At 40.0% G+C, this 72,089-nt stretch overlaps 1 protein-coding gene across 1 annotated transcript; it reads right to left on the bottom strand.

Annotated features, from left to right (window-relative positions):
* Positions 1-19,181: 19,181 nt before the first annotated feature.
* Positions 19,182-19,765, bottom strand: LOC147434975 (uncharacterized). The gene is made up of 2 exons (XM_086490405.1): positions 19,394-19,765; positions 19,182-19,304 (listed from the first exon to the last, which is right to left on the bottom strand). Exons 1-2 carry the CDS (start codon positions 19,763-19,765, stop codon positions 19,182-19,184), a joined length of 495 nt encoding a protein of 164 aa, XP_086346531.1.
* Between the last annotated feature and the right edge of the window lie 52,324 nt (positions 19,766-72,089).

Genomic DNA, 72,089 nt, shown 5'->3' on the forward strand with positions numbered 1-72,089 from the left:
AATATAATGACATAGAGTGAAAAAGTGGTGAATCTTGAGACCAAACCACTCATGCTACTAGCGTTAATAGGTTGGACAAGTGGTGGACCTTGAATGTAAACCCCCCATGTTTCAATAGAGTTAGCTTCGACAAATGATAGAGCATCCTTCTCTCCATATTTCAATGGAGCCTAGCTTGGACAAGTGGTGGACCTTTGTTTCTCTCTATGTTTCAATAGAGTTAGCTTGGACAAGTGGTGGACCTTGGAACCAAACCCCCATGTAAAACATATCATGGACATTTCAAGTGGTGAGAAATAATACCCTTTAAGATATACCCTTATAGGTTGGACAAGTGGTCGACCTTAACACACAGATCTTCTTAACGTAATGACATAGAGTGGAAAAGTGGTGAATCTTGAGACCAAACCACTCATGCTACTAGAGATAATAGGTTGGACAAGTGGTGGACCTTGAATGTAAACTCCCCATGTACAAAATATCGTGGGTGTAAGGTATTTCAATGGATCTTAGCATCTTGGAGACATGGTGCAGCTTGCTTCTCTTCATGTTTCAATGGAGCCTATCTTGGACAAATGGTGGAGCATCCTTCTCTCCATGTTTCAATGGACCCTAGCTTGGACAAGTGGTGGACCTTTGCTTCTCTCTATGTTTCAATAGAGTTATCTTGGACAAGTGGTGGACCTTGGAACCAAACCCCCATGTAAAACCTATCATGGTCATTCCAAGTGGTCAGAAAGAATACCCTTTAAGATATAGCCTTATAGGTTGGACAAGTGGTGGACCGTAACACCCAGATCTTCTTAATATAATGACATAGAGTGGAAAAGTGGTGAATCTTGAGACCAAACCACTCATGCTACTAGTGATAATAGGTTGGACAAGTGGTGGACCTTGAATGTAAACCCCCCATGTACGAAATATCATGGGTTTAAGATATTTCAATGGAGCCTAGCATTTTGGAGACATGGTGCAGCTTGCTTCTCTTCATGTTTCAATCGAACCTGGCTTGGACAAATGGTGGAGCATCCTTCTCTCCATGTTTCAATGGAGCCTAGCTTGGACAAGTGGTGGACCTTTGATTCTCTCTATGTTTCAATAGAGTTAGCTTGGACAAGTGGTGGACCTTGGAACCAGACCCCTATGTAAAACCTATCATGTGCATTCCAAGTGGTGGTAAATAATACCATTTTAGATATAGCCTTATAGGTTGGACAAGTGGTGGACCTTAACACCCAGATCTTCTTAATATAATGACATAGAGTGGAAAAGTGGTGAATCTTGAGACCAAACCACTCATGCTACTAGGGAGAATAGGTTGGACAAGTGGTGGACCTTGAATTTAAACCCCACATATACAAAATATCGTGGGTTTAAGGTATTTCAATGGAGCCTAGCATCTCGAAGACATGGTGCATATTGCTTCTCTTCATGTTTCAATGGAGCCTATTTTGGACAAATGGTGGAGCATCCTTCTCTCCTTGTTTCAATGGACCCTAGATTGGACAAGTGGTGGACCTTTTCTTCTCTCTATGTTTCAATATAGTTAGCCTATATTAGACAATTAGTAGACCTCGAATCTCTCCATGTTGTCTAGAGCTGAGCTTGGACAAGTGGTGGACCTTACTTCTCCCTTCCCTTAGTTTACTAGCTTAAAAGATTACTATGTATACTTGCTTAGATCTAACTTGAACAAGTGGTGGACCTTGTATTCACACAAACTTAATCATTACAAAAAAGTATATGCTAAAATAACATTTGGTTTTTTTTGTTTCAGGAAAGATGGCTCCAAAAAAACAGGTTGCAAGGGTTGCTGTCTCAGTTGACTATACTTGCAATGATGTTAGGAAATGGTATTTGGACATACATGGTATAGAGGGTGCACAATTTCATAAGGTGCATCTAATCTTTTAAGATGTTGGACAAGTTGTGGAAGCATCTGTCTCTGTAGTTGATAGTCATCCGGAGGTGGAATGCATTGACATTCTAGTTCCAATGAATCTAGAATTTCAACTATCTCCAGGAGCATATGCATTGGAGCGCATGTCTAGAAACAAAGAAGAGACAATGTTTTCTCGAGGATGGAAGTTTGCAGAATCAAATCCAAACATCACAGCAGATCAACTTCAAAGCTCCATCATTGCCACACTACAACGAAAAAAGGTGAAAGCTTCACGACCTCCATCCACAAAGAAGCAAGCAAAAGTGCAAAAAGTAGAAGCTAAGCGAACTAGTTCCATTTTGGATGTAGACAAGGCATCTTTGGCATCCTCATCAACAGAGGGTTCAATGTCAAAGATGAGAATTGTGGATCCAGATGTTTTAGAAGCTGAGGCCATGAAAGGACAAGAAAAAGATACAGGTGGAATGAATAAGTACATAAATTATTTTCCTTTCCAATATAGGGAATTTGATATCCCTATTCAAAATTGTTGGCTTGATCCTGATCACTATAATGCAAGTATTATGGATAAAAAACACGCTGAAAGTGTGTTATTTGGATTTTCACGGAGTACGACCAAGCCTGCAGCATGTGCATATTTGATGCCTGTTCGAAATGCAAAATCAAAGAAGGGGACTCCTTTGGCAGTAGAAGAGGTAGAGGAGCAAAAAATTAAAGATTATCATTATTGGATTCTTGATGGGCAGCATTCAATCTATGCTGCAAAAGTTTTGCTTCACAATGAACAAAACAACAAAGAGATATTTGAAAGACTGATTAGCGTGTATAAATTTAGAAAGGCTCGCATTGTTGTGAATGCTCCTCCATTTGTTGCAACTGCTATATCTGCCATTGCAAATGAGGAGGCTCAGGCATTGTATGTCAAGCAACCTTACAGCCAAATATTGAGACATTTACGGAGTCAATGGATCTTCTCAGGACGACCACCAAAGGCAGCAAGTGGAATTGCAGAGGGACATGCATCTCGTGCCGGATGGGATGTAAGTTATTTTCTTTGTCTTTTTGATAGTGTTTAATTAACAAATCTTGCTCAATAGTTTAATTATTTCTCTATTTCTTTTTAGGCTTTTCTTCGATTGGCAAGAATGAGTGCAGCAGCAAGTTGGATTGCTAAACAGGCACACATGGTCACGTACTCTGATTTAGTTTATGATTGCTGGATAGAAATCATTGAAAATCTAGAAGAGGAGAATAAGAAACCCCCAACAACTGTATTTAGATACCTTTGTGGCCTTGAGGAATCAGAGGTAAAGACTATTCAAGAAGAGATTAGAGATGAGAAGATTTTACTGTCAAAGAGTGCAAAGGATGGTGATGCAACTGACATGTATGATCGAATCAAGCAGTTGAAGCAAGACAAATTGATTCAAGATGCACTTCTTGAAGGCTTCAACAATTTGAATGAGTCTTCACCATGTAAAGACTGGGAGGAGGTGGTCAAAATGTATAACATCAATGATGTTGTTTATAAAACAATTTTAATGCTATGCGAGGAATGGATCAAATCTAGTTTGACGCGTGGAACAAAGAAAATGGCTTTTCCAGATGGAGCAATAAAATACATGCAATGGGCAATTCACCTTCAAAAAGAGAAAACTGAGCCTAGAGATTTGCCATGGTCAATCTATGTGGTGAGCCTACAAATGGAAGGCAATCTCTACTTGATGCGCCACTTCAATAATAAAGTGCCTATTGGCTTATGTGTTTTAGATATGACAAAAAACGTTGGAGGCAATTTGAAGTGGAGTGAGGAGACATTTAACAATGCTTTGGATGGGATCTTGGCTATTGCTGGAGGGTCAACAGATCCTGGATTTGTCTTTCTTGCATTTGTGGATTTCACTAACTTCACAAAATTGCAATGTGCCTTTCACGCCATGGGAGATAATCTGAGCTACCATTGTTGTGGTGCATTGCATCACTTTCCATCAGCTCCTTGCAAAGGAGCAATTCAATTCCTAACAGTTATTGCCTTCTTGGGACAAGGCAATGCATTTGAAGACCTGAGAAGAAGATCAGAGGAACATCCCATGCCAATTGATTGTTCTCTTCTTCAAGTAGCAGATAACGATATGTCAGATTTGCAATATTTGGAGGCCAAAAAAAGAGCTTTGGTCAAGCACTACATTCGTACATATTGTTTTGAAGACCGCAAGCTTGTTGATGTTTTTGGTGATGGCTCCTTGGTTGCACAAGAAGGAATACAACAGAAAAAAGAAGTTATATGCTTAATTGATAGTGTGGAGGAGGCAAAAAACGTGGAGACCATGCTGCTAGACTTTGCTAAGTCTCATGAAGATATAGAAAAATGGGCTGGACTTCAACAATCCACTTCGCAATCAGATGACATTGTGCCTGTTACAGAGGAGTGCTCTCCACAAAGAGAAGAAGAAGAACAACAACAACATCCTCTGTCAATGGAGGACTTTTTGGAAATGGAGACACGTATTTTTGAGTTTCTTGTGCATGTTAGTGTTTCTTGTTACTGATTTGATACTCTTAATGTTAGATTTTGCTTTATATAGTATTGATTGAGTTTGTATTTTTTATCTCAAGCATTCAAGGTTTGAATGTAAATAATAAATTACTTGAGTTTTTGAATGGTGGATCTTTAGACTAAAACTATAACATTTAATACTCACAAAGACTTAATTACTTAAGAGCTTGAACTCAATAAGTTTTGGACCTTTTATCAATACCCCCTTGATATGATACATTAGATCGTAGCATGGTTAAATGGTGATGCTTCATAAATTGAACCTAGCTTAGACAGGTGTTGGAGCCTAAATTTAAACTAACCTTGCTAGAAGGGAGCTTATGTTTGGACTTTGAGAACTAGCATAAGTAATCAATTAGAGCATAGATTAGACATGTGGTGGTCCCTTAGAGACCAAAATCTTAATGAGCTTGGAAAGGTATTTAAGTACTGCAATTTACTTAGTTTTAGTACTCACTAAAGGCATAGCTTGACAAAAGGTGGACCTTACATGGATCCTAATTTCAAGAGGTGTGGTAGACCTTCAAACCAAGATCATATAGCTTGGACATGTGGTGGACCTTGCATGGAGACTAGTTTAGACAAGTGTGGTACACCTTGTAACCAACACCCATTTGTTATATTAGCTTGGACAAGTGGTGGACCTTGCTTTTATGTTTCAATGGAGCATATTTTGGACAGGTGGTAGACCTTGTTTCTCTCCATGCTTCAATGGAGAGAAACATTAGCTTGGACAAGTGGTGGACCTTGCTTTTATGTTTTAAAGGAGCATATTTCGGACAAGTGGTAGACATTGTTTCTCTCCATGGTTCAATGGAACCCACCTTAGACAAGTGAAGTACCTTGAAACCAAACCCCCATAATACAACCTACTAAATAGGTTGGAAAATTGGTGGTATATGAAACCATCCATGATAGAGCATAGTATAGGTGAAAACGTAGTGGTCCTTATATCAATTACCCATGCATAGCTTGGACAAGTGGTGGACCTTGATTCTCTCTATGTTTCAATGGATCCTATCTTGGACTATAGATATATCTTACTTATTTCCATGCTTCAATGGATTGTAGCTTGGATAAGGAGTGGACCTTCAAACAAAACTCCACAGCATAGCATATATTAACAATTCATGGGTTTTATAGAGATTTTCTTGCCTATTTTGGAGAGTTGGTACACCTTTATTCTCCATTCTTCAATGGATCTGAGGTTGGACAAGCGGAGCTGGAGAAGTGGTCAACCTTAAAATGAAACCTCCCATGCTACAACCCATCATAGATCGTATATGTAGTGGACCTTGAAACTCTTTTATGTCCCTAGCTTAGAGAAGCATTGCACTCTTTATTATCTCCATACATGAAGGCAAAGGTGGTGGACCAAATCTCTAGCACCAAGTGGTGGAGCTTGTTTTCTCCATGTTCCAATGGAGCCTAGCTTAGACAAACAATGGAGCTTGCTTCTCTCCATGTTTCAATGGATCCTAGCTTAGAAAAGTGGTGGAGCTTTGATTCTCTCCATGTTCCAATGGACCATAGCTTAGACAAGTGGTAGACCGTGAAAAAACCCCCCGTATACAACATATTATGGGTTTTTCATGTTTCAATGGCACCTAGCTTGGAAAAATGGTAGAGCTTGCTTCTCTTTATGTTTCAATGGATCCAATCTTAGCCAAGTGGTGGACCTTGAAACAAGAATCCCCCCCCCCCCCCATGTACAACGTATTATGGGTTTTGAAAGCACTGGGAGAAAATAATAGCTTTGATAAGTGGTGGACCTTGCTTCTCTCCATGCTTCAATGGAGCCGAGGTTGGACACATGTTGGAGAGAAGATGGTTGCCCATGAAATAAGACCATGCATGCTATAATCAATCATATGTTGTACACATGGTGGACCTTGCAATTGTTTTATATGCCTAACTTGGACAAGTGGAGGACCCTTGATTACCTCCAGATATCAACAACAAGCCAAGTTTGGACAAGTGTAGTACCACCAAACCAGAATCTCTATGCTACAATAGAGTATAGGTAGGACACGCAGTGAACCTTGATATCAAACCATCCATGCTACTAGAGATGATAGGTTTCACATGTGGTGGAACCTTGTATCAATGTTCTATGTGTAGTTTTTGACTAGTGATAGACCTTGAAACTAATCCCTCTAGGCTACAAGAAAAAAGAGATGGATGAGGAGGCTAGACTACTTTTGTTGCATCAATGCATCCCATGTTACCACATATACTATAGGGTTCTTGGATAAGTGTTGGATCTTGTGTCAATGCTCCATGTCTAGCTTGGACAAGTGGTGGACCTTGGTTCTCTCTATGCTTCAAATGGGCAATAGATTGGAGACACAGTGGCCTTTTTTTTTCCAATGATTTTATTTTTTGGAAACCTTGGAGGCACCATGTAAGAGGCACTCTAAGTCTTCCATACAATAGACCTATTGGACTATAAAATAATGATATCTTTCTTTGATATTGTCATTATTTTATGCATAATATTTTCTTCTTTTTGCAGACACAAAGGAGTTAAGTGATATAAAAACTAGATGTATTTCACACTATGATTGGCATGAAGATCCTTTTGGGACACCAACTTTTCCTATTCCCAAAGATGTAATTTTCCATATTAACGGTGTGGATTTTGAAGTGCGACTTTCATGTATTGAAGGAGCTGGTTATGGGCTATTTGTGCATACTACCCTGGAAAGTGGTTTGACTATTCTAAACTATGGAGGGCATAAGTATAGATTTCAAGACTGGAAAAAGATATGCAAAATTTTTCCAAGAGCTTATAAATATTCTCTTCTAGAGGATCCAAACATAGAAGAAGAGGAAGATCAATCATACATTATTGGTTGTGTAGAAGAAGGAAACGTGTCGGGCTATATAAATAGTTCTCACAGTACAAATGTCTGTCCCAACGTACGCTATACATTTGATCCAAATTTGCCACCTTGGCATAAATGCACCTCTTCACACATCAAGTCAGAAGAATATGGCCATGTATGCATTGAGACTATTTGTCAAGTTGAAGCAGGAGAAGAGTTGTTTGCTGACTATAACTTTACTTGACATTGTAAAGTATTGTACATGGATGGAAATCTCAAGTACATGCATCATTTTCATTTTTCATGGATGAAATCTCAAGTGAATATAACATTTGATTATTGTTTAGTTTATGCTCAACGAGAATCTAAAGTGCTCTTATGCTTTGTGTGTTGTCTAACTTATTTGACTACCTTGGCCATAGAATCTTGATTCTACTCTAGATTTGTGATAAATCTTACCAAAATTTAATCAATGTCTAGGTTGGACAAGTGGTGGGGCTTCAAACATTACTGTCTTAAACAAGTGGAGTTATCTTACTTGAATAAGTGGTGGCCTTTGAATCCAAATCTAAGCCAAATCTCTAATTGTTTGCTTGTAGTCTAGGTTGGACATTTGGTGGACCTTGTATCCATGTTTCCTCAACAAGGGTGGCTTTTAGTTTTCACTTTAAGTACTCATCTTTAATAAAGTGTAGGATGGAAAATGTTGAGTTAGTAGATTGTATTTTAGACAAGTGGTGTTTGGTGTACGAATGCTGAAAATGGTTGCAAGGATTCTAACAACGACTTTACCTTAAAAAATTTCTTACTAGGAGTTCTACATATAAATATGGTGAATAAAATTCTAGTGGTTTTGAGATACCATTTGTGTGTGTGTTTTCTTAGATTCACAAACTGGGATGGATAATGCTCCTATGGTTCAGTCAACAACTATAGAATCCATAGATTCTATGGTTTCTAAAGTGCCCAAGATGGATGATATTTCTATACTAGAGTCTAGTGTTGTGCAACTTGAGCAAGCTTCCAATAATGAGAACCAAGAAATCGATGCTTCAAAAATGCAACATACATCAAAAGAGACTGAAAAGTCCACTCACGAGCTATTGCCAATTGGTACTACGTCATGTAGCGTAGATGTTGAGAAATCCATGCTTACAATTATATTGGATTTAAATGGTCTATTGTTGAAACGTTCCCCTCAACCATCCTCACACCACAACTCAGTGCAAATGGATTCAAAAAGATATATTATACTCAGGCCAGGTTGCATCCAATTCTTGAAGACTATTTTACAGAGGTTTAATGTTGCAATTTGGTCGACAGCTACTAGGAATAATGTGTATCAAATCCTTGCAGCACTAAACAACTTAGCTGAGGATACATTGCCTTTCTTTGCAATTTGGTCGCAAGATGTTTGCTACACCGCTCAAACTCAAAAATTGTTTAGACCCGACAATCCAAACGTTGAGGCAATGTTCAAGCCTCTAGCCAAAATTGCCATGGGGTTTGAATGTGATCCACAAAGAACAGTGCTTATTGATGACTCTCCTTACAAGGGATGTATTTCACCAGCAAACAATTGCATTTTTCCACCACAATTTGATGCTGAGAAGATGGTTGACAATATGCTCTTGGAGGAGCTACTGCCATACTTGATTCAGCTTGATGAGAGAAGGGATGTGCGTGATTTAATTGCTTCTAATCGTTATGGACAACCTATAGTGACAAATGATAGTGAATACAAACAAATCATGGAGTATTGGAAGCAAAAAAATGATGTTTGGTCAGCTAAGGTGTTCTTTACAAGAAGAATACCACCTGCAAAAGGTGACAGGGATGAAACTATCATTGAAAATGCAAGTGACACAAGCCACCGCAATGAAATGAGAAGAGCCCAAATACAAGAGATCTTAGCAAAGGAGCGTACACCCATTGAAAGCATGAAGGCGTCACAATTGACCACTTTAGCTAGGCAATTGGGTTGTAACACAAAAGGAGTTTTGAAGGCAACCACAGCAAAGGCTTATATAAATAAGGTGAAAGCTGAGAACAATCTTCTAAGGCTGGATAGAAAGCAACCCTAAGGTACTAGTGACATGTCATATATTCTTGATACACATACTTGAACACTCATGTGCATGGTATCTAACAAATCTTTCTTTTTATTCCTTCCTGCAGGATCTTACAAAGGATACTACTAGATGGAGCTCAATCAATAGAGATTTTGATATGTTTGCTCAAAATAATGAAGCAGTCACCTACATTTTTTGTTTATCAATTTCTTGAGAGACTTTCTTTTAGTTTGTAATCATCAAATGAAATGAAAAGTATCCTTCTTATAAGATTGCTGATCTTTTTCTCGTTCAAAACTTTCAATTGTGATTTATAGTTTTGTTAGCATGAGATTGTGCTTTTTTAGTTTGAAAAAAACTGTCAAAGATCCAAGTCTTTTTGGCTTTACTTAAGTTATTAATTGTGAAAGATCCAAGTCTTTTTGCTTTACTTAAGTTATTGATTGTCTATGTAATAGTCCTTAAAACAATATCGGATGGATTTCTTGCTCCCATGTCTCACATTGGTCTTTAGGTAAGACAAGTGGTGACCTTGAAAGTATGGTCTCATATCTCGATCAAGTGAAGAGACATGAAGCTTAAATATCACTACTATGTATCTAGTGTTAAACTCCATCAAGACAAAGATACTAGAGTGCCAAATTGCAGTCTAGTTTAAGTGAAAATCCATTTGAGCTAAGGTAAAACTTATAGTGCCTCATTTTTCTAGGATTCTACCCCATCAAGGAAGTTAGAATCTAGCACAAACCAATTAAGACTCTTTTGGAGCCTAGATAGGACAATTCGTGGAACTTAAGAGACTTATTATTGAGTTAGAGTCTAGTTTAGATAAGCAAAAGATCTTCAAACCAGCACTTGACTTTCTTACTATTCAATATTCAAAGTCCCTTGGGGCTAACAAATTACATACCTACTTGTAACCTAACTAATGAGTAATTATATAGATCTAAGCAAGTATATATAATGAGTCTTCAAACTAATAAACCAAGGGAAGAGAGTAGCAAGGTCCACTACTTGTCCAAGCTCAGCTCTAGACAACATAGAAAGATGCTAGTTCTACTAATTGTCTAATTATAGGCATGGAGAAATGATAGAAGGTTGAACACTTGTCCAACCTATCATCTCTAGTAAGATGGGAGGTTTGGCCTTAAGATTCACCATGTAACCAACCTATACATCATTGTATTATGAAGAGTAGAAAAGCAAAGCTCCACCACTTGTCCAAGCTAGTTCTAAAATCCACATGGAGATAAGCAAGCTCCACCATTTGTCAAATCTCTCTTCCATTAAAACATGAAAAAACTCAGCTATGTTGTACAGGGGGACTTTTTTCCAAGGTCCACCACTTGTCCAAGCTAGGATCCATTAAAACATGGAAATAAACAAAGCTCCACCACTCGTCCAACCTTTATAGTTGCAAAGTGTATGGGTTGTCTAAACTAGGTATGGGAAAATAATTGAAGGTCCACCACTTGAAACATGGAGCGAAGCAAGCTCCACCATGTCTCCAATATGCTAGACTCCATTGAAACACCCTAAACCCATGATATTTTGTACATAGGGGATGTACATTCAAGATCCACCACTTGTCCAACCTAGTATCCCTAGTAGCTTGATAGCTTTGGTCTCAAGATTCACCACTTGTCCACTCTATGTCATTGTATTAAAAAGGATTGGGTGTTAAGGTCCACCACTTGTCCAACCTATAAGGTTATATTTTAAATGGTTTTTTTTCTCACAACTTGAACTACCCATGATATGTTTACATGGGAGTTTTGTTTCAATGTCCACCACTTGTCCAAGCTAACTCTATTGAAACATAGAGAGAACCAAAGATCCACCACTTGTCCAAGCTAAGCTATATTGAAACATGGAGAGAAGGATGCTCCACCATTTCTCCAAGATAGGCTTCATTGAAACATGGAGAGAAGAAAGCTCCACCATGTCTCCAAGCTAGGATCCATTTAAATGCCCTAAACCCATTTTATTTTGTACATGGGGGGTTTTATTTCAAGGCCCACCACTTGTCTAACCTATTATCCCTAGTAGCACGAGTGGTTTGGTCTCAAGATACACCACTTGTACACTCTATGTCATTATATGGGAAGAACTATGTATTAAGGTCCACCACTTGTCCAACCTATAAGGTTATATCTTAAATGGTATCCTTTCTCACCACTTGAAATGCCCATGATATGTTTTACATGGGGTTTCATTCCAAGGTCCACCACTTGTCCAAGCTAACTCTATTCAAACATAGAGAGAAGCAAAGGTCCACCACTTGTCCAAGCTAACTCTATTCAAACATAGAGAGAAGCAAAGGTTCACCACTTGTCAAAGCTAGGCTCCATTGAAGCATGGAGAGAAGTAACCTCCATCATTTTTCCAAGATAGGTGCCATTCAAACATGGAAAGAATCAAGATCTACCATGTCTCCAAGATTCTAAGCTCCATTGAAACACCCTAAAACCATGATATTTTGTACATGGGTGTTTACATTCAAGGTCTACCACTTCTCTAACGTATTATACCTAGTAGCATGAGTGGTTTGGTCTTAAGATTCACCACTTATCCACTCTATGTCATTATATTAAGAATAACTGGGTGTTAAGTTCCACCACTTGTCCAACCTATAAGGGTATATCTTAAATGGTATCCTTCACCACTTGTCAAGGTCCATCACCACTTTTCCAACCTGTAAGGTTATATCTTGAATGATATTTTTCCTATCACTTGTAATGTCCATGCTATGTTTTACAAAGGGGTTTTGTTCCAAGACCCACCACTTGTCCAAGCTAACTCTATTGAAACATAGAGAGAAGCAAAGGTCCACCACTTGTCCAAGGTAGGCTCCATTGAAACATGGAGAGAAGGATGATCCACCATTTCTCCAAGATAGGTTCCATTGAACAATTGAGAGAAGCAATCTCCACCATGTCTCCAAGCTAGGCTCCATTGAAATACCCTAAACCCATAATTTTGTACATGAGGGTTTACATTCAAGGTCCACCACTTGTCCAACCTATTATCCCTAGTAGCACGAGTGGTTTGGTCTCAAGATTCACCACTTGTACACTCTATGTCATTATATTAAGAAGAACTATGTGTTAAGGTCCACCACTTGTCCAACCTATAAGGTTATATTTTAAATGGTATCCTTTCTCACATCTTGAAATGCCCATGATATGTTTTACATGGGGGTTTCATTCCAAGGTCCACCACTTGTCCAAGCTAACTCTATTAAAACATATAGAGAAAGAAAGGTCCACCACTTGTCCAAGCTAGGCTCATTGAAACATGGAGAGAAGGAACCTCCACTGTTTCTCCTAGATAGGCTCCATTGAAACATGGAGAGAAATAAGCTCCACCATGTCTCCAAGTTGCTAGGCTCCATTGAAATACCCAATACCCATAATATTTTGTACATGGGGGGTTTACATTCAAGGTTCACCACTTGTCCAATCTATTATCCCTAGTAGGTTTGGTCTCATGATTCACCACTTGTCCACTCTATGTCATTATATTAAGAGGAATTGGGTGTTAAGGTCCACTACTTGTCCAACCTATAATGTTATAGCTTGAATGGTATTTTTTCTCACCACTTGTAATGCCCATGACATGATTTACATGGGGGTTTGTTCCAAGGTCCACCACTTGTCCAAGCTAAATCTATTGAAACATAGAGAGAAACAAAGGTCCACCACTTTTCCAAGCTAGGCTGCATTGAAACATGGACCTTAATACCAAATTATTTCTAGTAGCATGAGTGATATTTTGTACATGGGGGGTTTACATTCAAGGTCCACCACTTGTCGAACCTATTTCCCTAGTAGGTTTGGTCCAAGTTCACCACTTATCCACTCTATGTCATTATATTAAGAATATTGGGTGTTAAGGTCCACCACTTGTCCAACCTATAAGGTTATATATTAAATGGTATTTTTTCTCACCACTTGTAATGCCCATGATATGTTTTACATGGGGGTTTTGTTCCAAGGTCCACCACTTTTCCAAGATAACTCTATTCAAACATAGAGAGAAATAAAGGTCCACCACTTGTCCAAGCTAGGCTCCATTGAAACATGGAGAGAATGATGCTCCACCATTTATCCAAGATAGGCTGCATTGAAACATGGAGAGAAGCAAGCTTTACCATGTTTCCAAGCTAGGCTCCATTGAAACACTCTAGGGGGTTTTATTTCAAGGCCCACCACTTGTTTAACCTATTATCCCTAGTAGCATGAGTGGTTTGGTTTCAAGATTCACCACTTGTACACTCTATGTCATTATATTGTGTTAAGGTCCACCACTTGTCCAACCTATAAGGTTATATCTTAAATGGTATCCTTTCTCGCCACTTGAAATGCCCATGATATGTTTTACATGGGAGTTTCATTCCAAGATCCACCACTTGTCCAAGCTAACCATATTTAAACATAGAGAGAAACAAAGGTCCACGACTTGTCCAAGCTAGGCTCCATTGAAACATGGAGAGAAGGAACCTCCACCATTTCTCCTAGATAGGCTCCATTAAAACATGGACATAAGTAAGTTCCACCATGTCTCCTATATGCTAGGCTCCATTGAAATATGCAAAACCCATGATATTTTGTACATGGGTGATTTACATTCAAGGTCAACCATTTGTCCACCCTATTATCCCTAGTAGGTTTGGTCTCACAATTCACCACTTTTCCACTCTATGTCATTATAATAAGAGGAATTGGGTGCTAAGGTCCACCACTTGTCCAGCCTATAAGGTTATACCTTGAATGGTATTTTTTCTCACCACTTGTAATGCCCATGACATGCTTTACATGGGGGTTTTGTTCCAAGGTTCACCACTTGTCCAAGCTAATTCTATTGAAACATAGAGAGAAACAAAGGTCCACCACTTTTCCAAGCTAGGCTCCATTGAAACATGGACCTTAATACCAAATTATTCCTAGTAGCATGAGTGATATTTTGTACATGGGGGGTTTGCATTCAAGGTCCACCACTTGTCCAACCTACTTTTCCTAGTAGGTTTGGTCGCAAGATTCACCACTTGTCCACTCTATGTCATTATATTAATAATAATTGGGTGTTAAGGTCCACCACTTGTCCAACCTATAAGGTTATATATTGAATGGTATTTTTTCTCACCACTTGTAATGTCCATGATATGTTTTACATGGGATTTTGTTCCAAGGTCCACCACTTGTCCAAGCTAAATCTGTTCAAACATAGAGAGAAACAAACGTCCACCACTTGTCCAAGCTAGGCTCCATTGAAACATGGAGAGAATGATGCTCCACCATTTATCCAAGATAGACTCCATTGAAACATGGAGAGAAGTAAGCTCCACCATGTCTCGAAGATGCTAGAGTCGATTGAAATACCCAAAACCCCTGATACTTTGTACATGGGGGGTTTACATTCAAGGTCCACCACTTGTCCAACCTATTATCCCTAGTAGCATGAGTGGTTTGGTCTCAGGATTCACCACTTGTCCACTCTATATCATTATATTAAGAAAAATTGGGTTTCCATATCTAAATGGATCTTTGCTTGGATAAGTGGTAGACCTTGAGACCTAAATACCCATTCTACACTAGAGCATTGGTAAAGCCTTATGCACTTCAAGCATACCTTTAACAACAAGTAGTAGTTATTAGTTGACTTAAGTCTAGTTGACCTCCATGGTATTGAGACTAAGAGAGAGTGTAGCATAAAAAAGAGTCAGGATTTTAATTTGACTTTCTTTCTATTAATGAGTAGATCATAGATGGATTTTGGTATCTAATAAAACCTTAGGGTAGACAATGTAAAACTCATGTCTATTGTTGTGTTTGCATTAAGTGTTCTTGTTCTTTAATTTCAGAACCATTACAGAAAAATGGATTGGCTATATGCTGGCATAAATTGAAGAAAACTATTGAATTACCCATCCAACCTCCTCCAAGACCTTGTCCAAGGAATGAATCACCTCCTTATCACCTACCACTTTCTTTCAAGGACATCAAAAGAGTACTTATCTTGGATCTAGAGGGTTTACTTCTCAAGACAATTGAAATGAAACATGGAGATTCTATGCCATCTTGGGCTCAACACATGCGACTTGTGGAGGATAAAGATGAAGTTTATCATGTGGTGCGACCAGACGCACAAAGTTTTTTGGATTTTTGTGCTGAATACTTTGAGCTATGGATATGGAGTTGCTATAACTTAACAAGGGTGCAACGCATCACACAAAAATGTTTTCCTGAGCAGTATACCAAGTTCAAGGTGTTTATGAGTAACAAAAATTGCCAAAATCCAAATATTATGTTAGGATTTACAAGGGTTTATCACAAAAATTTGAGTGATATTTGGAAGATATTTGAGGATTTGGATGCAAACAATACCTTAATTTTTGATGACACTCCATATAGGGTGATGTGGAACATGCCAGGGACATATCTTATATTTCCAAAGATGTGGAGGCAAACTTCCGAGCAACTTCAAAACTTCTTGCAGAGAACCATAATTCCATGGTTGGTAGGATGGTTGTATGCAAGAGATAAGAGAGTCTATACATACAACACAATTGTAAATCAGTATAGTGATTCTGAGACAAATTATGTCCTTGGTGTGTACTTGTCAACACGAAAGAATTGAATAAATATGGCCATAAGATGCTTTTTTTATTCTAGTGTGTATCTTTCAACATTTGTATAATTTGATATAGTCTTTTTTATAAAAAAACAAAGGTGTGTCAATTTTATGAACACTTGAATGGAGTGCACCCTACTCTAAGGGGACTTCAATGTACTATTGGAGTGCATCCTATTGTAAGGGGACTCTGATGTATTGCTAGAGTGCACCCAAATTTTTGGAGACTCATTTTTTATTTGATTGGGGCCTATGTTGGGTCATATAGTAAAAGAAATTCATTTTTTGTCAATTCATATCGAGGTTGCATTTATTTGTAACTATGAGAGAATTGATGTTTGATGTCAAAATAAAACTTGTAAGTATGGATCAGAGAATTCATGGACTTTAAATATGTGAGAGGGATCTTTTTCTTGGGCACAAATGTTTGCTTCAAGAATTTTGTCATTACATACTTTACGTGAAAGAGTTTTAGAACCTAAAAGACTTTGAAAACAAAACTATGGAATCTAAGTGCATGTATTCTTGAATGGCTTGAAAGTTGATGTATACATGCATGTCGCCTTGATGAAGATTTAGATCTGACAAGATGCAAAGCTAGAATTCTTGGACGTTACCTTTGTCAATTTGGTAATAACATATTTAACTTTCTTTTATTATGGGTGGAAAATATATTATTATGTGCATTTGGAACCTAATTGCTTGACCTTCAAACCAAGATTCCTATGTTATTTTTTCATATACTTTTTTGTAATGAATTAAGATTGTGGATACAAGGTCCACCACTTGTTCAAGCTAGATCTAAGAAAGTATATATACTGAGTCTTCAAACTAGTAAACCAAGGGAAGAGAGAAGCAGGGTCCATCACTTGTCCAAGCTTATCTCTAGACAACATAGAGAGATGTTAGGTCTACTAATTGTCCAATATAGTCATGGAGAAATGATAGAAGGTTGATCCACTTGTCCAACCTATCATCTCTAGTAAAATGGGAGGTTTGGCCTTAAGATTCACCATGTAACCAACTATACTTCATTGTATTATGAAGAGTAGAAAAGCAAAGCTCCACCACTTGTCTAAGGTAGTTCCAAAATCAACATGGAGAGAAGCAAGATTCACCATTTGTCCAAGATAGGTTCCATTAAAACATGGAAAACCTCATATATGTTGTACATGGAAGCTTTTTTCCAAGGTCCACCACTTGTCCAAGCTAGGATCCATTAAAACATGGATAGAAACAAGGCTCCACAACTCGTCCAACCTTTATAGCTGCAAAGTGTACCGGTAGTCTAAACTAGGCATGGGAAAATAATAGAAGGTCCACCACTTATCCAATATATTATCTCTAATAGCATGGGAGGTTTGGTCTCAAGATTTAGGAATTGGCTAACCTGTATTTCATTGTATTATGATGAATTTGGTTTTAAAGTCAACTACTTATCCAAGCTATAAGTTTATATCTTGAATGGTATTCCTTCCCATCACTTAGAAAACCAATGATATGTTGTACATGGGGGGGTTTGTTACAAGGTCCACCACTTGTCCAAGCTAGTTTCATTGAAACATGGATGAAGACAAGCTCCACCATTTGTTAAATCTAGACTCCATTGAAATCTAGAAAATCCATTCTATGTTGTACATGGGGTTTTTGTTTTAAGGTCCAACACTTGTCCAAGCTAAGATCCATTGAAACATGGAGTAGAGAAACACTCCACCACTTGTCCAAGCTAGGAAACATTGATAGTAGTTGGCTTAGTTTGAAGATCCACCACGTGTCTAAGCTAACTCTATTGAAACATAGAGAGAAGCAAAGGTCCACCAACTGTTCAAGCTAGGCTCCATCGAAACATGGACAGAAGCAAGCTCCACCATTTATCCAAGATAGGCTCCATTGAAACATGGAGAGAATCAAAGGTCCACCATTTCTCCAAGCCAAGCTCCATTTGTCCAACCTATAAGGTTATATCTTAAATGGTAATCTTTCTAATCACTTGGAATACCCATGATATGTTTTACATGGGGTTTTGTTCCAAGATCACCACTTGTCCAAGCTAACTCTATTGAAACATAGAGAGAAGCAAAGGTCCACCACTTGTCCAAGCTAGTCTCCATTGAAACAAGGAGAGAAGCAAGCTCCATCATTTCTCCAAGATAGGCTAGCATGGATAAGTGCACCTTGAAACCAACCTTCCTATGAGGCAATAGAGCATATGCTACATATTTTATGTATGCCCCATGCCTCAAATTAAGAAGTTATAGATTAGAAGTGGACCTTGCTTGAATGTCACATGCAATAAATTAAGGAAAAATAGCCAAGTGGATTGTATTCCTCAATGGATCCTTGCTTTCACAAGTTGTGAACCTTGAGTCACTTTTACATTAACTTGGACAAGTGGTGGACCTAGAAACCAAGCTCTCCATGTTGAGATAAGTTGTAGTAGGACAGTAGACATAGACAACGATAATGGATGCAATATACTTGTCTCCTAATAATCCAATTGATTGAAACCATGGTACTTTAGTTGTTTTCATTGTGTATTGTATGTGCATAAAGTGGAATGAGACCTTAAGAAAACTCAAATTTTTGACAAAATCTCTATATTTTGTACATGATATATTGAAAGTTGTCCAACCTGGGAATTGGGATTTTCCCACTTTACCTAATATGGTTTTTAATGCAAAAAGTGAAAGATTCACAGGAGTTTCATTCTCATGCATATCTTTGTTTTTTTCAACAATCTCCTTGGCATGCCCTTCGCTCGGCGCTCTCATCTACCGAGGAAAATGGAATCATCTATTGCCTAACCATATAAATATTTGCAGTAAAAACAATGCAAGTGTACATACCAAAGCCTTGTAGCCATGCTTCATCTTGTCTTTTATCATTGAAATGTGGTGTGGCATGCCATCTTCCCATCGCTTCATCTCAGCTTCCATGTAGCCCTGGAACCATGTGTCATAAGAGATCCTCTTTGTCTTGCACTTTGTCCCAGCAAAGGGGAGCTATTTCCTCAAGTCCTTTCTATGTTTCTTGCGAGCATTTTTCACTCTAACCTCAATATTGTTGAAACGCGTCTCACATTCTCGTGAGACTTACTGAGGGGCATTGGTTGGCCTACATAAAACCTTAGGCCGCCCTAACAAACCTTTTGGAATGTCCACATGGATACCATGTACAAATTAAAGGTGTCACACCATATCCATTTGCTTTTCAAAGGTCCGCTTCTTGTTTGGACATGTCTCTGAAGCGCGAAAGTAACATATAACTTTGTTATCTTGATCGCGCTTCACCTCAATGTATGGCTCATTCACCTGCAAGAGCGATGAGAGATAGCTAAGTAGCAAGATAAGAGAGATACGATGAGAAGCCCCGTCTGTTGCCCTCTCTCCATTGGTTGTACCTGTTGCTGATGGTGTGCCTCAATCAACCAATCGGATTGCCGCTCTCCAACCTCAGCACCATCCTCTTGTCCGGCTAAGTTTTCAACTTCATACGGCTTCCCTGTCTCAGAAAGCTTCCCGTGCTTGACACCCTGATCCTGCTCCTCTTGCTCGACTAAATTACAAGCCTCATGTTGCTCCACTTGCTCGGCGGCCTCAGATTGCTCCAGTGCCTCCCTATCCCCAATCACTAGGAAACCCCAGTCAAAAGGAGATGAGAGAGATCCCCATGATCCTCCTCCTATCCAACCCCCAATCAACCACAGCCCTTGATCCCACCCTGAGGTGCCCGTGCCACTTAGTGTTGAGGGGGGGCCTGGGCCTGGGGCCATATCGCAATAAGAGAGTGAGTGAGAGTGTATGGTTTGTGTGTGTGTGTGTGTGTGTGTGTGTGAGAGAGAGAGAGAGAGAGAGAGAGAGAGAGAGAGAGGGAGAGGGAGATTTGTTTTACTGCAGCACCAAAAGAGAGAGTGAGTACAATGTATGGTTTGTGTGTGTGTGTGTGCGTGTGTGTGTGAGTGAGTGAGTTGTTTTACTACAACACCAAAAGAGCGAAGAGAGATAGAGAGAGAGAGAGAGAAGAGAGAGAGAGAAGAGAGGAGAGAGAGAGAGAGAGAGAGAGAGAGTGAGAGAGAGAGAGAGAGAGAGAGAGAGAGAGAGAATAGGAGTGTGTGTGTGTGAACTTTCATCAAACGCCGACAAAGGCTATGTGAGTTTGAGTGTGGGTGGTGGGCTACACATAAGAAGGGCATTTTTCAGAGAAAAAGAGAGGAAGAGAGAGAAGAGAGAGAGGAGAGAGGAGAGAGAGAGAGGAGAGAAAGAGAGAGGAGAGAGAGAGAGAGAGAGAGAGAGAGAGAGGGGGGGGAGAAAATAAGCGGTGAGAGAAAATGGATAGGGTAGAGAGAGTGGGGAGAGAGAGACATGATAAGCGGAGAGAGATTGAGGGGGGTTTTATTTTTTTGAATTTTGAATTTGAAAAAACCTTAGAATCAAAATAAGAGGAGGTTCTCACCATGGGTCCTCCAAAATTTGATTTTCCTGTCGAAGTTGAACACTTACAACCTTCCACCTTGCCACCTGACGCCCTCATAGACTTTGCATTTGCCTTGCTGCCGTAGTGCTACGTCGCCTTGTGTAGTTTGGCTACCTTACCTTGCCTCTCTCGTCAGTCGCCATGTGCCTGCGAGCTCGCCTTGCTGCATCCCTTCTCTTTCATTTTTGTTTTCTAGAGAGCTTTGCCTATTCTCCTTAATAAAATGTTTAAAATGATTGGGCCTCCCCTACCACCTTGTTTGTCCAAGATCATTGAATCCTTCTCGAAGTGCGCATCAAAGAAATTTTAAATTTTTAAATGATAAAAAATGCCGAGATTAGCCCAAAAATTAGTTGAATATTTAAAAATCACACGAAAATTCCAAAAATTTACCAAAAACTCCAAAAAAATCTCAAAAAATTTAAAAACCTCAAAAACTCATCAACAATATTATTTGCACACATCCAACACATAGAAGCATTGGCAATTGCATTTGCACACATCCGACACATTCAAGCAAGCCAAAAATAACAATTTTTATCGAAAATACAAATCACGACAAACTCATCAACTCGGTCCTCGAAAAAAACAAAGCGCACAAAACTCAACCAATGAGGGCACAAAATCACTTCAAATCATGCTATTATCATGCATCCAAAACAGCTCTCCAAGATCGTATAACATCAAATTTTTATGGAATTAACTAGAAAATAATGCAAAAGTTAGCAAAAAATTGCAAAGATTGTCCCAAAACACACGATTTTATTTTCTAAAAATTCCACAAACATAGGTGATGGTGCAATCAAAGCAAATTGCAATTAGCATTTCCATTTCATTGCCAATTAATTTTGTCAATAAAATCAAGACTAGGCAATTAAAATCGACAAAATTAAGTAAAAAATTAGTGTGAATAGAATGTGTAAATCCCTCTTTTGAGCTTAAAAATGCATCAATAAACATTACATACATCAAATTTGTAATCAATCATACACACACACACACTTAATGTAAGTGCACACAATTGCAATTGACCATAGCATGCATTTGGCAACTCAATAATGCAAATTACCATGTGAAACCAACAATTTATGCACATTCAATTTCTAGAAAAAATTTGCTATATACACACAAAATTAAAATTAGGCATACACACACTCAATTAGAGTGCACACACACTTAGACTTAGTGCATACAATTGCAATTGACCATTCAAGCATGTATTTGACAACTCAACAATGCAAATTACCACATGAAACCAACATTTTATGCACATTTGATTCTAGAAAAAAATTGACATTACGACGGCATGCAAATGCACAAATCAAAAGCCCAAAGTCATAAATTTGACGAAAATCTTGCATATCACAATGTTAGCGGGTCGTTGGGACGGACGTCTGTAGCATAGCTTTTTGTTCTAACATAATGTCAATATACAAGGAAGCGACTCGGGATGAGGCACAAAGACTTGATGAGAGTGTCAATCTCACCAAAGTGAGCTCAGAGGGCTATTCATACTACGACAAAAGCAAATCAACCACTTCCTAGTCAGAAAGTCAATCTATGTCCAATCTCACCGCTCTAGGTCATCACGCCTTTTCGGCATCCAAACAAATTCGGAATGCAACAAAACTTAAGGAGAGGTATTACAATAGCTAAGGGTACACTCTTACCAAGTTCTACAGTCATCTGGGAAGGTACATACATAATGATCCATCACAAAAAATGTTCAAAAAACTGAAACAGAACTACACGAAAAGGCCCCCCTTAAGCGTAGAAACACTTATCCAAGGTCAAAACATCAAAAAACAACCATTTGAGACCTCAAATCAATGAATTTAGCTCACAAACAAGATGTCGATAACCGCAATAGGATCGAGAGTGATTACACTTAGATTGTAGAGCAAGAGACAAGGAACACAATGTGCTATTCGGAATTGAATTTTGATCACCAGACAAGGAGAAAAGCGGATTACAATTCGTAGCAGCAAGAAGCTCTCACAGTGAATGTCCAATACTTTCTCAAGCTAATGATAATGTGTTTTGACTTAAGAGCTAAGGGGACTTTCCCACAGCCATTCGGCCACTTACAAGGGGTGTAGACTCAGAGAGGCTAAGAGGTCATGATAAAATATATTACAATTGGGAATCCTTATTAGCATAATTACACCGCTTCTTTTGAAAAAATGAGTAAGTACAACAATGTTTGGTGTACATCCACCTTTTACGTGTGAGTCCGCTATGTCCACCAAATATTCCCCCCTTCCTATTCATTGCATGTCCTCGTGCAATCTATCTTTGACTATCTTCTAGTAGTTGATCGGTCTTTTTTCTAGCATCGTAGTGAGGTGTTTGAACTTTTGGGACCCTTGCCTCAATCTCCACTTTTGTCGCCAACTCTCTGAAAGGATTATTGCTGAGAGTGCTCTGATAGGCTATAGGTCGGGCTGGAAAATCTTTGGTCATGGGATTAAATATGGAGGAGTCTACTATAGGAATGCTCCGCAACATCTCAGGATCGACCCAACTTATTGTCCCATCAGCAGACAGTGATAGAGCTTTTACTCTTGGCAGAGCAAAAGACCGACAGTGTTGAACTACCCCGTCATTACAAAGACAAGCAATAACAACCCCCCGTCAGAGAAGTATATGGTTCAGACGCTCAGAGGGGTCAACAATATGATGAAGGAGATCCCAGATCTCGCATGCCAAATGCTTGTGAAAATTGCCAAGATGCTAATTGCCTGCATAAGGGCATTCAATGATATAGAGGTAGGGCAGCATCCCTAGCAGGTTTTTGTGGAAGGCACAAGAGGGCTCTGTTGGAATATGGAGACAAAAATCCCAAGCAAAAATTTCATCATGGGATTCTATGCGAGAGTCATGTTCCTGCCCTCCCACTACATGCAAACTTTCGAGGAGGCATTCATGACCAGATTCTTCGCAATGACAGGAACATCTCTGTAATCCCCTCTGTTGTTTGGCTCAAGGATAGGTATAATTTTTTGTTTCCATAATTTGGCCTCTTGCCGCATCAATGGTAGGGCGATCATCTCATGCCCAAGGTTTTTCAATACTTCATTTGGAGTGATCATGAGCAGGGCAGCTGATTCCAACACTTTCAGCTCATATTGCAGGTACTCCTTGTGTGAGGGGTCTTTGACTTTTGAGATCCAACGCTGAATTTCTTCTTGGTGTATCTTGGTGGCTTCTGTACTTTGAAGTGTTGCGATATGAGGCACAACGGCAATTTTGTTTCCGAGTAGATCAAATCTTGACATGCTAGTTTGTGTCCTCTTTGCTTCAGAAAGGCTTTGTCATTATCTATTGCTTTTGTTTTTTGCAATAGGTTGTGTGCTCCCTGTTGCAGATGGAGAGCTTCATTGATTATTTCTACAGTGATTTCAACTTTGACTGTCACTCCATCTTTGTCAGTCAGGGTGGCTTCCCCATTGTATTGAATTGAGCTTATGAGTTCATGAGCCCTTGTGAAATCCGTTCCCCATAGCGGTAGTCATAGAAAGCTGTCCAACTGTAGGCACCTGGCCCCTGCTTGCACTTCAAACTTGTGGTGTAGTGTCCACAATTCCCTTGGAACGATGGTGGTCTTTACTATCTCTCCGTTCACTGCTCGAAATCTTCCAATGAATATATTGGTCGGTATTACTTTGAGCACCTGTTCGGTGATATGGGCCTTCTCATTTGAGAATATATCTGTGATCTCATATGGTGGTGCTCCCCACTCCCTTTGTGCTTTCCTTCGAGGCATCCTAAGGTTAGTTTTAGAATGGAAACAGGATTTAGCAATTGATCAAAACTATCAAAAAGTTGAAGAAAACGCAAACTTTGACCAGATGAAAAATGAGCATAACTATGTCAAAACTACCCCAAATTTGACCACATTTCACAAGTGCATCTAGGATTACCATAGGCACAAGGACATAAGATAACATATGAAATCTGGAAAAAAGGTACATGGATCACGATCCATGTTGGGAAGCATCTGGCAATTTCAACTAGTGGGGGTTGTTCCTAGCTACATGGAGATGCTATTGTGCAAAATTTTCTGGTTTTAGGGTTGGAGGAACATGGATTGCGATCCATGTTTGGTAACATATTGAAGATCTGATGATATCAACTGATGGTGCCTTGGTCAAATTTTTTTGGAATTTGGATATCTGATTTGATACTTAGGTCAATTTCTGGAAATCATCCTCAGACTTAGAGAAATTTGGCCTTTTGATGTGGATTTTGGAATTCAAATGACTTAAAACTTCGTGGCTAGGCTTTGTTGAATATATTGGGCCAGATGGTATGAATTTTTCTTTGGTTGAGCAAAAAGGTACATGGATTGCGATCCATGTTGGGAGGGATTTTGATACGTCCTTTTGCACACATGTTTCTATAGGTCTTCCTAGCACACTGGTGAAATGTTCTCAAATTTGGACATGCTTCTCTTATGTTTACTCAGTTTTTTAGTTTATAGCCATGTTTTTCCCGTGTTAACCATAATGGTTTTTTGAAACCACTTTTGGGCACTTCCTTTGAATGACATCTATTGTTGCCTTGATTCTGGATGATTTGTGTCAGAAAAAGCACAATTTTGCCTAGCTCCACACCAATTTTCATCAGTTTTTTCATCTGTCTGAAAGGGGAAATTGGTCTAGACAATTTGCACAACTTTGCAGGTACTCTTTTTCTTTGTTTTCACCACAATTACACCTTTAATGTTACATCTTCTTGATGCTTGTCTTTGAATTTCTTTTGGAATCCCTTCTGTTTCAGTTGGCTTTGAAATAGAGCCCTAAGAAGTTCCAATTACTGCTCTGGCTAGTGGGGTAGCTTCATATTCTTCTCCTGACCCTACTCCATAAATTATTTGCTGGAAATAGACAATTTCTTCTTTGATTACTGCCAAATGACCATTTGCAGATTGAAGGTAACAAACCATGAGTTTCATGATTTTAAAAGCCTTTTTTGTGACTATTTCTGCATGGTCAAATATACTTTTGCATCCCTCAGCTACTAGTGAACATCTCCTGCCCTGATTTTATTATCAAGGTATATGAATTGCGATCCATGTTGGAAAGCATTTTGAAATTCTAGTTAGTGGAGGTTGTTCCTGGCCACATGGGGATGCTACTGTACAACTTTTTCTAATTTTAGGGTTTAGGGAACATGGATCGCAATCCATGTTCCACCACCTGTTACACCTATTTTTGCACCCATTGATTCTTCCAGTTACCAGAGGTCTGCTGATGAAAAGTTTTTGGTTTTTGGGTGAGTTTTTAAGTCCCCCATTGGCCTTGACAAGTTGCAGATTTTGCGACTTTGATCTGCTCTGATATGTTGTTTTGGTATTGTTTGTGCAATATGGGACATACACAAATTTTCTTGTAGGGTTAATGATCATACCTGTTGAATTTCGTGTAGTAAGAGCTACTGAGGTGATCGTAGTGGGAAGAAACAAAGTGAAAAACCCTATGCTTCTGTGGCTCTCTCTCTTTCTTTCCCTCCCTGAATGCAAATGAGCTTATGTTGCCCCATTTGGCTATATGTTCCCAATCTACCCGGACTGCCCCGTTCATACTTACCTCCATTGATCATATCTTGCTGTTCATATCTCCTACAGTTTGAACCGTTCTTTATTCTGATATTCAGTCGACAAATGACCTTCAATCTGCATTTTTGATCCTTTAGAAGTTGGCTCAAAATCCGCCGTGTGTCGAATATTTCCATATTTGTCATGTTCGAAGTCCTTGCTTTGAAGTTTCGGCGTTTGCTTTCAAAAGTCAATTCCGACTTTCCTGGCTCAATTTATTAATTTTTGTTGGTTATTTGCCGTTTTTAGCTTTTTAATAAAGGAAAATTAGTTTCAATTATTATTAGTTGGCCAAAATTTTGCCAAAATTAGTATAATCTCTCATACATACATATTCTTATCCCGACAAATTAGATGGTGTCAATAATGGCTCTGGTTATGCCTGCTAAGAGTTAAAAAGCTTTAAAAACTATTAAAGGAAAAGAAAAGAAAAGAAAAAGAAATGATGCTAAAATATACAAATGATGATCTTGTTGCATTTCCCCCCTTCCTAGAGTGAGTCGCCCCAAACGAACATGTGTCAGATTGCATGGGAATGAAGTATGTGTCTATGCATAACCGTATATTGTGGTTCTATGATGCGAATTGAGGATATACATGTGGTAACAAAATGCTGAGCAAGATATGGGTTCTGAACAATAAGTTCAATGGTTTTCGATGGTGAGGTTATGTTGAAGCTGCGTGGTTCAAATAGAAGTAATTGTAGAAGACACGCCCTTTATGTGACAGTGGCCTCTAGAAGTTGTGACCCTGCCCTGTCTTGTGATTGAGGGATCTGTTTTGGTCGCCACTGAAATTGCTTGGATGTGGTCTTCATTGTCAAGGCATCCCGTGAGCGAATCTGTTTTGGTTTCCATACCCACTTGACTTTTTTGGTTGTCGATGTTGAGATTGGATTGGCCTAGGTTGCTTGACAAAAGCCTTGGGCTATTTGTCAAGGTTGGGTTTCTTTTGATGCATCTTGGGTGGGCTTGCATTGCCATATCATTTGGGTATCCATAATTTCTTCTCATTGGTTTGCATAACGAACTTTTTAACCCAGATTTTCTTGACCACCATCTCAGAACATCGTTGGATTGGAGAAGGTGGTGATTGGAGAGGTTCCCTTACATGGTATGATTGTACAAAGGGTGTGGCAAAAGATTGGTCATCTTGCTTGAGCTGCAAAGTATTAGCATGCCAGTTTGATGTGGCTTGATAAGTGCGCATCCACGGTACTCCTAGAATAACTACTTTGTTAAGATCCTTATTCTTGACCACATGAAATTGATGAGGATAAACTGTTTCATCAACAATTATTGGTAAACTTACATGTCCCAGACTGTCCATTGTGATTTTGTTTGCCACGTTGAACCCCATAGTATTTGGTGTTAGAGGTTCCTTTGTTAACTTTGTGAAAGTGGAGTAGTTGACAAAATTTGCTCTTGCCAATTAAGAATTCCATGGGTAGAATTGCATTAATCCGGAACACAAGGTTAAAAGGACTGGTCTCGATGGAAGTTTTAGAAGCTACTCTCTAAGCCCATTATGCAGTGTGTAGCTTTTGATCCCAATCATTTCTTGAGTCACTGACTATTTTGTAGAGCACCGTGCATAATATTTGGTTGGTGCTCTCGGCTTGTCCGTTAGCTTGTGGGTGATAGGGTGCTAATTTGCGATGGATCACCATGAATTTGTCAAGTAAGCTTTCAATAACGTTGTTCAGAAAGTGTGTTTCCCTATCGCTCACTATTTCAATGGGTAGACCATATCTGGTAAAGATATGTTCGGAAAGGGACTGAGCCATAGTCCCTGCATCATTTTTCTGTGTTGCCTTTACTTCCACCCATTTAGTCATGTAATCTATTGCTACTATGATGCATTGTGCATGCGGCTTATATGCAGGAGGTATTATGGGGCCAATAAAGTTGATGCCACATTTGGCAAAAGCGTGTACTCCTATCATTGGCCTTAATGACATTTTATCTCTCCGTAGGGGTGGTTTTGTGCGTTGACATTCATCACATTGTTTGACATAGACCTTTGCATCCCTAAATAGGGTTGGCCACCATATGCATGAGTGAAGTATTAACTTTAACTTTTTACTAGCAGAGAAATGTCCCAACGACTGGCCTGAGTGTGCTTGTTCTAAGATACAAAAATATTCACTTTTTGTAGCACACAAATGTAGTTGTTCGTCCTTTCCTCACCTACACAGTTGATTGACAATTAGCACATAATGTTTTGCTTCTTCAACTACAGTTCTCATTCGTGTGTTACCCTAACCCTCTGGGAAGGTCTTGTTTTTAAAGTACTTAGTTATGTGAGTACTCCATTTGGGTGCTTGTACTACTCGATATAGGGTGGCGTGCTCCACTGGAGGTTGCTTTGTACAGATAGCACATGATTTGACATAAGTATGGACACCGTTTTCCATTTTTTGCCAGTAGACTCTTAGTCTCTTTAGTCTTTGGTAGGTTTATGTTTCTCCACTGTGAAACCTTGTATGTTGTATATGAGCCTGTTTGAGGTAGTCTTTATATTCTTCTGGCCGTACACATAGTCTCAAAATCCCATCCTTACCGTGCCGTACAATTGTCCTGCTAAAAGCTAGAGAATTCTTGTTTGATGTATTATTGATGGTTGTCTTTCCACCTGTAACAATCCGATTGTGAGTAGAGAGATGACCTCTAAAGTCCACCTCGGAACCATTTCAATGTTAAAAAGGTACGAATCTGGAAGATCATCATCAATACCTTCCGATGCTTCCCCATGGAACAGTCTCAAAAGATGATCTGCTCGTGTGTGTGTAGTCCCCTTTTTTACGACTACTGTTAAGTCAAACTCAAGTAATAGTATAAACCAGCGAACAATCCTTCCAGTATTGCAAGGTTTGTTTACCAGAAGCAATAGTGCTTGGTGATCTATGAAGAAAACAAATCTGTTTGCAAGAAGGTAGTGTCTAAATTTTTTGACAGCATATATCATTCCTATACCTTCTCTTTCTGTAGTGGTATAATTTTTCTCTGCGTTGTTCAGTTGTCGACTACAGTAGCAAATGGGAAAATCAATTTTCTTCTCTCCTGGCTGGGCTAATATGCATCCTATGGCATGGGTTGATGCATCAACATGAACGTGAAAGATCTTGCTCCAGTCATGGGCTTGCAAGATTGGAGCAGAAATTAGTTGTTACTTCAATTTGTGAAAAGCCTGCTCGCATTCTTCTGTCCATTCAAATTTAGCAATGAGGGCATACAATAGCTTAGCTATCACAACATACATGTATATGAAGCACTTGTAGTACCCACAATGTCCCATAAATGCCTGCACTTCTTTTATTTTCTTGGTCTCGGTAGTGCCGCGATTATTTGTATCTTTTCTTGATCAGTGGAAATCCCGTTTTTGGACACAATGTGGCAAGTGCATTGGTCAGGCCGAAAGGCATTACCCTGTATGCAAATATGCCCCACTCTATTGCAAAAGTTGGTTGTAGCCTGAGAACCCATCTAGAAAACTATAGGCCTCCTTCCGCACAACTCTCTCAATAACATGATTTGTTATTGGTAGGGGATAGCTGTCCCGGATGGTGGCAACATTTACCTATTTGAGGTTTACATAGACATGCAATTTGCCATTATTTTTTGGTACTACCACAATCAATGTGTTCAATCTCATAGATAAACTCCACATCCTTGAGTTTGTCTATCTCTTCCTTAATTTTCTTGGCAAAAGTCTCATTGTATGTGTAAGGGTGTTGTCTGCATGGTATGGCATCACTTTTAAGGGGGTATTGTGTGCTGATAGATCTTTGGATCTATCCCCTATAGGTCTTTGTATGACCAAGCAAACACATCTTTATACCTTCTGAGTGTATCTATCAGAAGCCACTCTTCTTCTTCGGTGAGGTCCATGGCAATGTATGCCGGTTTAGGTTCCTTGCATGGTTCTGCTAAGTTTATGCATTTGGCTTTTTCAAGCCCATCATATGAATTTCCAAGCTCTTTTGGGAATCATTTGGATTTCTGTACCACAATTTTTCTATCTTGAGTAGTGTACTTCTTGTAGTGGGAAGGTGCATCAAATTTATCATCGTTTGATTCCTCATCAGTTTCCAATTTTGTTGTCCAAACTTCCTTCAAAGCTCGTTTAAGTTCATTGTACTTGTTTTTGCGCTCGATTTTGGACAACTTCGTTGCTTTTTTGGAAATGCTCTCCTTTAATGATTTTTGTTTGTTCTTCTTTATTCAAGTTTCATGTACCTCTTCGATATCCCATCTTTAACACTAGGTTGGTAATGGGACACTTTTATGTCCTCTTAAGTGACCATTTTCCTTGAATTATGTCAAGAGTTTCAAAATGGATTTTGAGGTGCTATTTGTCTAGAAAGTTGTCTCATGAGCTGAAAAAAACTAGACATTTTTTTGGAATATCAACTCCATCTTTAACCTTGTCCTTGCACAACATTTCACAACCTAAATTGTGTGAAAAAACGGGTTTTGTTTTTGGCTTTTTTCAACTTTTTGCAACTATACCACTCTAGAATTCATGTTTGTGAGGTCTATAATGCTAGAGAACTATCTTTAGTAGTCCTCAACATGTCCTGATGCTTCTAGGGAGAAATAAATGTTAAAGTTGTAAGTTATGACCAAATTACAAAAATTGTCAAATCCTGTTTTTTAGCCAATTTTAGCTCTTCTATGATTTTTTTGGTGGCTTTCATGATATCCAAATGTAGTTTTGATTTTCTATGTCGCATATTGTAACATAAAGCTAATATTTCTTGAGTTTTGGGGCACCTAATACCCTATTTTGCATAGTAGACAACGATGGTTGATTTTTTCAATTATACAAGAAAACAAAAATTTCTAGTATATCAAGTATAGCTTTTTCAATATTGTTAGTTTCTTGTGACAACTACATGCATTTTTTAGGTAGTAACCATATCTAGTCATAAGGATCAAATTTGGCTAGATATTGAATAGTTTCTATGGGATTCTACAACTCATAATGTTGAACCCAGTTTTTTCATGTTTGCTGTATTTAGCACTTCATCTTTGTCCACAAGATTCCCCTTGGTAAGAGATGTATTATTCTTTTGACATGCTCCATGGCTCCTTATGAACCTAAAGGACAATAGGGAAATAAGAAAACATGCATATATTATTTGTATTGAGCGTGGCTATAGAAACTTTGATGATAGGTTTGCAGAATGGTAAAAATTCAACATTTTTGTACCTATTTCTTTTGGCAAAACAAAAAATAGTGAGTGAGAAGCAATCATATGTTCTGATCACCAAACCATTGAAGTTAACTAGGGAATTTATCTCAAGTCCTACAAAAATCCCTAATCTTATTTTTATGCAACAAAACGTAAGAAATGACTGTTTTGATGAAAATGTAATGGTCCATCAACTTTGGAGGCTTGGTGTGACCAAAAGATGAGAAAATTTACAAGTTTCTTAATTTTTCCATGTGTAGTAGGCCTTGAACTATAACCTCATGAAAGGATTTTACAAAATGAGTGGATCTACTATTTTTTGGAGGTTTTTTTCAAAACCCTGAAAGGACACTTTTATGTCCTATTAGGTTACCAACCCAGTGTTAAGGCAATTGGTTGTGAACTTCAACCAACCTTAAGTACTACGTTTTGTTGATTAATAGAGGTACTAAGTATTCCTTAGTTTTTTTTCGTTTGTTCGTGCATTTATTCCAATATCTACGTTGTTTTGGTTTGGAAATCCATAGTAGATCGCTTGTCGATCCTTCCGTTTGATCTTCTGATCTGAGCTATTAGAAAGCTCGTCATCTGTGTTGTCTGCAAACTGCTTATCCGTGGAGTCCTGGAATGCTTCTTCATCCGTTTGGTCAAGGTTCCTTACTGAGATCTCATCCACTATGTGTCGACAATGTGCAACTTCTTCCTTGTCAGGGACTTCCAATTCTGATTTTGGATTTAGGCTGACACTCATCATTTGGAATAGAATGATATCATATCCTTTCTCATCACAAAATTTGGCGAGGGTAATCTCATTCACACATACATCAAGAGTGGCCAGTATCTGCTGCCATCCAAAAGGCTCAAACATCTCTTCTAGAAACGGCTCTGGTACATATGCCTCGTCTTTTGTTGACCTATCATGAATGCAATCCTCTTTTTTTAAACTACCACCTTCAGAAGCTTCACCTGTCCAATTGTGAGCTTTGTTTTGTAGCCAACCTGGTAATTCTCCTTCTTGGTCAATTGTCGATTTTAGTTCCTTGCCTGGGGTTCGTTCTACATCTCTATAGCTATGGTCAGTGACACTGTTAAGGCGGTTACGCCGCTAGCGGAAGCTAAATAGCGAGAACTCAACCAACAACAGAATTTGTCAGACGAGGACGAAGCTTGACTCGCAGGCGCATGGAAACAACTAGGTGGGTGTCAAATCACCTACTCGACCTTCTAATGACAATCACTACTAAAGAAATCAAATCTAAGTTCTAAAATACGCAAGTGACTGAAATCCGTACTACGAACGAATGCTATACGAAACAGGATCTAGAATCATTGAATCGATCTCAAACTCAAGGGGAAGTCTATACACTAGGTAAGAACAACACCCTAAAGACTTGAACAACAAAATCAACCTATAACCACTCCGTGCGGCAAACGCGTATGAAGATAGGCCAAAAAATACAGGTGACCGAAACTTGACCCCGATGGTACTAATGTGTAGCTCTACTCGTTGTGGTTCTATAGATATGCTGCACGCTCTATTCCGACAGACGAGTTGGAAGAAAACTCACACCGAAGCTCGTAGGAACTTACCACACATAGAAGCCGATAGCGCGCACTCTTGGTATCTGTGCGTAGCTCTCACCGTTGCTAGCACAATGGCGGTGTCGCTTCTCCAATGGTGGCCCCGTAGCTCACGTAGCAAGAAGATAAGACTCTCTCTCTCTCTCTCTCTCAGATAACCACTCCGTGCGGCAAACGCGTATGAAGACAGGCCAAAAAATACAGGTGACCGAAACTTGACCCCGATGGTACTAATGTGTAGCTCTACTCGTTGTGGTTCTATAGATATGCTGCACGCTCTATTCCGACAGACGAGTTGGAAGAAAACTCACACCGAAGCTCGTAGGAACTTACCACAAATAGAAGCCGATAGCGCGCACTCTTGGTATCTGTGCGTAGCTCTCACCGTTGCTAACACAATGGCGGTGTCGCTTCTCCAATGGCGGCCCCGTAGCTCACGTAGCAAGAAGATAAGACTCTCTCTCTCTCTCTCTCTCTCTCTCTCTCTCTCTCTCTCTCTCTCTCAGACACAGTCACGGCGCTCAAAAACTCACTTGATTAATGATTGAATCTCCCTTAGGTTACAAAACTTTGGCTTATATACCTCAGCCTTGGAGGTGAGAACATCTCTAATTATTTACATCAACAGGTGAAATTACTTCGGGATTACAAGCTGGAAACTTAATCGAGTCCCGTTACTTAATGAATGGCTCAAATCAAAATTAATGTCGGAAAGACATTTATTACAATCAATGGTTACAAAATGATGGGTGTGAGCAAAAATGTGGTGGGTGTGATCCTCTGCTGGCTCAACACTCCCCCCCTCCGCGTTCATGTCGTCCCTGACATGACTTTTAGGCTTGGTCAATAGAGTCCTGTCGTCTTGAGCATCTGCAAATGTGATTCGTAGCGTAGGTTGCCGATGGTCAAGGTTGGGCCGAATATTTTGCTTTCGTGAGTGAAAAAGCCGGTGTAGAAAGCTTCTTCGAATGTTTGCATGTGGAAGCTAGGCAAAAACATAATTCTTTGGTATAAGAGATGTAACACCTTTGGTGATGGCTGCAATGAAAGATCATACATCATATCCGTCACTGTGTCGGTCGTCGATAGTAGACTCGAGGTCGTGGCTTTATCTGGCGCGAACACTTCAATGCATGCTAAGAGAGTCCTGCAACTTTTCTTTAGCATCTGACACGAAAGGTCAGGAGAGCCAGTAAAGAGTTTGATGGTGCCCGTTAGGGTTTTCACCATGTAGGCTTTACCTATTCTCTCTCCTTTCTTTGGTCCTGGCATCCTGGGATAATTAAGCCAATTTGGCTTCTTTTCTGCAATCCTGCCATGCTCTTTCCAGTTTTTGACTCTTGGCACCGGGCAGAAGGTTGCCTCCTCCCGAATCTCCTTTGGAGCCTCTACCAAGTAGATGAGGTAGGCTGGGTATTTGTTCAGCCAACCTTTCCTCCATCTAGGTTGAGAATCTACAATCTTCTTTGATTGTTCATCCTTTGTGATGTTGCCTTCGTAAAGAGCGACATACTACTCCTCCTCTATTCTCTTTTTCGTCTTTATCACTTCAAATTTCATCAGAGGGAAAGGCAAGCTGGGTTGCATCCACTCTTCATGGAGCACTTTTGTGTCTAAACCTTGAAGTCTAATGGAGATGAGGAGTCTCCTTTCCCATTCCATTTCCGCCTTGGCACTTTCCTCTGTTGACTTTTCTATTTGGTCCTGGAGCCTTTGTTCTTCTTCTTCAGAGATTCCTGAAGTTGAGGCCACTTCTTGAACTGGGGCTGGATCTTCAATTGTGGTTGCCTCTCCAGTTTCTGGTAGCTCTATGGCTGCTCCCCCTGCTTCTTCTTGTGGTGGCTCTGTTCCTCTTCTTTGTTGCTCTTGGAGGTCTTGGAGCTGTTTGCGGAGGGCCTCATTTTCTGTCCTTAGTGTTTGGTTTTCTGATGTGAGCCTCTCCTCTGCAGCCAATGATGATCCTCCGCCATGTGCAATCTTTGCACTTGCTCTAACCTTAGCTCTCTTTGCAAACTTCTGACCTGATCTTCCAGAGCTGGTACGAGGGCTCCCTCTTGTTCTGTTCCTGCTCTGCTAGCTCTAGGGGTGGTCCTGAGTCTCGTGATTGTCCTTTCTTGAAGTTCGACTCTTTCCCTTAGCTCAATGAGCTCATCCTTGGCTGCCTCCAGCTCATCTTCTATTCGCTCCTTTGCTTCCTGTGAACTTGTTACCTCTCTTGAAGCTTCGGCTAGTTGGAGTATCAAGCCGTCTCTCTCGTTTTCTGCGTCGTAGAGTGATGCTTTATGACTTTCAGATTCAGTCATAGCATTCTCTAACTTCTTCTGCAACTCTGCTTCCTTTTGTTTTGCTGTCTCAATTGCTACTTCCTTTGCTCTGGATCTTTCTTTAATCTTGCTGAGCAGTTCATGCACCATGTGCATGTCTTTTTCATCTTCATCTGTCAACTTGACAGCTCTTTCTGCCACCACCTCCAATGGCTTCGGCTCTTCTAGTATGTTTTGTTCGTCCATTTTCTCTTCACTCTCCATTGTACCCTTTGTCTTTTCCTTCGTCCCTTTCCGATCTGTTAGGAAATAAGACGTAGCTAAATAGATAATTGAGTAGATTACTTAATGGAGAGAGACAGATTTATATACACGAGATTATAGAGTAGGGAGAGAGAGAGTACACACGATATACGTGGTTCACCCAATGTGGTCTACGTCCACGGGAAAGCAGCCACTCAATGGCTTTAGTACTTCAAAACAAGAAGTAGTTTACAAAGGGATTATACCCTTAATGGAGCTCCCGCCTTGCTTCACTCTCACCACCTCACACTCACCTTGTTGCATCAACTTCACACTATGAAATGTGTGTAGAAATGGCCTCCTTTTATAGGCCAAAAGGGCTGCCCTCTCTTATGAGAGACAGCCATGTGTAGCCGCCCTTGTGCGAATAAGTCCAAATCGGACCCTCCAATCCGCCCATGTGTGGCCGCCCTTGAGAAGAAAAGTCCGCTTTTGAATTCGGCCACCGGCCACCGGCCATTGACTTCCGACCATCGGCCACCGGCCATTGACTTCCGACCACCGGCCATCAGCCATTGACTACCGGCCACCGGCCAACCGACCGGTTGTTTTCCGGCCGCCGTCCGGCCAAAATATTCCGGCGAAAAAGAATATTCCGGCCTTTAAAGTTGCCCCTGATTTTTGTCTGTGAAAATTTTGGTTTCCGGTGAGTGATTGTCCTTCACGCACGATGGCTTCTCCTCATAATGGGGGCCTTACAAATGTGCGCTTTTACCACAGAAAATTACAAAGGGTAAATCAGGCTCCATACTTAACACGATCATCTTGTTTTCGTAGGGATATCCCATAAACTGCCTCCAGGGCCTCTTCTTCACTCTATCTGATCGCTACCAGATCCTCATAATCATCTTTCTTTTGCTGAACTGGATCTATCTCCTTTTCCTTGGTCCCGGCCTCCGGCTTTTCCATAACTTCTGTGTCCATCTCTACTGTGGTCTCTTCCACAATGATTTCCGTCTTCTTCGGGCTGGGTACATCAGTAAAGGAGGGCTGATTGTCCTCAGTCATCTTGGCTTTCCCTTTGTTTGCTTGCCCGTCTTTCTCTCGAAGTTCAGTAGACTCATCTACTTCCTTCTTCTCCTTGTCGTCCTTTTTCAGCTCAGCTTTTAAAAGCTGTACTTCCTCTTCAGTATAAGGCTCGACAGGTTGCTGCTCCAGTATGGCCTCCGACTCCTCATAAGCTCTAATATATTGATCAACATGTGGCCTGGCTGAGCTAGTTCCGACTTTAGTGGGGTCTGGCACCCACATTTCTTCAAAGTCGCCCTTTAGAGCTCTTTCCGCTTTAAACTGCTCCACCAGCCTTTCCATTCTTGCGGCTTTTTGACTTTTGGTTTGCTTGGGATCAGCCTTCTTCTTCTCTTTCTTCTTGAGCGGCTCGTCCACAGATTCTTCAGGTTCTGAAACTATTTCTAGTTTTCGGCGTGCTCTTGTGGACGCCCTCTTGGATACTTCTTGCTGTTCTTTCTCTTCATCGGCTTCTCTAAGCCACTCATTCTGGGAGGGAACCCGTGGCCCTTGATCCCTAGCTCCAATAGCTTCATAAGCTATTCTTGTTAGGATTTCTCCTCCTCCTATGTACTTTGGCTTCTGGTTGTGCATGGCGATTACTTGCTCGTGGATGTATTGAGCATAATTCACCTCTTTTGGCATGTTGCTCTTCAGTGCCCATGTGATGGTTGTCGCAATGGCATGGGGTGGTGTAGTATACTTCTGCGGTCTTTTACTGCACACATGGAGAAACTGGTTGTATAATCGGCAAAGGGTTGCCGCTCGTTGATCTGCCATATCTCCGTAGGTTGTATTTTGTTTCTTTGATCCATAGACCTCTATGGCCTCCCTTCTTTCTCTGACAGAACTCCCTTTGTTGTGCAGCTTCAATGCATCTGCAATGAGCTGTGGAGTGATCTGTACTTCAACTGTTTCTCCATCCATGGCTGTCAACGTGGCTTTCCCATCCTTCTGAATGGATGTTGCCAACTCATACACTCTTCTTGTGTCTACACCTGTTGGTCTCGAGGTGAAGAACCTGTGTAAGTCAGCCTTTTCCAGGTATCTGCTGATGTTCTCTGATCTGCTATAATCCACTAGTTCTCGTGGGATCATAGGTACATCGACCGATTGCCCTTGAGGATCTCTGAAAGTCCCCTGGTAGATCTTTATTCCCTCTTTTTCTAGTACTGCTTCCTCCACCCAAGTCTTGGTTGGCTTGAGGGTTTCTATTGGAATATCAAAAGGTTCTGCTTCTGCAAGAGCATCCTTGATGGTTGGTCTTTTTCTCTTAGTTGCCGATGACTTAGCGGAATCCATGGATCCTATAACTCCAATCACAGAAGTTAGCGTCTTTTTAGTACTGAAAGCCGAAATGAAGCTTTTAACTATTCAAATGACTTGAAAATTGAAACATGAGCTATTCAGGGCCTAAGGATGCAATGTAGGTGAAAAAATATGCAAATTGGGCTCAAAAACATGCTTGAGACATCATACGCGTATGATGTCTTTTGTGTCAGAATGACTTCATATTGGTTGTGCTTGTAGCTGATAGTGTATACATGAGTATCATATGCTTGGATTTGAGTTTGGATCCCATTTGGTCAAGTTTTGGCCAGTTTAGTCCAGTTCAGGCTCTTGGCAAAATTTTGAAAGGGAAATGGATTTTATGATCCAAATTGGGTAAAACTTGGTGGATTACTTTCAAATGGCATGTAGAACACTTCTGTTTAGTGGTTGAAGCCCTGAGGTGCCAAAATCACATAGTGAGACATCATACGCGTATGATGTTTTTTAGTGCATTTTTGGACCAATTTTCTCTATAAGCTTGGTTTTGGCTTTAGATAGGCTTATTCAGTGGATTTATCAATTTTGGATAGAATTTGGACTAAAAATGGCTCTGGAGACATCATACGCGTATGATGTCTTTTTCATCAATTTTTCATGGGATTGGTTCTGTGGACTCCCCATGTACTAGTGAAGGACTGTCTCTACTCAAATCTTGGTTTGGACTTGAGTATGTTGGATTTGGGTTAAAATAGGCTTTGGATGAAGGATTTTCCCTCAATTGGGCTAATGGGGTGATCCACTTGACCAAATGGTTCCAAACTTCATATGTAGCATGTATTAGATATATATAATGGATGTATGATGTCAAATGAGCATTTTTGGCTCTGTAAGTGCAAATAGACATCATACGCGTATGATGTCTTTTGTGTCAAAATGGTGCTTTTTGGTTCCAGATAGCTTGTAGATGTGTTAATCAACAATCCTACAAAGTTTCAATGAGTTTGGAGTTATTTTGACAAAATTAGGACCAAAAATCAATTTTATGGCCGACTTTGCGTCTTTTTGGTTTCCCTTGGGTTTTCTAACTCCAATTCTCATGATACTTGGTTCATAGGATGTGATTAACATGTGGAATGAGGCTATGCACTCAATTGTTGAAAAGGATGTGAAAATCATGCTGTGAGACATCATACGCGTATGATGTCTTTTCTTGATGAAATGTGGTCTTTTTGTGCAAAGAATGCTTTGTGCTAGTGCCCTAAGCCCTGCTAACTAGTTTTCAACTTAAAAAGTCATTAGTTTAGCTAAAAAGCCCCCTTTAGGCATTTCAGTCTCCGAAGTCGTCTTTTTGCCTTGGAGTTGAATTTCTTCAACTTTTCTTCTCGAGAGTTGCATTTCCAGCTCATTGGATATGTTGTGAAGCCACCTATTTGGTTGAACTTGACTTTGGCTCCCCGTTCTCCATCTTTCTCCATTTGGTTGCCCGAAAGCGTCTTTTTCACCATCGGTAAGTGAATCAGCTTTCTTTTGGGTTTTGCTTGCAAACATAAGTCATCCATGTATAGTTGAAACTGCTCGTGAAGTTTCATGTCATTCGGTCGTCAATTTCAGCCGTTATGCCAAAATGACGCTTTGTGTGTCCGCTACCGAATCGGTTGTTCCGACCTACTTTTGATGATCCAAACCCGGAGATACTCCATGGTTGCATTGCCCTCGATGTTGTTAAGCTTCCTGAGAAGTTTTGTGTCGTTCCGACAACTTTTTTCTGTTTGCCTCTTGCAGGCTCTGTTGACCTAGGGTTTTTCCAGTCGTTCTTTCTCGAGCTTTGAGTGCTAGAAACTCATCTCCTATACTAGGGTAACCCACCTCTAAGTTCTTGCAAGGTTTGGTTAGGCGGTTGTGCCCCTACCTAGCGTTCCTCCCCATTCCCCGTCTGCTCTTGTTTCTTGGTTTTGGTGAGTTTTCGCGACAAAAGTTAACGATAAGCATCAAAAGCTTATGGCAACGAGTCTACCTCTCATGTCTGGTGTCCTCTGAGCTCTCGTAGCAGTCGTAGAAGGCGGTAGAAGGTCGGATGCTCCTGTGTGCTCTTTGCTCTCTCCAAGAAGGTAATAGTGGAAATGAGCTTGATAGTGAAGTGAAAAATACTTAACTTCGGGCTTCCCGGATCACTTGTTACCAAATTTGACATGTGCTCCTATCTCGTCGTGAAATGCACTTTAGGATTTAAATTTCTCAATTTGGACTCCGTTTGACCTGTTTCTGAGAAATCTGTCCACTTTGCCAAAATTCTGTCATTTCGGGCTTTCCGCAACTTTTTCAGAATTGTACCCCATTTTTACCATGGGTTGCCCTTGTCATTAGGATCATCACCGTCTATTCTTTTCTTTTTTCCGATCTCATTTCACCTGCTTTTTTATTTTTCTTTTATTTTTATTAAGAAAATCATAAAAAATAAAGGAAAATAGCAAATTGAAGCCAAAAAATTCCAAACATACATGATAAATAGCTGGTAACCCTGTGTATATGAATATACACTTCTTTGTGATTTCTGGACTTGGATTACCACTTTTTTCCACTTTTTAGCTCCAAAAACACTCTTATTTAGTGATATTTACACATCTAGAGACCCAAATTCATCATTTGATCTCTTCTTGTTGCAAAACAAGGTATATAAGGGCATAAATATTATCAATATCCGCAATCAAACATAAAAAAATTACAAAATCGTGTAAGACACTGCCCTTGTAATATAATTTTTGTTTTTCTTTGTTTTTTCCGCTTGTAGCTGCTTTGTAGCTCCTGTATACCTCCCCCCCTCCTAGTCTGAGTCCTCCCGGACGATTATGAAGTGTCTGTGGGTGAAGCATTGTAGTTGTTTTGGTCATAAGTTCCCAATGCAATTGTAGAGCGACGATACAACATTCTTTCCAATAAAGCTGCTCTTTGTTTGATTGAAGGATTGGTGGTCGGGTTTTGGGTTGGTTTTGGCACTTCGGTAGTAGAATCAGTAGATGGATTCTTCGTTACCTTGTTGTCTTTTTTCACAATCCAAATCTGCTTCTGCTTTGCTTGTGCTTGCCACAAACTCTTTGCGACCCAAACCTGCTTTGTTCTGTGTGTTGATTTCCTCGCCTTGAAATACCTAGGAGTTTCCGTTGATTGTATTGAAGGGAGTTCCTGTTTACAAATCTTTGGGATCCAAATTTGCTTGCTATAGCTTTGTGCCGTCATGAACTTCTTTGGAATCCAGATCTGATTCACTCTCCTTGATTGTCGGGGATCACTCTGTTGTCTGGTATTGAAGACTCTGTTTGTGTTTTCTGGCACCACCTTTTTTGGTCTCCATACCAACGTTGACTCCGTTTTATCCCAAAGTTTAGCTGTTATATTATTGCTTGTCTTCCTTATCCACTGTTGGGAATTCCTCGTCGAAGAGTAATCCGGTTGTATAGAAACTTTTGGTTGCCATTGCTTCTTCTTTTTCTCTGGTTGCTGTTTACCTTTGTCTTTGGATTCGTCCTTTGGAGTTGGCTCTGCTCCTTTGGTGAACTTAACTGATTGACTTTCACCTTCGTATTTGATAAGCACTGATTTAGAACTCCAGTCAATCATTGCATTGTATTGCTTCTGCCATGGTTGTCCTAGCAATAATGGTTGTTGTGTAGCTTGGTCTTCAACCACGTAAAACATATGAGGATACACATAATGGTTAATCTGTATATGTAAAACTGTGCATCCGACAGTTTTGATTGAATTCTCAGAGTAACTCTTTAACTCTTGCTTGGCAGTTTGTAGTTTAGTGTCATTTGTCAATTTTCTATACAAACTGAGTGACAGTAGGTTAGCTTGAGCTCCTGAATCCAATAGTGCTCTAGCTTTGATTTGGTTGGTTCCTACTTTGCATTCAATGATGGGTTCTTCTTTGTCATTATCCATTTCTGTTATACTGACTGCGTTTATTCGTATTGCTCCTTCATTGCGCTGTTTCTGACGCAGTAGTCTTCTTTTCTCCATTCTTTCCTTCGCCTCGGCTTGCGCTTCCTCCTCAATCTTTTTCTTTTTCTGGACACGTAGCTTTTCTTGATGTATTTTGAGAAGCATGTCTTGTGTTAGCGGCAACAGATACTTTTTCACTCTGCATCCACTAATCCAATTGGGCATTTCTTCTCCGTCTAATGTAGCAAGCTTGACGGCTCCACTTGGTGATAGATCTTTAATCACCAGAGGTCCCATCCCTCGCTTTTTAAGCTTCTTAGCATGCTGTTTCAGAGTGTAAACTAGGACATAGTCCCCAACTTTAAACTCTTTAGTCCGCACATGCTTATCAAAAAATTCTTTTGTCGTCTTTTTTGAGCGTAGATAGAAGCTACTGCTTTCAGGCGAAGCTCGTCTAGCTTTTCCAGGTCATCTATTCTATCAGAGAGCTCGTGCCCTGTCCACTCTAGATCCTTAGCCACCCTTAATGTTGAAATCAAGAATTCTATTGGTAAGATAGCATTTAGCCCAAAAACCATGTTATATGGGGTCGTTCCTATTGATGTTTTATATGCTACCCTATATGCCCATAATGTTGAATGCAACTTTGGTCCCAGTCAGTTCTCGACTCAGATACAATCTTCGTAAGGACGTGCATATGGTTTTGTTTGTTGCTTCAGCTTGTCCGTTTGCTTGTGGATGATACGGGGCTGATTTCCTATGGATTACCATGAATTCATCTAGAAGGATCTTTATCACTTCATTTATAAAATGCGTGCCTCGATCACTCACAATTTCTATGGCAATCCATATCGTACAAAGACGTATTCATACAGAAATGTGCCGTGGTCCTGGCATCTGCTTTTTGAGTTGCCTTTGCTTCGACCCACTTTGTTAGATAGTCTGTAGCCACAATGATGTATTGTGCATGAGTCTTATATGCAGGAGGTGAAATGGGTCCGACATAATCAATCCCCCATTTTGCAAAAGCTCTTGCCCCCATCATTGGTCCAAGCGGCATATCATCTCTTTTAAGTGGTACTTTGGTCCGCTGACAGTCATCACACCGTTTAACGTATTCCTCAGCGTCCATATGTAATGTTGGCCACCATATTCCTGCGGCTAAGACAAGTTTTGCTGTCTTATCACCTGAGAAATGGCCTCCGCCTACTCCTCCATGAGCTTGCTCTAGGATTATCACATACTCAGACTCTGATGCGCAAATCCTAAGCTGGTTGTCTTTACCTCTCTTATAGAGTTGATCTCCTATTAAAGCGTAATCTCTAGCTTCTGTCTCTACAGATTTCTGACGAGCTTTTGACGTTCCTTCTGGGAAATTTCTATTTGTGAGATATTCAACAATATACTGACTCCATTCTGGAGCGATCATTATCTGATATAATTTTGAATACTCGGCTGGCGGTTTTGATGAACATACAATACATACAGTGACATATTCATGTACGCTTTCTTTCATTCCTGGCCAATAGACTCCCAATTGTAACAAATTCCTATATGTGTTCCTTCTTGAACAATGAAATGCACATTCCTGAACATGTGCTTCGCGCAGATATATACTATATTCCTCAGGATTGATGCATAGTCGTAAAACATGATCATTTCCCAATTGATATAACCTTCCTGCAATCAATTGAAGATTCTTGGATTGCTGAATAGCAATATGTTTCAGGTTGTATTCTCTTTTATCAAACTCTCCTCCATAGGTTAATAGGTTAACGACATTTTGAGACCACTTAGGTATCATTTCTATGTTGAATAAGTACGCGTCTGGCATGTCGTCATCTACTCCTATAGGGTCTTCTCCATTCGTCAATCACGAAAGATGATCAGCTCTAAGATGTGTTTTTCCTTTCTTTACTACTACCGTGAAGTCGAATTCCAGTAAGATAATGAACCATCTCACTATTCTCCCGGTATTGCATGGTTTATTCACTAGGTAGAGCAAGGCTTGGTGATCCGTAAAAAACACAAACTTGTTGGCTAGAAGATAATGCCGAAATTTCTTCACAGCATAGATAATTCCTAATCCTTCTCGCTCTGTTGTGGTGTAATTCTTCTCTGCATGGTTGAGCTGTCGACTGGCGTAACAGATAGGAAAATCCATGTTTCCTTCTTCTGGCTGAGCCAGAATGCATCCTATTGCATATGCCGAAGAATCTATGTGCACATGGAATATCTTCTCCCAATCTGGTGATTTCAAGACTGGAGCAGTAATGAGTGCCTCTTTCAATTTCTTGAATGATTCCTCACACTCCTCTGTCCATTCAAAGTTCACTATTAGCCTGTAAAGTGGTTGGCCTATTATAGCGTACATGTAAATGAATCGTCTATAATATCCGCAATGTCCATAAAGCTCTGTACTTGTTTTGCATTGGTTGGTCTAGGCATATCCACTATAACTTTTATCTTCTCTAAATCCGTGGATATTCCGTTTTGTGAGACAATATGTCCCAGAATTCTGCCCTGTCGGACCATAAACACACATTTCTCAGGATTGAGACAAATGCGATATGTCCTACATTTCTCAAATACTTTTCTTAGGTGTTCTAGATGCTCATCTCTCAGTAGAGAATGTACACATAAGTCATCCATGTATATTTCGAGAAACAACCTTAAGTATTCTTTGAAAGCATGCGTCATCAGCCTCTGGAAGGTTGCGGGAGCATTGGTTAGACCAAAAGGCATAACCCGATAAGCATAAATTCCCCACTCCGTTGCAAAAGCTGTTTTATGTTGATCTTCCAGTGCTATGGCTAGCTGGTTATATCCTGAAAAACCATCAAGAAAGGAGTATGTTGTTTTCCCTGATACACGCTCTAGAACATGATCAGTTATCGGCAGGGGATAATTTTCCCTGATTGTTGTAGCATTCACTTTCTTTAGGTTGACACACACTCGGAGTTTTCCGTTCTTCTTAGGTACTACCACAATCGAAGATACCCAATCGGTGTGTTCAATCTCGTATATGAATTCAGCTTCCATTAGCTTATCTATCTCTTCCTTGATTCGCTTAGCAAAAGTATCATTATATGTGTATGGTCTCTGTCTGCTAGGCTTTGCGTCTTGGTTCAGTGGGATTGAGTGTTGGCATATCGATGGGTCAACTCCCTTTAAGTCCTTATAAGACCATGCAAACACATCCCTGTACTCTCTGAGAAGACTCAAAAGTCTCTCTTCCTCGCCTGGAGACAAATCTGTGGCTATGTAGACCGGTCTAGGTGGCTCACCTGGAGCTGCTAAATCAACTTTTTTTGCATCCTCCGGTCTGTCATAAGATTCGTTCTCCTTCCTCTCTCGAATAGGTGGGGTTAATATCACCTTCCTATCCTCTATTGTGAATTTCCTATAGTGAGAGGGAACATCCATGTTTTCCTTGATTTTGACATTTTCGTCCTCTCCACTCTCAATTTCTGTCGTCCAAACTTCCTTCAGAGTTTTCTTGAGCTCTCTGTACTTGTTTCTACGTTCTAACTTGGACTCCGTGTATTCTCTGTTGCGCTTGTTCTTTCTGATTTTTCTGTTTCAGTTTTCGTTCCATTCTTTTGAACTTGATTTCTTGAGCCTCTTTTGTCTTTTCGTAAGCTCTTTTGATCACTGCCTCTCATTCTTCCAGAAATCTTATCCTTAACACAATCTTCAGCCTTTACTAGCATTAGGAATTGATTTTTTCCTCTTATTCTAGGCATCGGATTGGTTCTAACCCCTTTTGTTTTTTTCTTTGCTCTATAGTGTTTCTGGCGTTGTTTAGTTTGGTTCGGAAAATCATAAAATCGGACATCCGTTATAGTTTCTTCGTTTTCGCTTGAATTGTCCGTTGACTCATTGTGTGCTTCATTTCCCCACTCTGGATGATTGGGAATGTCGTGACACACCTCTTCTTCATCTTCCTTTTCCAGTGTATCGTTCTTTTCAGTTTCTTTTTCGAGTACAGTTCTCAACATGAAATACGGAACCACGTCGTACCCGTCCTTGTCGCAAAATTTCGTTGTGGGACCATCTGGAATTGCACAAACATCTAGGGTTGCTAGAATGTGTGTCCATTCTAATGGTTCAAACGTGTCCTCTGGAAAGGGTTCTCCTACATAAGTTTCATCTTCGATAGCCCTTTCTAAAACACATTCTTCTCGTTTCAGACTTCCACATTTCGAAGCTCCACAATCCATAATCCTTGGGTTTACCTAACCAAGCTGGAAATTCGGATCCCGCCAAAGTAGCTGAATCAAACTCCTCTACCGGTGTTCGGTTCACATCTTTGTAGCTATGGTCTTTCAGGTTCACACGTGTAGTGGTTTCCATATTTCTCAAGTATATGTGATCGTAGCCCAATCTTGGACCATTTCAACTGTCTCATGAATGGTCTTCCCAATATGATATCATAGTTATTCTCCTTGGCAAAATCGACAATAGCAAAGTATGTTCGTATTCAATGCCGCAAGAAGTCACTACAACTTTCTCTTATAACCCCATAGGTTTCTCCATGTGTCCATCTGCTAATTGGAGTTTCAACCTAGTCTTCCTTATTGCTGGTTTCCCCCATTTTTTCCCAGATTTCTTTTGTAGCAATGGCTACCCCAGCTCGCTTGTCTAGTATTGCCATTGTGTTCACTCCTTGGAATTCAAATGGTAAGGTTGTTTCCCCTCTTCACCTTCGCTTTGTCACGTACCTTGTTAAGGGTACAGGCTTAGCGTTCTTTGTGGGAGGGGCCAACTCCTCTAGTGCTCTTGTGATCTCGATGGGGGATGATTTTTTCCCGAATTTCTCCAAGCATTTTCCTACAGTGGGTCCACATATGTGGTCTTAGCTCAAAAGCTCAGCTAAAGTTAGGATGTTGACTGGTGTATCAATCCTTGCGAGTCCATGACTTTTTCTGATGAGATTTTTCGTGAGGGAAGTGCTCTAATCTCGGATTTTGCTTCATACTCTCCTATGTATGAAGGTAAGGTTTTCAGTGAATGAGGTTTGCTCTCCATTGTTCTAACAGAGCCACCATCTCCCCAGTAAGATTGCAGATCCAAGTCCACTTGAGATCCTGCCTCAAATTCCACTATGGGAGGATTCCTGATGTCCTTTTCCCAATTTGTCTGATTAGCTTGGCAACTTAGCTCGTTTGCAAAGTTTGCCTCTCTCACTTGTTTCCAAAATTCATTGTAATCATCATCTCTTCCGTAAGACCTCTGTATGACTGGATGAAAACTCTCGACCTCCTGATCGGTTGTGTTCAATACTATGCGGTCATCCTTTTGTGTATTTTCAGGCCTTTGTGCACTGGGAGTCTTTTCAGCTACCTGTGAAACGATAGTCTCTTGCTGAATTGGGTTTTCCTTCCCACAATTCATTGTTTCTTTTGGTGGTTCTAATAAGGCTTGTGCAGTCTCGATCATTCTCTGGCACATTTCAAGTCTCTGCTTTTCCAATTCCGCGTTTGGGTATGTCATCCACCTCTGTTCTTGAGTTTGGTTGTTCTTTAACCTAGCTTCGTAAGCTCTCATCAGTGCGTCCAATGGTTCGTGTACTTTGTCGACTAGCACTGATCCCCTTGAGCTTAAGCTCGTTGTTTCTTTGATACTCTTTTGTTTCGTTATTTCCGGGCTCATCTCTCGTTTCCCGTTTTGACTCTCAAGTTTTTCTAATTTAGCTTTAGTTTGCTTTAGTTCCTCAGCTAGAATAGCGTCTTCACGTTCTTTTCTCAACTTCATGCGTGCTTTTCTAGCTTTCCATGTGTTTTTCTGACTCCGCGGTCCTTGACTAACCACTTCAATCGCTAACTTTCCATTCTCAGGTTCTCTAGTGGTTTTCTTAGCTTGAGCTCTAGTAACAACTTGCGTTGGTATCAGAGTTTCATTTTCCGACCCACTGCTGGTAGGAATAGTTTCTAGCATATTCAATGTCGTCTTTTGCACTTTGTTTGGATTCTTTGAACAATCCTCAATGAAGTGAGTAACCCCACACTCAGTGCAATAAGCGTTAATTCTAATGATTTCCGTATGTGGGCAAACATTCATCAGATGGTCACCTCCACACTTGTAACAGGGTCCTAGTGTTGGTCTTGGTCCCATTTGATTCGTCCTTTGTGGATAGGATGGTCTTTGTCCTGTTAACCCTCCATGAGCTATGAACATCAATGTTCTTGCGTCCAAATTGTATCTCTCTTCATCAGAAGCACTTGTAATTGTTGGTATTCCAACATTCCCAATCATGCCCCATGGTTCTGGTTGTTTGGGTTCTTCTGGTGGGTAATACATAGTTGGAGACATGTGTGCACCAGATTCTTCATAATAGGCTTGAACAGGCACTAAGGCTTGTTCTTCCTGATTCTCTAAGGTTGGTGCATATCTAATGCCCACTGGTCTTGCTCCTGGTAAAGGTGGTTGTTGTCCCAATACCGGTTGCGGTCTTTCTATCCCCATAGGTCCTGGTACATTTCCCGTTGGGTATCGAGGTACTGGATGTATCTGAGGTGGTGCTAATTGAGCAGGAGGTGCATACTGGCGCTCCCTTACATACCTTTTGTTGTAATAGCACTCCTCTGTTGGATGATTTGTCCATTTTTGTTCAATAGCACACCATTTCAGTGTTTTTGGCAATGGTTTTTGGTATGGTGCCATCCTTTTTAGAGCATCTTCTATCATTTGCTCTACATTTGGCATGGTTGTTGTTTGAACATTCTTTTTAGTGGTAGTCTCGCTCGCTACGGAGGAGGAGCTACTGGATGCAAAATCTGTATCCGCTGACACCTCTCCATAAACCGTACAGTTATCCACTAAGTACAATGCCTCTCTCGTTACTCGCTCGCTACGGAGGAGGAGCTACTGGATGCAAAATCTGTATCCGCTGACACCTCTCCATAAACCGTACAGTTATCCACTAAGTACAATGCCTCTCTCGTTACTTGCTCGAAACTTGTACAAGCTTTCAAGTACAAGTCCTTCTTGAGAGTGTCGTTCCTCAGTCCCTCAATAAAGAGAACAAATAGTCTGTCATCTTGTGGTCGTTCACGTACTGGACATCTCTCAATGTATTGTTTGAAGCGAAGTGAAGCTTCCTTCACTTTTTCGTGTTCTCTCTGTTTAAAAGCATATATTTGTGAGACCGTATTGTGCTTAATCCCTCGTTTTGAGAATTCCTCAGCAAACTCTCTTAGCAAATGGTCAATGTCATGGAATCCCCCTATGTTCATTGGTTGAAACCATGTCAATGCAGTACCTTCTAGAGTAAGACCAAATCCCTCGTATTGTGTATGGAAATCTGTTATCTGCTCAGCTCTTAAGACTTGCTTAAAGAGTGACACATGTGCATACGGATCTCCTGAACCACCATACTTCTTTGGCATACACTTGGCTACTTGAGATGGTCTCATACGTCTATGATCTGCTACCAATCGCATTGCTCATGTGTCTCGGCTAAAGCTTTCTCTAGCATCATGGACTTCATGGGTTACCCTTGTCGGTTCCTCTGCCCTGAATCTACTACTGGGAGGTAAATGTGATGGTTCCGCTTCAAACCTTGGACCTGGAGTGGTATAGGTGGGGATTGGAACTGCACTACCTCGATTCGTCTCCATTGACTCTCTGGAATGTAATGATCCCATTGGTCCGAGCTTCGAGTCCCAAGGTTGACTGAAAGAGTCAGCAACCTGAGTTCTTTGTCCTCCTGTTGTCATTGAGTTTTGCACTCCAGGGTTTGGTGCTAGACTATGTGAGCTAGAAGTAACATAATACTGATGTAGTAGTCCCCCAAAGTATGTATATCCTTCTAATTCTTTCTTACCCATTGTTGAGTATTGCCTGCCATACTTATCGTAAGCGGAAATTTTCACTTTCGATCCCTCTGTGTAGGTAAAGACATAGAGTCTTTTTTTGTCTGTCAACTCTCCGGTGTAGGGTTCTTCACATCTATAATAGAGATCTTGCTCCCCATTATTATATTTGTATAGCCCCACATAGATGTTATCAGTGTTGATCCTTGTAGTTTCATTCTCTCTTCTTAACCTCGCATTAGGGAAGTTCATTATTGGTGCTTTCTCCTCGAGTTCTTCATCTATTTTGGCTTTGGTGCCCATCAATCCCCACTTGTCCACAATGTTAGGGTTTAGGACTACCAAGTACATGGTACCCTCGTCATCTAGATATCTATCTCCGCTATAGCTCACAGGCACTAAGTCCTTGAACTCACTAGGTCTATCTTCTATCTTTACACAATAGCGGTCCATTCCATCTTTGTAGATCTTGGCACCTTGCTCATTGTCGTACCGGTATTTTATGAACAATAGCTTCATGGTGGCGGAAGGGTTTGATATCCTGCTGCCATATTTTCTCTGTTGTTCCTGTTCGAGTGTTCGGTGAAAATCTCGTAAGACCTCTCCGAAGAAGTATCAGAAACACTTCCTTCAAAGATCGGCTCTAATGGTTGCACCCAACTTTGGTTTACACTTCCCTCGGTTGATATGACACTTGCTGGTTCCCCTTGTTTTGGTTGATTATTCCGGAGATTCCTGCCCGATCTCAAATTCATCAATTCTCCTAAAGGACTGTAACTTTTCCGTCTCGGCAATTTGTTTTCCCCAAGTTTTTGTGGTCAGAATTGATCCAAACTGACTGATACTTGGTCAATTGTTTAATCTTGTCAGTTGGACAACTTCTGTTTCATCAAGTGAGAATTTTGTCGCAGTTATGCTGAAAAAGACATTATACGCGTATGATGTCTTTTTTTCACAGATTTTGACTATTTTGGTTATGCTCACTCTCAGTGGCCCCTTTATGCTCTGTTCACTCACAAAATTCAGTTTGAACTCTGTTTGAGCAAGTTATGGCTAGTTCAGGCTTTTCTTGGCAATTTTCTGCTTTTGACTTGTTTTTGGGTCAATTGTTATCCAAATGGGATGAAACTTGAAATATAACCTCTAGACAGCTATTACAATGGATCTGTGTTAGCAATGTATCAAAATATGTCCAAAATTAGGTCAAAGACATCATACGCGTATGATGTCTTTTTCATCAATTTGGGTCCAAACTTGATATTTATGCTTCCTACAGTGCCTGTAACAATCTTGTCAGGTCAGATATCAAAAATAAGCAGTGGATGTGCCAAAAGACATTATACGGGTATGATGTCTTTTGTCCCAGATTTTGACTATTTTTGGTTTTAAGCCTTCTCCAATGTTTATAATTGAGTTTCAAGTGTTTTTGTCAGGTTTGAATGTAAAAACAAGATTTGAATCCAAAATTTCCTATTCTTTGCGTTTCTTGGACTCCGACTTGTCTTTTTGGGTTTCTTTGAGTGTTAATGCTCTTGTTTTAAGTTGATCTTAGGGTAAAACCCCCCTTCTAAACACTCTGGCAATGTCAAATTTTCAATTTTAGTCTCTATTTAGGTCCTAAGACATCATACGCGTATAATGTCTAAAGTTGCAGATTTCCAGTTTTTTCAGCACAGAACTCTTCCAATAGCTCTTTTAAGTGCTCAACAACAATCAGTTACACAGAAAATTTTTCTGAACTTTGTTTATTGCATATTTCACTACCAAAGCGACTTTTTCAATGATCTAACATGCAATCAAACACATCAAGCAATTATAACACCAATTGATAGCTCTAGATCAGGATCAAATCAGGCCCTACCTAAGCTACTTCTAATCATAAAATGGATTTTTTGCAATTGAAAATATAAAGAGATTTACTACCACACAAGGAGTAGCAAATGCTTTTTATGTCAACAACCACTTAAACACCATAAAAAACAATCTAATCTAAGCTAAACTAAAAATACTGTCAACACGGAAGACCCAGGAATACCCAATTCCTAGTATCTCTCGAGACCTTTGGAGTCCACCACTCCTAGATCTTTTCTAACTAAAGTATACAAAGTAGTTTATACGACTCACCTCGTAGGATTAGTCTAAGGTCACCTACTTAGGGCTCTCGTCCCCGGCAGCGGCGCCAAATGTTAAGGCGGTTACGCCGCTAGCGGAAGCTAAATAGCGAGAACTCAACCAACAACAGAATTTGTCAGACGAGGACGGAGCTTGACCCGCAGGCGCATGGAAACAACTAGGTGGGTGTCAAATCACCTACTCGACCTTCTAATGACAATCACTACTAAGGAAATCAAATCTAAGTTCTAAAATACGCAAGTGACTGAAATCCGTACTACGAACGAATGCTATACGAAACAGGATCTAGAATCATTGAATCGATCTCAAACTCAAGGGGAAGTCTATACACTAGGTAAGAACAACACCCTAAAGACTTGAATAGCAAAATCAACCTATAACCACTCCGTGCGGCAAACGCGTATGAAGACAAGCCGAAAAATACAGGTGACCGAAACTTGACCCCGATGGTACTAATGTGTAGCTCTACTCGTTGTGGTTCTATAGATATGCTGCACGCTCTATTCCGACAGACGAGTTGGAAGAAAACTCACACCGAATCTCGTAGGAACTTACCACACATAGAAGCTGATAGCGCGCACTCTTGGTATCTATGCGTAGCTCTCACCGTTGCTAACACAATGGCGGTGTCGCTTCTCCAATGGCGGCCCCGTAGCTCGCGTAGCAAGAAGATAAGACTCTCTCTCTCTCTCTCTCTCTCTCAGACACAGTCACGGCGCTCAAAAACTCACTTGATTAATAATTGAATCTCCCTTAGGTTACAAAACTTTGGCTTATATACCTCAGCCTTGGAGGTGAGAACATCTCTAATTATTTACATCAACAGGTGAAATTACTTCGGGATTACAAGCTGGAAACTTAATCGAGTCCCGTTACTTAATGAATGGCTCAAATCAAAATTAATGTCGGAAAGACATTTATTACAATCAATGGTTATAAAATGATGGGTGTGAGCAAAAAATGTGGGTGTGATCCTCTGCTGGCTCAACAGACACTGATGTTCCTAGTGAATACTTGTTTCTTAGGTAGATGTAGTTGTAACCCCAATTTTGTACCACTTTGAGCTGACGCATAAATGGTCTACCCAATATGATATCAAAATTGCTGCTCTCATCCAAATTCATAATGGCAAACGTGTGTTCATATGCAATTCCGCAAGAGGTTACTATGATTTGCTCCAAAATGCCAATAGGTCTCTCTAGATACCCATCTACTAATTGAAGTTTCATTCTAGTTTTTCGAAGAGCAAGTTTTTCCCATTTTCCCCACATTGCTTTGGTGGCTACAGCTATTCCACCTCCACTATCCAATATTGCTATCGACTTTACATCTTTGTACTCCACGGGTAGGGTAGTATTTCCTCCTTCTCCTTCACAATAATCTCCTACCTCGTTCACTGGCACTAGCTCATGTTTAGCCTATTTTGAGATATGGGTATTCTGTGTTTTTGGAGAAGCATTTGGTGGTGGAATTACCAACCCTATGTTCTCCAAATTTTTCCCCACCTTTATCCAAAGATGGGTCTTATATGCAGTAACTCTCATAGAGTTAGCGTAAAACGGATAGGGGATGACATCAACTCATTAAGAGTTTTGGTATCCATCATCTTAGGATTAGCCTTCCACTGAGATGGTACTTTCTTTACCTCTGATCTGGTTTTATGGTTGCCAATAAATGAAGGTAAAGTCTTCAATGATTGAGGTTTTCTGTCTTCCGATATCTCCGTACCTGCATCACCATACAGTGATCGGGTATTCTTTGGGTAGAGCTCTTGCTCAAGGTGGATCTCCGTGATAGGGGCCGACTGAAGTGTTGCACTTCCATCTTTTTTGTTTTTGATTTGCTCCCACAAATCCTATGGCCATTGTTCTTCCACCTCAAGAATTGGCAGAGGTGCTTGCGAATACATTTCATATGTCGTATTGGCTGCTATCCTAGTATCCAAGGGAGTTTCCTTTATAGAATCTGTTTGGTATCTATCTTCAATTCCATGCTCCTTTAACTCTTGAATTTTTTTGTGGATTAACACCATTTTTGGAGCAATCAGAACTGGTGGTTCCATAAGCGCTTGAGCGGCTTGGATGAGCTCCTTGCACATCTTTAACCTCTCTTTTTCACACCTCGGGTGAGGGTGCATTAGTCACCTATCCTCCTGGGTTTGGTTAGGCATTAACATAGCATTGTAAGCTTTTAAGATCAAGTCTAGACCTTGTCCACCAAGACAGATCCTTCTGATGGTATTGTTGATGGCTTTACTACATCGCCTTTTTCTGTAAGGTCTCTTTCCATCCTGAACTATTTCTCTATTTGCAGTAATTTGGTTTCCAAAACCATTTTTTCTTTCTCTCTTTTGGCTTTTATCTTGTCTCGTTTTGCCTTCCAAGATTTCCTAGGGGTTTTGACAAACAAATTTTCTATCTTTGTTTGGCTCGCTGGGGCGTTCCTTGCATCCTCCTGTGCTTGGGATCTCGTTACCAAGTTTATCGGAATGGTTGGTTTTGTTTCTAATCCACTTGAGCTTGACACGGTTTCAATTTTATTCATGGCTGCTTTCCCTTTGTTATAAAACCCACGAATGTTTCTATAATAGAAACTATGTTAGAGAGAGACAATACAGGCCACATGGAGGGTAGCAGTTTCCACACCCTCCAAGATACCAAGTAGGGCAAAATAACGCAATCCAAGGGCAAGAAAAACCTCAACCTGTGTTGAGGCATCAACCTCCTTTACCCCAAGAAAACAGGGCCATGGTAAGGATTTCTCAACACATAGAAGCACATGTGGAATTAGATGGTCATTCGTACACCCTTCACAGAACACAAAAAGTTTGATTTGTTCTCCTTTGTGTGGACAAATCCTTGCCCAATGATCACCACCGCTTCATAGCATGGTCCTACAGGTGGTGATCATTGAGAGTGTCATTTCGCAATCCTTCTATGAAAAGGATTGACAATGTCTCATCCTGAGGTATAAGTTCTCTAGCAGGGCATCTTTCTATGTATTGCTTGAAACGATGCGAGGTTTCCTTCACTTTTTGTCTAAATGCATAGATCTGGAAGACATTATTATATGCTTAATTCCTCTCTTTGAGAATTCCTCAGCGAATTCTTGAAGAAGTTACTCAATACTTGGGAATTCCAGGCTGTTTAAAGGTTGAAACCAGGTCAAAGCAATTCCTTCTAAAGTCAACCCAAAACCTTCATATTGAGTATGGAAATCAGTTACCTATTCCACCCTCAACACTTGTTTGAAGATCGAAACATGGGCATACGGATCTCCTGATCCATTATACTGTTTGGGTACACATTTGCCACTTGAGATGGTTGCATGCATTTGGACTCCACAACCATCCTCACCACCCCTGGTCTTCCTGGTGCGGTCTCTCTAGGTTCATAATCTCCCATTGGCATTATAATTGGTATCCTATCCGCTATACATTCATCAAGTCAATCTCGTGTAATAGTCAGAGGGATTCTAGTTGTGTAAGTCACGTCAGGTGCCGCACTACCCCTATGTGTGTTCATTGAATCCCTAGACCCCGTTGATCCCATATGCCCTGTGTTCGGAAATTATTCATGTCCAAAAGAATCTTCCACTCGGGTTCTCACTAGACTTACATGCCCAGTTCTTGGTCACATGTGAGAAGTCGTGGTTCTTACTTCTTCTGGATCTACATGTATTGGTGGAGTAGTCCCCCAAAATATGTATATCGTTCTAACTCCTTACGATCCATAGAAGAGTATTTTCGGCCATGCTTGTCCATTATGACTACCTACATATTTCTCCCCTCTCTCTAAGTAAAAACGTATAGTTTTTTTGTGGTCAACCAGTTCCTTGATGCGGGGTTCATCACATCTATAATAGGGTGTTTGTTCTCCGTTATTGAATTTATATAGCCCCACATAAGTGTTGTCTTATTAAGCCGCTCTGTTTCATTGGTGCGTCTGAGCACTGCATTTTGCTTATCCATTTTGGGTGGTTCATTTGCTAGCTCTTCATCTATCTTGTCCTTGGTGCCAATCATCTCCCATTTGTCCATAATAAATGGATTGTGAACCACTACGTACATCATACCCTCTTTGTCAAAATATCTATTCCTGTCGTAATCCACATCTACAAGGTCTCTGAACTCGCTTGGCTTATTTCCAACTTAACACAGTAGCGGTCCATTCCATCCTTATAGATTTTGGCCTTAAGCACATTTTTAAATCGAAACTTCAAGTACAACAATTTTACATCAGACGCAGGTTGAGAAGGACCCACCCCCATTCCTTAGGGTTCAATTTGTTGGAGTCCTCAATCATTAGGCTGTATGATATTTTTGACAAGGTGTCAGAAAATCTTTCCTCTACGATGGTTTCTAAAGGATGCAGTGGTCTTTGATTCTGCTACCTTCAGTTGAGTGATTGCTCACTTGGTCTATGATGCTGGGATTCCTATTCTAGTACAATATTCCTGATCGCAAATTCATGAAGAATTGGTATTGCAAAAATCCAAACCGGGTTACCTCATTAGCTAGCCTGAATTCCCCGTTTTGATCTTACTTGTTGGTGGGTAGTATTCTCTAGTACCTGCAATTTGTCAAAAATGATTGATAGTTGTGAGTTTACAGCCATTCCTATTAGTTCTAGCTTTCAATCGACAAAATTCAATGAGGGTTTTCAATAGCACACAATTTTACTCACACCATCAACAACCCAGGTCCAATTTCAATTTTGAAAAAGCCACCAGGTTCTTATGGGCTACCTCTCTATGTGATCAAATTCTGCTTTTATTCTCACACACAGGAACATGGATCGTGATCCATGTTGGAAAGCCAAATTGACTTTTCTTGATACCATCAGATTCAACACGATTAGTAGGTACTATGGCATCAATTATTTTTGGAAATGAACCCTCTAGATTGAAAATTAGGTCAATTCTAACACTTTGCCAGAGTTCTTGGTAGTTTTCGGCTTTTGGTCTGGTTTTTTATATCCAAATTTAGTTTTGAAAAGGCCACTAGACTTCCTGTGATGTCCTTTAGCTATGGTGAAAATTTTATATCAAATTATGTCAGAGGAACATGGATCGCGATCCATGTACCTTCCATGTACCTCAGTGCCATATTTATTGAAACTTGACACACAGCTAGTCCTTGGTCTACTGATGCTAGCTATATGGTTTTGAGTGTTTTGGAATTTTTCAGGTCAAACCAAAATCAATTTTAGGGTCTATTTCAATGGTTTGCAGGGTCTGTTTTAATGGTTTGCCCCTTGATCTGTTTCTTTCCCTTTTGGCCTTTTTTGATAAGAGTTCTTTGGAAGAAAGTACTTCAAATTTTATCACTTTTCTACCTGTCAAATATCAGCTCAAATTCCAAAAAGGTACATGGATCGCAATCCATGTTTGGCAAGATTTTGGCATGAACTTTTGTGAGTTTGTGACAGAGGGTATGGTGATGCTCTTCCCAAATCTTTTTGGGTTTACCCACTTTTTCCAAGTCAAAAGCAAGATTTTGTGTCTGCTTTGCGGTTTTTTGCAAACAACTCCTTTTTTAGTATTTTGATCAAATTTGACTTTTTTGATGCATCGTGATTCATGTTGAATAGCATTTGGTCATGATCTTTTGTCCTGCTGGTTTCCTGCTTCTAGTTGATCCCAATTCTCACCCCTTTTTGAATTTGGGAAAATAAAAGTTCAGTTTTTCCAAAATTTTCCAATTTTCAAGGTTTTGCTCTGCTTAACCCAATTTCTCGATTTAGATGATCTTTTGGCACTTCATTTCTAGCCAAACTCAAGGTTCTGATGCTTAAGAGTCTGTTCTAAGCAAAGGAAACAATTTCTACTCACTTTGCCTGAAAGGTACATGGATTGCGATCCATGTTTGGAAGGCAAGTTGGAAAAATTCTGCACAGTCTGTCTCTAGCAAGATTGTATCTCCCCTTTTTGCAAGTTTTGTTGGGTTTGGTTCAGCTTTGAGGCTCTGACCATTAGTTTTACAACTTTTGAGGGTTATGGTCTTTGACGACAAAATAAGGTTTTGGACAGTTTTTTCCCCGACCCTTTTGGCCAAACTGATTGTGGAAATTGTTACTTAACCTACTCCTATAAATTGAAATAGATGCACAAACATAAATGAATTTAACAGTACCTGAACGAAAATGAAGTGTGTGGTGAAACAGTCCTTTCCAAGCATGGGAAAATCAAAGAACGAAATATACTCTTGTACTTCTATCACAACTTTCTTTGCTCATAAGGAGTAGCACTGGCTAGTCTCGGACTCCAGTCTCTACTAAGCACTAAACCTACGTCTAGATGCTTTATTGTCTATGTGTAACCGGAATGTGTGTCAAAATCTTTGGAAGGGATTTGTTGTACAACTGAGTCACTCACCACCTAAGGACCGACTTCCCTGATAGCGGCGCCAATGTTAGTGGGTCACCGCGAAGGACTTGTGCAGCATAGCTTTTTGTCCTAACATAATGTCATAATGCAAGGAAGCGACTTGGGATGGGGCACGGAGACTTAATGAGAGAGTCAATCTCACCAAAGTGAACTTAGATTGAAGGAGCAATAGACAAGGATCACAATGTGCTATTCGGAATTGAATTCTAATTACGAGACAAGGAGAAAAGAGGATTACAATTTGTAGCAGCAAGAAGCTCTCACAGTGGACGTCCAATACTTTCTCAAGCTAATGATAATGTGTTTTTCAAAACTAAAGGTTTTGACTTAAGAGCTAAGGGGAATTTCCCACATTTGGCCAGTTACAAGGGGTGTAGACTCAGAGAGGCTAAGAGGTCATGATTATATTACAATTGGGAATCCTTATTAGCAGTATTACATCGCTTCTTTTGAAAAAATGAGCAAGTACAACAAGGTTTGGTGTACATCCTCCTTTTATGTGTCAATCCACTGTGTCCACTAACACATAAGTCTTGAATCCAATGGCACCTCACATTTGCCAATTGCTTGATGTATAGGCCGATTTTGTTGATGCTCCAAACCCTAATCTTGCATACTAAAATGAAGCAATGGTCATGTGATTAACACAAATCAACATTGTTAGAATGAAATTGAAGCCTCTAATTATGCAAATGTCAAAGAATAAGGAGAAATTGTTATTCCAATTAATAGAAAATTAATGTGCCAATTAGTAAAAACTAGTGAAATTAGCAAGGGGTTAGTGAAAAATTAGAGTGTAGGCACACAATTAAAGAGATATGGTGTCAAATTAGGAAAAATTGAACACATTTCTATATGCGCACCCGAAATCCACAAAACATCAAACAACAAAGGAAATTAATGATTGAGGAAACCTATTTGATTATGCCATAATGACACTAGCATAGGACTAGCATAGGCTATCGGTCCCGACAATGGCGCGCCAAATTTTGGGGATACCATCGTAGCATAGCTCTAATGACCAACATATAAATGTCAATGTGGAGTGATGAGCTACCCGGCTAGGGCATGGAAACGCTCACACGGTTAGTAAGATAATCATGGCAACATGAATGGTGACTCTATGAGATGAGCTTCTCGGACTATGGAAGAGCTAAGCCACAAATATTGGTAATCTCCACATCCACTTCTCTTCACCTCAATCAATTCAATCACTCACACACACACACAAACAATTGCAATGCTGTGTGCACAACATCACTAATCCCATGCAATACACTAATCACAAGCGCACACACATAGATCTATTAAGCATCCTTGATCCAATCAAATCTACATGCACACACAAAGAATATAGGGCAATCACACAAGATTAGAGATCCATTAGCCACTAATTCATCAAGATCTAGCTAATCATGCATTATAGAAAATTATAAGAGAGAATGAAAGAGGCATAGTGATAGAAAATAACACTAGTTTGTTAGCCTAACAAGACATAAACCTGTCCTTTTAGGGTTTTGAAAAAAAATTCAAATACTCCTGTAACCTAGTGGGCTTTTTTTTAGGCTTGTTGGTGGGTTTTTGCTATATACTAACGGGCCCGCTAGGAAAAAATAATAGCTTGCAGTCTTGGAAAAATCCCAATAGGACTATCGATTATCAGATCATCATTCATCGGGTTAGATGTGATCATGTAAAGTGTGATTATGTGAATATAATAATAACACATGGTAATCGTATGAAAATTCATGTGATCATGTGATTACCAAATCCCTGATAGCTATGTAGCACTTTAAAGGTCACTAACTGTGTTTTAGGGTGATCTAATGTGAATTCATGAAAATTGGCAAAACATAACACACATTTTTTGATTCCAGTTAGGTTTAAAATGTAATTCAAACATCTTGCAATTTTCTCCCCCAAGGGCATCCCACCCTTCAATATTTCTTCTTCTCCACCTTTTGACCTACTCCTCTCTTTCCTATGCCATATAGCTGCCCCCTTGTAGCGCTACCTTACTCCTCCCTTGGCGGCCCTTCCTGTAGCACCCGTAGATAGCACTACCTTAGTGCTGCCCCCTCTTCCTTTTTGCATTCCTTCTTTTGCTTCTTCCCTACCTCCCTCGCTTTTGACTGCCTTCTCCTACAGTTCATGGATGTGGATAGCCACGTGTCTTTGCACTCCTCTATGGGAGAAAATGGTGCTCTCCCCTCCCTTATGATAGCTCTCCTCTCTTCCTTAGCCTTCATACTCCCTCTTCAATGCTGCCCACTGTTCCTTTTTCTACATGTAGTCCTCCAACTCAATTAAAAATTCTTTTTTATATCCTCCTCCTCTTCTTTTATCAACCTCCATGCAAAATCCACCTCTTTAAATAAGTGGCCATGGAAGGTAACACACAATCAGCTGTTCAACCCCAACTCTACGTGCCATAGTACCATCAAGTGAACTTTCTCCTATGGCTAAGGCCTCACGGCCACCTACGAACATAATCCTCTTCACAAAGACAATTCTCAAGTGACAGAATCTCCGTCGTGAGAGATTACAACTGCCAAGATTGCTGTCAATTTGAAGTCATAACTCCTTACTTTGAGATTTGATTGATGATTGGAAAAGAACATATTTTATAGCACATAAAAAGCTTTGAAATTTCTACTATGGACCACCCCTTTTGCTTACACACCACGGTACCATCACATGTGATGATCACCAACCTACAATAAGAAACTTCTTTATACCATAGCTTTCTCCCAAGAACTCCAAATGTGAACTTGTAAAAAACCAAGTCATAGAAAGCATCAAAATCTACAAAACACACCTATAAGCTGTTAATTTTAGACAGTTTTAGGATTTCTAACCAATAGAGGTTGAAAGCCATGATTGACCTAAAATGCCCTATTTAACATACACATCCCAATGGCACCTGTTGTACCTTGCATCTAGTATATTCTCAACCACACTTCCATCATGCTTACTTTCCCATACACCTACTTCTAGACTCTTCGTGGGTAGAGAGGGCTTGGGTGAACTATCATTGCCCACCCATGGTTGAGTATTCATGGTCAACCATAGTACTATTTAGATATGATGAGACTAAATAAGAAAGATTGGTATATAGTAGATACATAAGTAGTAGAGGTAGAGAGAGAGAAATCCATCATGCACAAAATACTCCAAGGTCAAACAAAAATCCATGAACTCTCCCACATGTAATGTGAATTCTACCTCTTGATCAATAGTAAAGATATATGTCTGCCATAAGCCATAATTGTTAACTGGGTTAAAATTAAAAGTGTCTACTTCCTATAGGTAATATATATCATCTCCTAGATTAGATATTTGTCATTGACCGAGATCATCCACCTATAAAACATGCATATTCAATCCTTTACTTGCATCCATAAACCAAAAAATAAGACACTCTTATAGCTTTTCATAGCATGTTGCTTGTCAACATGTATCCATAAGCCTTCTTTGTACACGGAATAAGCATGTACACCAACATTTGAAGCATGTGCATCATATACAATTACCCAACCACTTTCTAGAGCAGTCTCCATAACATAATCCACATCATACAAGCTCTTTAATTGATCCATAACACCTTGCAATGAAACCTTCAACAACATGTTGAATAGCATAGAGCTTCGATACCTTGTCATTTGCCTCCACTTTTTGCATAGCCAAGCATATAGTTTCCCTCTATAGAACTTCATCCAAATATCTATAGCTAGCTCAAAAATTGATCCAACATTTGACTCAAGCCACAAGAGCATGGGATGCTACATCTTCAACATGCTCAACATAGACTAGACTAAAGTGGCCAATCATTAGCTCTAGAAGTTCTTCTTTAGTCTCACAATCTACCTCTACTTGCTCTTCGATCACTTGCTCAATCACCACATCATTGGAAAAGAAAGACAAGAATTGATCCCATACTTCATCCCCTATAAGTTTGGCAGTACCTTCCTCTTTTCATGTGATCTCACTCTCATAAGCTTCACATATACTTGCTCAAGATTCAATTGTTGGAGGTACCTCTCCACACACCAATTTTGGAACCATATAGTGCATCTCTACATGATGATCAAGGCAAGGTTTCCCCACCCTCTGTATAGGTAAATCATCACAATCTTTGCTTAAATTTGATGTAGATAACTAATCATTTTCTCTACTAGTTCTTCAAGGTCTTGGACTTCTGCATGGTAGGCTACTTTGAGAATTGGTTTTCAATCTTTGTCATAAGCCACACAATCCTCTACAAAATTGGAGCCCGAGTCACTCCAAGAATATTCATCATCACTTTCATATCCATTGCTAGCACAACTTTTTAAATCTTCATCACTTGAATCAACTTCTTCATCAATAATTGACTGCATGCATACCTCTTGGTTGAACCTTCCATTAAATTGGGCATTTGAAATTCTCGTCTTGAACTCTCTAGCAAAACATGCTCAAACCATCGACCATGATTTGCCTATTGGCAACCTTCAAATTATTGAGGGAGTCCTTTACTTTGACCTGCATCACCTATGACAAACCCCTCATCTTGGCTTCATTGGTCAACATTTGTACACGACATTATCTACAACTTCAAATCCAATATCCAATCTTTTGCATCTTCCTTGCTGGTGAAAACTGACGGACCACAATCCAAAATCACCTGAAATCACAAACACCTTACCAAGGAGCAATCAATGTGCTATTCAATGGGGGCACTAGAAGATAAAGAGGGGGACTGAGGAATACACTCAGAACACACATACATTTTTCTATATCGCTTAGGGTATTCACAACACACCTATCCCCTAGTAATCACAAACACAAGCACACAATCTACAAACCTCTATTGCATATATCTTAGGGTATTCACAACACACTTATGCCCTATTAATCAGACACACAAGCACACAATATACCATTCTCTACTGCACATGCTCACATCCGAGCATCCCAGACTACACACACCCACATCCATATACACCCTCATCCTGAAACACATCGCCATACTTGCAACTTCAAGTACTCCCTCATGCTCTCTCATGTAACTATAGACACACCCTCTCTCTCTTTGCAGAGACGGCTCTCAAGAGGTCCACACACACACACACACACACACACACACACACACACACACACACACACACACACACACACACACACACACACACACACACACACACACACGTGGCTTAATCACAAGAGATCAAAGGGTAGAGATAAGTAATACAAAGTGGAAAATGTAGCTAATGAGTGCTATGGAAAAATCCTTAATAAAAAAAATTGTACAATGATGGAATTATTTCTTCTCATCTTCTTGCCTCTATGAGCCACCTCCCCTACCTTGACATGTTGCCCACGAGCATGAAAAAAACTCCTTCATGTGTCTGCCACCCTTGTTTCCTTGCATGCTGAATGCCAAATGATTCCTTTTTGTAGTGATATGAGCCTCCATTCATGCCTTGCATGGGTTGCACCTCTTTAATTTCATGAGCAGATCCTCATGCTCCTTCCCTTCTGCTATCATCATCTCTTTCTTCTCCTGTGTGCTACCACCCAAAAACATCCTTCTTTTGCATTTTTCTACCTCAAGTGCAGCCCACCCTTCATTTTTTCTTTTTCTCCACCTTTTGGCCTACTCTCCTCTCTTTCCTACCCCATCAGCTACCCCTTGCAGTCTCGGGGGGGGGGGGGGGGGGGGGGTCACTTAATAATTATGTGACTATCACACGAGTGCAGTAAAAGTGATTATTAAAATTTATCTTTTCTCACATTTTCACACAAAGAAGGGTACTATAAAATGGAGTTGGGAAAAATTATTTATACATTGAATAGGAAAAGGGTGTATTTTATTTGTCAAATTCATAGATAAGGAGTTTTAGAAATAGTCCTTGAATGCACATGATATACACAATTTATACATAGTGCCCCCCCCGAGCTTGCATTGTTGCCTTACTCCTCTCGTGACGGTCCTTCCTGTAGCACCCCTAGGTAGTGCTACCTTAGTGATGTCCCCTCTTCCTTTGTGTCTTCCTTTTATGTCTTTTCCTCTACCTCCCTTGCTTTTAGGTGCCTTCTCTAATAGTTCACATATGTTGATAGCCCTCCATCCTTGTGCTCCTTCCTCTCCATCCACCCCCCGGTTGCATTTTTCTTGCGTGATGGGAGACCTTGCAGATGGTGCTCTCCCCTCCATTTTGTAGCTAGCACTCATCTTTTCTTTAGCCTTCATACTTGCTCTTCAATGCTGCCCGCTTTTTCTTGTTTTGCATGGGGTCCCCCAACACCACGTTAAAAGTTCTTTTTTCTATCCTCCTCTTCACTCATCAACCTCCATGCAAACTCTACCTCTTTAAATGGGAGGTAACACATGGCTGGCCATCCAACCCCAACTACGCATTCCATAGCACCATAAAAAAGATTTTTTGTTGCATACATAATAAGGGAGTCGATAGCAGTTTGGTAAAGAGTGACATCGGCAAAAGCTGAGATCGTGTACTATACATTTGTAACCCACAAATTTGACTACAAGACCAAGTCTAGCAAGTGCACATACAGACAAAAGATTCTTCTTGATATGAGGTACATACAATGCATCAACAAGTGTGAAAGAACTGCCCTTTGTAGCAGTAAGCACAATCTTTCCAACTCCTTGAATTAGATAAAAGGTGTGGTTGGCACAAGTGAGTTAATTCTCTTGAGGGACAGACTCAAGAGAGGTGAACAAATCATGATGTGAGGTAATGTGCTTTGTAGCACCACTGTCAAAATACCACACATGTGAATCTGCAACAATTGACATGCATGCATCATGGACAATAGGATCATAAGTACACTCTACACTAAAAGCCCACTCTGCATCTACATCACACAATCTCCTTTCACAGAAGACTCCACAATAACTGCACTTGTATTGGACCCTGTAGTTGATCTAGCCTCTTTCTTCTTAGCCTCTTTTGCCTGAATTATGGACACTGCTTGATCAAGTGATCATTAGCTTTACAATAATGGACACACATCTTCTTTTTGTCCTTATCACCATAATCTCTAGAGGAATTGCTACCAGCAAAAGAATTAGGAACAAGTGATTTACCATGAGAACTGGCTACATTGCTATTACCACCTTTTCTTTAAGCATCAATAAATGCCTGTTCAACTACACGTTGTCTAGTCCTATTTTTTTTAGAAAGTGACTCTTGCAACAACAATGTGCATAATGCATCAACTTGACAACTTCTAGATTTCCTTGGTTCATAAGTCTCGAATTAATAGAAAAAGTATGGTACAAATATGGCAAAGCATCAAGAACATCCTACACAAGGGAACTGTCTAAAATGACTTCACATACATAAATTTGTTTCTCATTTCTATCCTTGACACCAGAAAGGAAAGTGTCCATTTTATCTTCCTCATGCATAATCTTTGACACCATCTCTTTATGCAGCAATTCAATTTTAGCCTCATTGCGACTTGCATAAAGACTAGCTAGAAAATCCCAAGCCTGTTTTGAAAATTTTGCTGAATGAATGTGAGGAGTGATAGTGCTCTTCACAAACAAAGCGATCAATGCATGAGCATGTGCATCTTTTACATCCCAACAAGCTTGCTCAGCCGTAGGCAAAACAGCTCTGGCAACAACAATCCTGCCACCAAAACCTGCAACATCCTCAACATTGCCTACATCCTTAGAACCAGGATGTTCATCAATGCCATGCACAATATTGTAGATGCCCTTTGACACAAGAAAATGTTGTGTCATATAAGCCCACATAGGATAATTGTCCCCATCCAATCTATCCTCAGCAACAACAAACATCTTCAACACATCTATGTTGTTGTCAGCCATGGAAAATGTTGCACCTGATGTGAACACTGTCCAAAAAGAGGAGAAACGAAGCAGGAAAAACACGTGCTATATAGCACAAACCGTAGAAGAATATACGGGACTTGTTATGCAGAAACAACACTAATAGAAATTCTACACAAAAATGACAAAATAGCCTATGTATTTCTACCTGTAGTGGAAATGGAGGCTGAAATGAGCCCAAATTATAAATCTGAGCAGAACAAGCTCTACAAGCTAAAGCTCACAGAAATTGGAGAAAGTGAGCAGGTGTGTGGTGCTGGAGCTGCTAGCGACTAAGCCTGGGAGCACACAACCTACTCTGATACCAATTGTTGGAATTAGGGTTGTAGGAAAACACACACAACTTGGAGAAGATGAAGTGTAGTTAGACACACAATAAAGAGTGTATTACTTAGTGTGCACTGGAAAGATAAGATAGCCCTAGAGTGATGGTCATATATACAATGCATGGGGGAGAAAAACATCCTAATGAGAAGAAAAATGTCACGGTGGTCCTAAGTGTGTTCACACACATCACTACCACATGTAAATGATAACACAAACTAGCAAAATTCAAATGCCCAAAATGTGCATGCTAAAGTTTTGCATCTAAAACAACATTTACATCCACAATCATATTTGAAAAATTCTACCCACACTTGTCATACAAAGTGAGCTTGTACAATGCATGGCACAAAATGTCAGATATAATAATCTCATCACCAAAATTGAGATCATGAATTGTACATCTGTCATCCACAAATTTTACAACAAGACCGAGTCAATTACATAAAGTACATATCCCAATTACAAAATTCTTTGCAGTACATAAAGTGCATTTTGCAGTATTTAGCACAATCTTTACAATTCCCTGGACCAAATAAGAGGCATAATTAGAACAAGTGACTGTATTCCCATGAGGCACAATTTTGAGAGAGGTAAACAAGTCACGATGTGATGTAATGTGCTTTGTAGCACCATTGTCAAAGTACCACGCAAGTGAATCTACAACAAGTGACATACATGCATCATGGAAAAAAGGATCATAAGTGCATTTTTCACTAGATTCCCACTCTAAATCTACATCGGCATCACAATCTCCTTCACAAAATATTCTACAATAGCTGCACTTGTAGTGGAACCAGCCTCTTTCTTCTTGGCATCTTTTGCCTTCAATTTAGGACACTGCTTGATCAAGTGATCATTTTATTTGCAATAATGGCAATGTATCTTCTTTTTGCCATTTTCACTAGAATTCCTAGACGAGGTGCTACCACTAGAAGCATTAGAAACATGCAATTTTCCACTCGTTGATGAACCATGAGAATTGGCTACATTGGTGTCACCACCTGTTCTTTCAGCAACAATAAAATCTTGTTCAATTGCACACTATTTAGCCATGTTCTTTCTCAAAAGTGACTCCTTGAATAGCAATGTGGATAATGCATCAAACTTGACAACATAAAAATTTCCTTGGGCATAAGTCTACAAGTACTAGCAAAAGTATCAGAAGAATCTGGCAATGCATCAAGGACATCTACACAAGTGATCTGTTAGAAATGACTTCGTCTACAAAAATGAGTTTCTCATTAATATCATTGACACTAGCAAGGAAAGTGTCCATGTCATCTTCCTTATGCATAATCTTTGACTCCAACTCTTTACATAGCAATGCAATTTTAGCCTCATTGCATATCACCTATATCCACAGAATCTGGATGTACATCAATGCCCTGTACAACATTCCAAACGCCCTTTGACACAAGAACATGTTGCATCGTGTAAGCCCACATTGGGTAATTGTCCACGTCTAGTTCATCCTAAGCAGTAAACATCTTGAACACATCCGTGTTGTTGTTAGACATGACAAGTGAATGCACCTGATGTGAAAACTTCTCGGAAAGAGGAGAGACAAAGCAAGAAAAAAATTTGCTATATAACACAAACCATAGAAGACTGTATGGGATCTGTTAAAAAAAAAATTGCACTAACAAAAAATTTGCACAAATGACAAAATAGTATGTGTAGTTCTACATGTAGTGGAAGCGGAGGCCAAAATGAGCTCGAATGGGAATTCTGAGCAGACCACATTATACAATCTTGTCCAAAGTATTTTTTGGCCCGTTGATGCTTGCCAAAGCTCACCCAAATCTGAGAAAGTGAGTAGGCATGTGTTGGCAATGATGGTGGCTATGCCTGCTCTGATACCAATTGTTGGAAATAGGGTTGTAAGGAAACACACAAAACTTGGAAAAGATGAAGAATCTCAAGGCACATAACAACGAGTGTATTGCTTATTGCATAAATGAAAGATAATCAGACCTAGAATGATGGGTGTATATACAATGCATGGGGAGAAAAACCTCCTAGTGAGGGAAAAAATGCCCTAGCGGTCCTAAGTGTGTTCCCACACATCACTACCACATATGTATGGTAGCAAAATGGTATACTGTGGGTATGGCATATTTGGTTTCCTACTAAAATATGAGAGAATGGTTGCCTATATAATCTCACATCTGATGTTGTCCTCCCTAGGTTGTTCTTGCTTGCTCTAACATAGAATATGCATGGGCTTGCTTGCATGGTAAATGGTTTCATTATACATTAGTAAGGGTGGAAATATTTCATAGAATGCCTGATGTCTTATTGGGTCTCATTTGCTCTTTTGCCAAGGTTTTTGAGAGAAATTTGGTTACATGAATGTACATGGCTTTCTTGATTGGGTAGAAATGGTTTAGTTTTGAATATACAAGCATGGCATTCGATTGTCGTAGGGTAATTGCAAAATGATGTTGACTATAAGGTATGGTTCTGTTATATATGGTTAACTAAAAAAAACTACTAATGGGTTGAATTTCTAACACAGGTAAAAGTATGGCTTTTGGGAGAGGATTGATTATTAATGCACAATAAAATAAAGGGAAAATTACATTGCAGGTATCCGAAGTCTTTTACTTGCTTGTTTAATTAGATGTTGAAGTCTCAGCAAGCTATGTGGATTGGCATGGAGGCTAATTTTGATACGCCGGAATTGGTTTAGAATTCAAAATGCTGATTTTTCTTACCTAGTAACCTAATTGTTGGTTTTGGATTTCACCATACTGAGCGGGTTTTTTCAGTATATAGCTTTTTAGCTACTATGGAAACATGGCTTTATTTCTGCCACCTGATTGGCATTCACTCAACTAAAAAAGAAGTGGGTTCGAGTGTATTGAGTTCTGCAAAACCTAATGGGAAATGTGGCTTGGGTAAGGTGGTGTAGCTTTAATGGTTTCATATTGTCCTAATGACTAAGATCTACTTGTTTGAGTTTACATACAAATGATACCATTTCACTGATCATGGTAGGATCTCTGAGTCAGTTGTGGCTTAGCATGTGTGGATGGGGTATGAAAATCATAACCGATACAAGGCTCTGACTTGCAATGGGTTAACCCAAATTTGATTTTACCTTTGGGAGGGAATTAAACTTCATCACGCTCATATAGGGCTGAATATCAAGTTAGCCTAGCCCTGCTTTGATTTCACTAGGTAGAACTTGAACTTCAATTAGCATTATAGGATAAGAAGGTCTTTGCACACAAGTTGGGCACACTATTGTGATGGTTTTTTTGAAAGGTATGACTATTCTTTGAACAACACTACTCATGGCTAAACTAAATTTCTATAGATGCCAAGAAGTACCAAAGTATAGGTTGATTGGCATTATTTGCATCAAAGAACATGGCAAATAATAGGAAAGACCCTACCTCAAAGGGCTTGCAAGGATAAGGTAATTAATTATAGAGACATTTAGTAGAGGCTTGTCTCATATGTATGTCCTTTTCTTTTTCCTAGAATGTTGTAACAATTTGCAATAAACTGTTGAGCTTTGTGGGAAATACTGCCTATAATTTCTCTTTTGTTCTAGATAGCATTTACCAAACATTTGGGCCTTTGTAACATGGATAACAACTAGGATGCCCTTGCATCACCTGCATACAAGATCAATGCTAAATGAATGTTGTGTTGTTTCTATGGGTGCAGGTGAGGGCTACTCTCTTTGGTTCAACTTTTTGGTTGCTATCATCACTGGAAGAAAGGATGCAAATCTAAGGTTTTGAAAACATTTTTGTACTTATCTAGGATGGTGACTTGTACCAACCTAATACTATTTGTTTTGTACAAAATTTTCTATCTAAGTTTATCTTGTACAAAAAGCCTTCTTTAAGTCTAGGTTCCTTGGTCTTTGAACATGTAAATGTTCGTTTGTGGATATTTATGTCGATAACAAACATGTTTTTGGGATCCTTTTTGTATGGGGAAAGGCGCTCATACCTTGTGTACTTACTGGCTACCCCTTGGTGTGCACTTAAAACTTGCAGTAAGATCGAATAATGAGTATCACAATTCTCTCTCTCTCTCTCTCTCATGGCGAGATGCTTGCAGATTGTGTGATGATGTAGCAAATAGAGGAGGTGGCCTGAGAAAGCTTCCCTTCCATTATAAATCTTGTGAAGTGTCCTTTTTTGTTTTTTGTGTGCGCATAGTCTATGTTGCGTTCTTGTGTTTGCCAACGTGGGTCTCCCTTTTAGTAACACTAGTAAAATGGCACTGCCTATGACGGCAGCATGGCCCCTATAACCCTCAAACCCCTTGCTTCCACCCCCTATTCAGAGAGGGTTCGGGACCACTGACCAAATTTATGAGATACAAGGATTAGAGATGGCTTGGGCTATTTTTATTGGAGTTGCACAGACATAGGGAGAGCGTCTTGAGGAGACAGACAATAGGAGACACTCACAGAGGGAGATCAGCGATTTCTTTAGACTACCCCTCTAATTTGTGAAAATTCCCAAAATACCCCCCAAATTTCAAAAACTCCCAAAATACCCTTGTATCTATTCTTGTTGGATTGTTCAAGATTTTCTAATCTTCTCCTTTTTGACAATTGCAATCCTTTTTTGAGTGCTTAGCATGTGATTTGTCACAAAATACCTCGCAAAAGAAGGCAATTTATGCATTTTGGGAATTTATGACTGGGTATTTTGAGCAAACTTCGATGCTCTGCACATTAAAAAATGACCCAATTTTTTGAAATTCGTCTTGTTTTTTGAGATTTTCTCTTGACAAATTTAAGGAAAGGAATTTTGTATGTTTGAAAAAATGATTTTTCCCCTAACACTCTGGCCGGTGAGTAGGGAAACTCTCTCTCTCTCTCTCTCTCTCTCTCTCTCTCTCTCTCTCTCTCTCTCTCTCTCTCTCTCTCTCTCTCCCCCCCCCCCCCCCCCCCGCCCCCTCTCCCCCCCACAAATAGTTGGGACCACTGGCCAAAGTTATGAGATACCAAGATCAGAGATGCCTTGGGCTATTTTTATTGGAGCTGCACAGACGTAGGGAGAGCCTCTTGAAGAAAACTCAGTTAACAAATTCCCGACCAATGTAATGGCGAGCATGATGTTTTTTTTTCAATATCCCTTGACTAACAATATCGTCATCGTGAATTCTTTTGCCCATATTAGCAAGTGCAAGTGTACATCATTACATTTGGGCCTTGCCTTCAAGATGCAAGCGTATGTGATTGCATCATAGAGACACCCTCGCTTTGAACACATCCGTTGAAAACAACATAGAGCTTCTATGGCCCTGCCCATATTAGCAGTGCAAGTGTACATGATTACATTTGGGCCTTGCCTTCAAGATGCAAGCGTATGTGATTGCACCATAGAGACACCCTCGCTTTAAACAGATCCGTTGAAAACAACATAGAGCTTCTTGGCACTCATTGTGGGCATATCCCACAATGAGTGCATGCCAAGAGTTTGGGTAGTGGCACCAGTCTCCTCTCTCTCTCGCTCTCTCTTTGGACTCGAGGAGCACTGATGACCAAGAGTCTACAGTGACTCCACACACACACACACACACACACACACACACAAAATCACCATATTGTCAACAATGTGGCCTTCTGTGGGCTGACTCACCATCTCTCTCTCTCTCTCTCTCTCTCTCTCTCTCTCTCTCTCTCTCTCTCTCTCTCTCTCTCTCTCTCTCTCTCTCTCTCTCTCTCTCTCTCCACATCACTGTATGTCAGAGATCGTCGGAGCAAGCAGGTAATGCCACGTGGCCACGGGGGGGGACCGGAATCCCTTCCCCTTTTATAATAAGATAGATGAATCATGTTTTCATGACTTGATTGCATTATGCCAATATATGTTTATAGCTAGTGAGACTTCCTCCACCTCTGGGGGAGGGTCCGCCAAGGTGGAAAAAAAAGGAGAGGCAATCCTATGGAAGC

The sequence above is a fragment of the Adiantum capillus-veneris genome, chromosome 19, assembly GCF_014529385.1.
Source record: "Adiantum capillus-veneris isolate H3 chromosome 19, ASM1452938v2, whole genome shotgun sequence".
Lineage (NCBI taxonomy): Eukaryota > Viridiplantae > Streptophyta > Polypodiopsida > Polypodiales > Pteridaceae > Adiantum > Adiantum capillus-veneris.

Excerpts from the sequence above, each read along its gene's own strand:
- LOC147434975 (XM_086490405.1), bottom strand. The coding sequence starts at position 19,765 with ATGGCCCCAGGCCCAGGCCCCCCCTCAACACTAAGTGGCACGGGCACC. Across the intron at positions 19,305-19,393 it reads AGGCACACCATCAGCAACAG|GTGAATGAGCCATACATTGA; the intron begins GTACAACCAATG and ends TCGCTCTTGCAG.